At 41.4% G+C, this 72,089-nt stretch overlaps 1 protein-coding gene and 1 long non-coding RNA gene across 7 annotated transcripts; one reads left to right on the top strand and one right to left on the bottom strand.

The window, feature by feature from the left end:
- Positions 1 to 285: 285 nt before the first annotated feature.
- On the bottom strand, positions 286 to 26,456 carry LOC134157409 (uncharacterized). 3 transcript variants are annotated; one of them, XR_009962321.1, is made up of 5 exons: positions 26,084 to 26,456; positions 17,279 to 17,400; positions 13,135 to 13,229; positions 7,957 to 8,054; positions 286 to 613 (listed from the first exon to the last, which is right to left on the bottom strand). It is a non-coding gene; the product is annotated as an uncharacterized LOC134157409 (long non-coding RNA). The 3 variants fall into 3 exon arrangements; XR_009962320.1 differs by lacking the exon at positions 26,084 to 26,456 and adding an exon at positions 23,899 to 24,408; XR_009962318.1 differs by lacking the exon at positions 26,084 to 26,456 and adding an exon at positions 23,899 to 24,404 and having other exon boundaries at positions 17,327 to 17,400.
- A 263-nt stretch (positions 26,457 to 26,719) lies between these two features.
- INSIG2 (insulin induced gene 2) lies at positions 26,720 to 41,502 on the top strand. 4 transcript variants are annotated; one of them, XM_062606333.1, is made up of 6 exons: positions 26,720 to 26,814; positions 30,846 to 31,182; positions 36,342 to 36,466; positions 38,712 to 38,878; positions 39,299 to 39,398; positions 40,625 to 41,502. In XM_062606333.1, the coding sequence occupies exons 2-6, from the start codon at positions 30,939 to 30,941 to the stop codon at positions 40,664 to 40,666; spliced, it is 678 nt and encodes a 225-aa protein (XP_062462317.1). In that variant the 5' UTR covers positions 26,720 to 26,814; positions 30,846 to 30,938; the 3' UTR covers positions 40,667 to 41,502. The 4 variants fall into 4 exon arrangements, with proteins under 4 accessions (XP_062462317.1, XP_062462332.1, XP_062462326.1 ...); XM_062606348.1 differs by lacking the exon at positions 26,720 to 26,814 and adding an exon at positions 26,867 to 26,891; XM_062606342.1 differs by lacking the exon at positions 26,720 to 26,814 and adding an exon at positions 27,167 to 27,307.
- Positions 41,503 to 72,089: the final 30,587 nt, after the last annotated feature.

Raw genomic sequence — 72,089 nt, forward strand, 5'->3', positions numbered from 1 at the left:
AACAAATGGTGGCAATAACTCGAGAAAATGTTCGGCCGGCTCACAGAGCTCCGTGCATATTCAGACAGTGCAGGGTTCATTTCCAGTGTCCAGATCACCCGTGGCACATTCAGGTAGCAGAAAATATTAATTTATCCATAGCTGTTTGTAATCCAAGTCGTGTTTATTTTGTTTGTGATGTTCCTGGTCAAAGAAACAGGAGAACAGATAGAATCTATTACCATTTCTTTCTTACATCCATATTTAAAACCTATGCATAGCTGAACAGATGAGGATGAAGCTCAGTTTCAAGTGAGTAAACTTTTATTCTTTATTATGTATCTTGTGCTACATCTGAGAGAATGAAGATACATCACCATGGGTTGCTTTAAAACTTTTATAATGCCTTTTTTTTACTTCCAAAAAAAGTGTGTGAAAGAGTTAATATCAGTTTAAAGCCACAAGAACAACGACATTGAGAGTAACTTTTACAGTCCTACCTTACACTTTAAATTAATCTCACTTCTGGTAGAAGGACAGGAGAGGGGGATGTTTGTTTTGCAATTTTCAGCAGGCAAATGATGATTATATTTGATATATCAGTATATTTGATTGCAAGTTTTAAGTTCCTCACCTAAAGTGAAAAACGAATGAAAAGATATTAGAGATATCTACTTAATGTCATTTATATCTTAGTTCCACAGCAGTCTCATGAAAAAAACAAGGCTTTGTGATTTCCCATCAGATGCTAGACCGTCAAATAGAGTATCTATTTCTCTTATTTACAGCTCAGTGATTGATCCACCTGAGGAAACACAGCACGACTCTCTCTCCATTATGTACCAAGGTAATTACTCAATCCTGTATGATTATGCAAAGCATTTGAAGAGTGCCTTGCATACCACACTCAAGGCCCAGATCTTAATTCTAAAACCAGTTCAAGATACTAGCAAGCTCTGGCTAGTCCTCAGCTATTAACAGTGATAATCTGAACGTCAATACTGCAATAGCAGAAGGAGAGGAACCTTTCTTGTCCCCCTCTTTTGGACCATTAATGCTCTGCAACACAGACTTGGCTCAGCGGTTCCATTCCTGAGGTATCAAGCCAGTGGAACTGCTCAGGAAAGAGAGGGCTTCAAGGCTACTCTCAAGAGTTTGATTGCCCTTACTGTAGTAGAGATATATACTGTAACATATTTTCTTTTCAAGCTCATATTTACATATACTACAGTCTTAATATGCTTTTAATCTTCCAGTTATAATTGTTGGTTAAAAATTGTGCATGACGCCCCAGCAGATATATTTATAACAAGCAAGGGCACAAGTCTCAATCACTTGTGAAGAAGCAGCCCTTCTTAATCTGTCAATCAATCCATGCACAAATTGCACAGCACATCAATTGCTTTTTAGATTATTTACTGTGACTTATGTATCTGCCAATAAATCTAAAATATAGGTCAAAGAATATGTAGCTCAAGTAAATCCATAAATGTAACAGAAAAGTTTCACTAACTACCTCAGATTGCCAAAGCTGAGGTCATTTCCTTGTGAAAAATACTGAGGTCTATAAATTATTTTTTATCACTTCTGGGGCAATGAAAACAGTTTCCCACAGATGCTGAAAGTACAATTTTTTTATTTAATATCAGAACACCACTTTTACACAGCCCTTAAAATATGAGGTCCAAGATTCTGCTTGTTCTTTAAGGCCCCAATTCAGCAACATATTAAAACAGATGCTTCAGGTCCTGACGTTAAACACATGCCAAAGTGCTTTGCTCCACAGTCATAGATTGCTGAATTGGAGCCTAAAAACTAAATCTTTTTCCCATGAAGATCAGAATTTACCGTTCAGTTTCATCTGAGGAAAACAAGGCATTTATTCAAACATAATAATAAAAAAAAATTTGGAAACATTCAAAAAGGCTTCTCTTTCAGAGGTCATTGTGTGAGCAATAGCTCTAGAAGTAAACCTTCGACAAAAGTTGATACATCATTTGTTGCAACAGTTTAGCTGGTGTTTATTGAAGATTTAGTTAGCATTGTTTCCTCCAAGAAAATAAATATACCTTGAACATGTAAAGAACATAAGCCTGAGCGGTGAACATCCTATAGAGAACTTTGAAGAAAACACCACTGAATTAACTTACAGTACATTTGTTAAACATGAGCAGCTCTAATAATGACATTTCATTTAACAATGCCCTTTGTCTTTTCAGTTCATCAGTTACCTATTTCAGTAATGAACTGCAGTCATACCATTCTGATTTTCTCCTAATGTAAAGGCTGAGATCACTTCACCTGCAGTGGAGCGTGATGCTATTATTCTGTTTGTAGCTTAGGAAAAAAGCTATAGAATATATCACAATTGTAACTGGCTAACAAATATTAAAGTCTGTGATTAGTAAGGATACCAATAATTTAATTTAGCTTTTAATAGAAACAAGTAAAATTTAAAAAAAAGGAAAAAGAAAAAAAAATGGTTGTAAATGTTCAGCATATCTATCTCATGAGCAGGGCAGTAAGTATTCAGCTGGGAAAAAAAATGAGCCACGCATTAAATGTTATTTTAATTTTTTATCAACAGTCCATGCATAGAACTTAACAGCAACACTTTCAGTTAGGGATGAGTAATCTCGGTAGAAAAAATAAAATGGAGTTGCCTGCTCTGTTTAAGGAGGATTTTCTAAAGGAATAGAGGAAGTCAGATTAAGTGGGTAATATCCCACTTGGCACTATGTAAACACAACGCAGATAAAAAATATCATGGGTCTACTTGATACGATCCTTAAGTCTTACAAGGGGTAACAGAGCTTACTTTCACTCATTTGCCTACCTCTTTCAGGGGGTTCTTAAATTTCAAAAGCTTTTTTCATTGCCTTTCTATCTGCAAGACATTTTTACCAGGCTGCTCTTTTCACTTTTCTATTCACCATGATCCATTCTAAATATTTTCAGAGCTCACCAAAAACACTTAATTAGCAAAGACTGGTGCCCAGCACTTCATAATCTTTTCCCAACTGAACCAAATCTGTACAATTTACAATAGATCTTTCGAAAGCTCCTTTTTACAGTGTGCTGCATCTATAGATCTCTCTCAATTACCCACAGTAAATTTAGGCATTGTACAAGAGCAAATTTTACAGTCCATGAAGAGATGAAGTGAAATCTAGATGAAATTCATTGTGACAGATTCTCAGTTAGTGCCCTGATGTGTCTGTATTACAGAAGATAGACATTCTATTAGCATGGAAGCTCCCATAATGGACTGTGAATCATTTCAGGTAATAGAGATGCCAACTGGAATGACTGAAAAGCACTACTGAATTCCATTAGAGCTCTTTGTTTTTAAATCAGTCATTTCTTTGTGAATATCCAACTATATACTTCTTGACCTTAGCTGAGAGTAATAATTGTGAACTAATATTACAAAACATTAATCTGAGTTACTGTTCAATTAATGTTTCTGTTCGAGGGTTATTTTTATGCTGCAAATGTGAAGGAGACTGTGGCTTGTATTACAAATATGTATTTGGACTCAAGCTAGTGCAGAATGCAATCTTCAGTTATATTTCTGTCTCCACTGTATTCAGTCTCATCTCATTAGCTGTAAAAAGGCTTGGGTATTGGTTTTTCTTTTCCCAAAATTATCCTACCAGAATAAAATAACTATAATCAACAAATCTATAAAGATAAACATTTTTATAAAGGATACCACAAATAGTCTTTTTTCATTTAGGTGCTTGGTTAATTATCAGCAAAATAACTAACACCATTTCCTGTTACCCAAACAGCTCCACCTTGTCTATCAATCACGTATGATTTATCAGACCTGATAATTGCTTAGATAATTAACACAGAATTTAGGTTTACTCAGTGTGCTGAGACCTCAGAAATGCCTGCATAATTGCCATTTGGATAGTAGATGAAGTTATGAATAATTCTTTTTCACAGAAATATGAAGGCTGGATTGCAGGCAGCATGTATTTAGTTACCATTGCAATTAATGCAGATATCATGTCATACAAGCGCTACAGTGTTGTCACATGCTAACTACAGGTATATAGTTAAAGCAATTAAAATACATATCTATAAAAATAAGGGGAAATCTTTCCCTTTGTTTGTAAGTACTGCATGCTTCTTTCATGGGGAAGTACAGAAGGAAGACTGAGGGAAAATTAGTCTACTCAGTACAGTGGCAACCAGATTTGAGTCTCTGTAATATTCACACATAAATCCTTTGGGAAGACTTTAAAAAGAGTAGGCTCTGTATCTTCTGTCTATGATCATCTATTTTCACATCAGAATGAGCAACATTATCCTTATATGCTAGAGTATCTGTGTCTACAGCTTGAAAATGAGACTCTCCTTAATGTTGTAATGACAGGTGTAAGATTAACTTCGTTAGGTGTCTAGCCACTCATGCAAACTAAATTAAATTAATGGAACAAATTTCTTTCATAATTAAGATAAAAATTCATGTCAGCTGTAACCTTGCTGTACACTAATTATATACAAATGATTTATCATCTGCTTTGCCCAGAATATTAATCCTCAACTCATTGATAACTGCAGCCAGTGTAAAGAGATGAGAGTTGATTAACTACGACAGATTGGGCGACCACAGTACCAACTGCCTGAACAACCAATAATATTCATTGCACTTCTTATTTAAAAATGCATTCCCATGGAAACAGAAGCATGTTTAATGAGGGGTATGGAGATTATTTCAATAACGACTGATATTGGAACAGTGGGCAGAACTAATCAATAATAATTAAGCCCTTAGCTTGGTTAAGATATGGTTCTATAAAGCAGGTTATAGACTTATTAGTGACATACTGGCTCAGGCCATGTTACACATAATGCCTTCATGGACTGCTGTTACTTCTTTATTTTTTCCTACTGCAGAAGTATTGCATAGTTTCTAGATTTTAAGAAACCCAGTAATGTAGTTACAGCTCCCACCAGCTCTAAAAAAGAAGAAACTGATGTTGCCAACAGTTCTTTGGAAGTCCAAATGGAAACTCCTGTGATAATTATGCTCTGGGAAATTTCTTTATGAAAATGTTCTACCAAAAAAAAAAGCAAACCCAAGCCATCCAACACAAATGAACTCCAACAACTCTAGAAGCATCATCTGCTAAGCAGAACGCTCTTTGATCTCTTGAAATATTATCTTTTTACTTTAAATGATTTTTTTTTAATGAACTTGTAAAACATTTAAGAAAAAGCTACTAGTCTTTCATTTTAATAGCTGATATGCATTTTAGGTAAGATTGTTATTTAATAACGTATCTTTTAATGAATTAAAAATTATGCAAAATTACAGATATGTTGAAGATTTAAAAGTTTGGGTTTGGGTTTTTAAGTATTAATTCTGTCTCCCCATGACAGCTTTTTTAAAACTAATTGCTCACTAAAACTCCAAGAATCCCTGTCGGAATGAAAAACCCAGTTTTGTACCTAGGCATTAATAAGGCACAACCAACAAGCTGGATGAACAAAGTAATATTACTGTAAATTAATAATTTTCCTGAAAAGTTGCTGTGTCTGAAGACAAGTTATGTGTGAAAAGGAAACCTAATTGCTAATATAAAACTGAAGGCAATTATGAAGTTAACACAGAGTGTGAACCTGTTATTCGCACTGCTAAGCTAGGACAAGCCGTGTGAAATACTGCATGGTTTTGGCTGTAGAGGCGTACAGCCTGTATTCAGTGAATATTCTGATGGCAAGGAGAGACGGAGAAAGGCTCCCTGAGCTACCTTCCAGCTAACCAGCCACTGCAGGCACAATTCAGGCTTTCCTACTGACCAAAGTGGTATGATTCTGATATAAAGGAACACAATTTTGACACAGAGAATCAGAATCCAAGAAATTGCCTTCTACCTGATGGCTGCTTGGTGACTGGATTTTAAGAGAGCCAACCCCTTCTCAGTATGCTACTTCTTAGCATTGAGGACACCTATTCCTTTGAAACTGGAATGGCTTATTTCACATAGGCTACACCAGGATTATGTTTTAAATGTGAATTTGAGCCCTTTCTTGAGCTTACATGCTCCCTAACATACCCACAAGTGTTCCTGTGTAGGCAGCTTGAAAGACTGGCCTGGATGAAAATTTCAGCAACCGCTACTGACTATACAGCCAGTTGAATGGCAGCCCACCACAGAGATGGACTGAACACAACAGATGGTGTGCTGCAAGTTTGTCAGTGCTTTGTAGGGACACTGCAGACTGGCATCGAGCAGAGAGACCAGACTACACTCTAGAAATGCTCAGCGTTGCACACAGCTTAAAGTTCAGGTACTGGGAGAAAAAGAACTGAAATACCAGAGCCCAGCCACCCCAGCACTGGTCGTCTCAGCACGTGGATGACAGATCAGGGGCTGCTTTCTATCTGCCAGTATAGATGCAGACTCTCAAAACATATTTGAATCACTAGCTTGGGAAGTAAATATTCTAACTTCATGATAATGGCCCTTTTCAGCCTCCAGTCCCATGAGGGACTTTTTTATTTTTTTTTTATTTAACATTTGTCTTCAGTTCTTCAAAAGAAATTAAAGTCCTACTTAAATGAAAAAGAAAATATGAACCTTATGTGAAATAAAAATTCAAACATTTCTTTCTCTACATTCCGAGTTATTTCAGGGCTAATTGCCTTTGAATTTGTAAATGCAGATAATGAGAAGAATCACATGTATATGGAATTGAGAATAGATGCAGAATGAGTCAAATACTTAATATCCAATTAAACTTGGAGCTGGATATCAACTTTAAATAAGCAAAAAAGTCCTAAGTTTTTTTTCCATCATTATCCTTAGGGATTACATATCTGCTATCAACCTAATCAACTACAATACATCACTTATCCTCTCTGCCAGTGCTGACAAATGAACATTTATGTGGCAGAACAGAGATGGATCATCAGCACTGCAGGTCTTATGTGGCAACCAGATACTGCCTTACACATTTCTATCAATATTCAGTGGATACAAAAGTTTACATGTAAAATGCATTTCAGGTCTTTGGGATCATGAGACAGAAGCAATCATCAGTATAAATACATTATAATGGAAGTATAAAAGAAGTTTCTCATGTAAAATTACATTTCTGAGCAATTTTATATGTACTGCATGCAAACCTTCACCTACCAATGCTAACAGTATCTCACAAGCAGGTGAGCTAGACTGTGTCTGCACTGAAGTGGTGCACCAGTGGGCTGCACCAAAGCAATCATGTAACAGCCACAGCAGATTAGGCTGTACTGCAGTTTTCAGAAACACCCTTTCCAGCACAGCAAGTAGCAGTTCCCACCAGTACAATAGTCCCATTCAACACTGTGGCCCTGCTGCAAGTAGGATTATGTAGCTGCTCTGCTCTGGTGGTTGGAGTACATTGCAGCTCAACAGAAGCTACTATTGATTTTTTTTTCCGGCTTTTTCTTTTTTTTTTCTTTCCTTCTTTCTTCAAATAAAGAAATCCAGGCATGAAAATAGCTACCTGTCTTTCTAGAGCATATAGGAGTTAATGGACCAATTTCAAGGGAAATGCCAATGTGTAAGGCAATGGTACTCTTTGCTTAGGAAACGAAGTGAACTGAAAAGAATGTACCTCTAGTTAGAGAGAAGGCATGCAGTCATTTATCACATCTTCTTTATCAGAAACTTAGCATGGACATTTGGCAGTGGTAGTGTCTAAATCCAGCCTTCTGGGAAAGGCTAAAGTGGTCTATATTGACTAGCGCTACTTTGGCTAGCTGCTTGAGGTAGGAATTAGGAACACATGGTAGCCCTCATTGCTATCACTTAAAGCTATAGTTGATGGACCAAATATTGTTCATACTGACACAAGAAAGAAAATATACCACCCTTAATAGAATTCCTCTGGTTTAACAGGCCCAAAGAGAATCAGATGCCAAGAATAGGTAGCGTTCTTGCCCTAGATCTCTTTTGAACAATGAATTAATCTTACCTCAAGCATCTGTTGCCCCCTCCACTTGAGTAAGAAGTGGGGTTATGTACTGCCATCTGACTTCCCCAGCAATAACACTCTATTCCATTGATCAGGTTCTGCAAACAATGCAATTATTTCAGAGGAAAGTGCAGTGAGCCCTACTTTTGCTACTTCCACTTATTACTGAGGAACATCAAATACCCAGTCATTTTCCTGCAGCCATCTTTAAAAAAGGCAATGATCTCAATGTGCTGCTAACTTAATGAGGGCTGTGTGTGACAGAGTCCTAGATACATTTTCTCACTAGCCTAATGAGGAAAGTGACAGGCAGTGAAACAGTTCACACTTGAGTAGTTTTCTAGTCATCAGCAACTGCAGCATTCATGGTAGCAGAAGGCAGAGAAGGGGCAGAGAGATGCACAATAAATGCACTCTGGCTCCATTGGCCAGAATAAGTTATCACCGGGATAGAGATCTTGGGGCAAAGTCCCTTAGGAAATTCAAACAAAAAGAGTCAATTTATGGCATCTCTAGCAGTGCATTCAATTAAAATTAATTTTAAAAAACAGGATCAGCTGTTGGGCTGTTAGGCCACCTGCCCAAAGGAAGAAAAAAAATTAGCGATGTAACGAACCTTTACTCCCAATGTTTGCAAGCTGCTGGCAAATGACTGAATAGCACTGGCTTGCCACAACCATCCGTTCACTACAAAGTCCAGTTATCCTTCTTTGCCTCCCACTTGAGGAAGAAGGAAACTAGCACCATATAGCTCATTATCTATATTGACCTCAAGTGTTTGCATGAAAAATGCTGTCCTTTTTACACTTTTAACATACGGGCAACTTTTTCCAGTGAAATCATTATTCCTCAAGGGAATGTTACTATGAGCCAAGCTGTGGAACATCCACTGACACAGCCTCCAGGATTCATACCCTGAGGAAATGGCAAAAGCTGTACAGCGCTATTCAGTTCTCCAGGCAGTACATCTGCATACCCAGCACCTACCACTGCCCTGACGGTCAAGTTTAGGAATGGAGAAGAGACACAGCCCCAGATGCAATGGAAGGAGCCTGTCCCAAAGATGGGAAAACCAACTGGTCCAAGAAGTGTTTCACCTGTCAGTGCTGTGGTCCAGGTCTTGAAAGGAAGAAATGCACATCAGACCTTCTTATCCTTTCTTATTCCCTCTCACTGGGTATCGCAGTTTTTACCAGTGACAAAATATTGTGTCTGCTTCCCTTCCTTCTCTCAGACAGAGAAGATACTTGATGCTGCCGCACACAGCCCACTCACCTCACCCCAGAGCTTTTATCCCTGTGAACTGGCCTGACTCTGTAAGCAGAAGGGATATTAGGAAATTAATAGTCTTGTTGTTCCTCAACTGGATCCTTCTGCTGTGGTCCTTTCTGCTGTGTGTGGGAACCAACACATGGGCAGAAAGACAAGCCTTTTCAATTTTCTATCCATGATAGAATCACTTTATGGGGAGCTGTGGACATGCTTCAGAGGTGCAGCAATTAGGTATGGCAGAGCTCATGCTGCCCTTTCAGATCTGGTGCTGCTCTATAGGCAGCAATTGTCTCCCTTGCTGCTTCAGCACAGCTCCACATAGCTCCTTCTTTGAGCTGCTCTGTGAGAGCCAGATGATTCCCAAAATGCCTCTTGTTGCATATGGGGCTGCTGGGGCAAGTACACATGCTAGAGAGTGGATCAAAACACCTTCCAGTGATCATGGCAGCAACAGATGAGCCCTTGTGCCATTAAATCTTACCCTGCATGAGCAGTCTATAACATCTGGACAAATCACACATCACAGTCTCTTCCACTGAGGGAAGAGCAGCTCTCTTGGCAGAGGTTTTGCATAATATTAATTAGCTAATTCTCACAGTCACTCCTTCAGTCATTTCTGCCCTGGCTTTGGAGGCTGGTGGGGAAATAAAGGACTTGCCAGGAGTCACCAGAGGCACAAAGGTAGTTAGCCAGGAACCAGACTCAAAAATTCCAGGGTCTGGTCCTCAGGTTTGGCTGCTCAACCAAAACCTGTTTATCAAACCTCACTATGAGCTTAGATGAACTGTTGTTTTCTCTGACGTTTCTCCTTGCATGTGTGAAAGGATTCCCTTTGGCCTGTAACAGTAGGCCTGTGGTTCAGGAGGTGACTGGGCTCTGAGTCAGGCACCTCTCTTTCTATGTCTAGTACTCCTCTCTGTGACCTAAGGCAAGGCATTAAAACTCATTGCACCACATGTGTCGTGTTGAAAGAACTCAAAATTGCTTCTAAAATGTTGTGCCAGTGCAGCATATCATAGTGCAAGGCAGTACAGTTCAGGGCTGTGCTCATTTGTTCCTGTCCTTCTCCAGATCTGGATCACCTGGTCTGGGCTTTGTGCTCCACTGAGCTTTGTTCTACCTCTGGCCAGAGGTGGGCATCCCTTGACCACATCCCACATATGAAGCAGCCATGTACAACCTCCGCATACTCTATTTTCTTCTTTTCAAACCCAGAAAAGTGTTCAGGCAGTATAAATCTGAACAACCCAGCATGCATCTTCCTTTGTGACACTTACTAGTGGGGGCTGCAGACTGCTGCTGTGGCACAACTGGTGCAGCATTTGGGCTTGAATTACAGCTGAGGGGAAGACAGTAAACACTGGAATTTTCTAGAAGACATAAGGGAAGTAGATGCTTATTGCTCCCAGTGAAAACTTTCACTGGGGCTCGACGTTCAGTTTCTTTAGGCTATTTTAAAGATCTCCGTCTAGAAAAAGAAACTGGCTTATATGGACACAGCACAAACATTAAACTACTTTGAACAACTCTCCATGTGTAACTTGTTCATGTGCAATAAAAATGGCAGCGTTTTCCTGTATATATAATCAATCATTTCTTGAAATCATAAATCACTCACTTCTTGAATTATCTGTGCGTCGGGGGGCAAACCATTAAATCTATATTTAGTATCTAACTCAAAGTCCTGCCTCAGTTTCAGAAACACTGCATGCTCATCAGCTGGGAGATCTTGTGAATCAGATCCCTCAGATAAAAGTGCTTAAATTTAAATCTACATGCTTACATTTAAAAACTCCACCCAACAACTAAGGGTACTCTGCAAAGGGTACTGGAAATCAGTTAAAACTGTTCTGAGCATTTTCAAAAATTACCCAGTGGAAGCCATTCCAACTGGAAATACGTTTTAACTAATTCTTCATAAATGTCTTTCTTCTTGTAAAATTCTGTCTTGCTCATCACAGATATCCTGGAACACTACAGCTCTGGCCACAAGAGCCATGCACTGGATCACCCAACAGAGCAAAGGGAGTGAAGAACCAGTCATGTGGGGGAAACCAGTTGGTTGTGTCAGGCAAACGGGGCATCAGGATAGGAGTGGAGATGGTGCAGTGATGTGAAGGAGAGATGTACTGTGGTGGGAGATGACAGCACACTCTGTGATCATCACCAGCACCATACGGGACTTGACAAGTCTGTATACCAGTAACTGCAGCTGAGGTGACTTTAATGCCTTGAACCACTCTGAGCGTTTGTATAAAAGTCTCCCAGTCTAGGTATGGTGCCACATTTTTAGATGGATCTTAGTGAAACAGTTCCACTCCCTGTGTGGAGATGGACACAAAGAATCTGCCAAAAAAATGTTCAGACAACCAGGAAGCGTCAAGAGGACTTTATACAGGAAAAAAAGATTTGAAGAAACTCAGTAGTTAAGTCTTCACTTTACTTTGTAGTTCACCTTAACCGATCCTGCATGTGAGCCAGAACCGCTGAGACAAGAAGTGTACGCAAAAGATATAAAACTGTGAAAATGATGGGACCAATAGTTTCTTCCCCTCTAGTAAAATGAAACAGCAGCTACTTGTGTAAAGAATCCACGTGCCAAATCTGTAAATACGCTCTACATCCTTTTGTGCTGCTGCTATAATTAATGTAAGAACCTTTAAAATTCCTATCTGATACTTACACTTGTTATAGCAACATATTTAATTCCAGAGCTACATCTTTTAGCAGATTCTTTCACTTCATTCAAATTACTAATCGTTTAGATTCTCTCAGAAAGTCTTTCCTCCCTCGCTCCCCATGCATGCTTAACCTAATTAACTATAAATGAGAAAAAATGCTATTCACATAAAAAGAAAATGTTAACCTATAAATTATCCGGTGCTCCCTCCTGAGGCTGGCAACGCCTCTCACAGAAAAGCTCAAATATTGGTGCAGTATTTTTGGCTTCCTATCCAGTTTCTGCCACCCAAAATCATTTTATACAACACATTACTCTGCCATTTTATACATCTGGCAACATTTACTGATACTAAGTCCTCTCCCGTGTTTTCAAGATTACACGAAGGAGGATTTCTAGGATGATTAATTGGAGAGAGAAAATCATTCCTTTACATTTCAAGGAACATTTACAGAAGACTAATGATCATTTGTGGAAATATGGCCTCTTTATACCCATTACTGTCTTTCAGCACTCCTGTGGGTCACACAATTAACCACATTTGTGTTTCTTTGCTGCTGTCATCCCAAGTCTTCTCAGGTGTTATCATCAGTTGACAATCTTCTGCTTTGCCATAGCCAGATCAAAAGCCCACTCAGGTCTGTGGGACTGAGCTGTCTCAGGGGTAGGGTTCTTGCTCTGTATGTTTCTCCTCAAAATCCACGTTTTTTTCCAGAGGTTCTCAACTCCATTTTGCCAAATTCTGCCCTGACAACCTTTTCCAAGTGTATTTGTAAATACAAATAAAAAGCAGAGATAGTATCCCTCATTTTCCCATTCTATTTCCACATTTTTGTGACTTTATTCATCTCACTCTCCAGTGGTGATGGAAAGAGCTTTAGTGTGCCCTGCACAATATTGTTATGATCCATAGCCAGAACTCCAGAGTACTCCAGTGTCTTACATTTGTACGCTCTTTCTTGGAACTGGCATCTAACCAGCTCTTAGTTTAACTTACCACCAATCCCATCACAATGCTCATCCCATGCACTGTCTGTGAGCTCCAAAACAACTGTATGTTAAATTGGGAAGGTCTAGGTGCTTACAAATGAGCTAAGAAGTATGGGTTATCACATGTGAATAGAAATCTTTTCTTACCCTATCATTATCCTTTCTCATTTTAAGATAAAAAAATGTTAAATGAAAAGCATCGTGTTATCAAACTATGCACACATAAGTTGTATTACATTTGATAATACCATCTATGTAACAAGCCTGGGGTCAGGAAATGAGTTCTCAGCTGTTCCACATCCACATGACATGAAAATTTCTCTGTGGTGTCCTGAAAATGAGGAGGATGGTTCTACAAACTGAAGCAGACACCAACACTGTCATCTCTGCTCCCCACGAAAGGGCCGCAGCCACATCCCTTGATAACCCCATATCCAGAGTTCAGACACCACAAGGAAGCTGTTGTTTCAGAAGATGTTCAAGTCATTCACAGGACACCAATCTTGAGCACATGTGATGGTGTCACCTTCTACTGGAGATGGCTGATGCCTAGAACAACCTTTCTTTCTAGAGAGGTAGAAGAGTTATGGAAGTCAGCCAGCACCAGGGATGGGGATCTATTGATCTCTGGGGCTTATTGGGCTTGTTGCAGTTTCCTTTGCTAACCATGTAACTTGTTCCAAGTACTTTATGAAGTGCAAAATGTCAACAATAGGGGATTTTGCCCTTGATAGCAAATTAGACATACCCAAGCATAAAAAAAAATGAAAAGAGAAAAAGGAGAAATGAGGGCAACACTGACAAAACCAGGGAAGAATGCTATATCAAACCACAGTAAGTTAAAGAAGAGACAAACTGCCATTTAAAGAAGAGACAATCTGTCCATTCCCAAATCCCTGAAGTTTTCCTCATTTCAATGGTGCTTGATCACAAGCTGAGGAGAGATGGGCCCTCCAGCTGTGAGGAGACAGCCTCATGCTGGAACAGGAAACAGAATTATAACCTACTTGCCATTCCTAAAGACACTAAAAAGAAACTGAGAGAGAAAAACTCAGGAACTAACTGCTGGCATTATGCCTCAGCTTTCTACATAGCAAAATCATCAAGACATGGATATAACAAGTGTGTGTGCATTATATGGCTCAGGAAACACTGTACCCATTATATAAGTTAGTTGAAATTTTTATAAGAACACAAGTCTGCTAAAATACCCTTATTAAAGGTATCTATAAAGTTGAGAAGATAACGTCATCCAGTCTTTTCTTATTTTAACATTGCTTCAGAATGGTTTACAGCATAGTAGAAAATGCAAAAGCCATGCCATGTACTTTTAGTCAGATTTGTACATTAATTTTCCTGTAGGAAGCCCCGTGCTCATTTCTGTGGTCACTCAAAACACTGAATGAGAACCACCGCACCTTGCAGATAGACCCCCCATCAAACCTATCTGCCCCATTCTCTCCTCACAAACTCCATCACAGTCAATGCATGCATTTAATGCTCCCCAATTTCGTCCACTGCCATACCCATTTTCTCTCACCTCCTTGTAGAGACTGAGCCCATTCCTCCAATCCCTCAACAAGGAAGCACCACCCAGACCTGCAATTTTCCATGAACCCCCCACTTCTGATGCCCACATAAATCCTAACTACTTACTTTCCTGTTTGCTGCTGTTAGCCCCTTTCATCAATGGGTTTTCAGGAATACAACTGCTAAGAATGTTAGTTAATTGCTACTAATTACAGTTAATGGTAATTAGGTACATTCACAGGGGGGAGGTAGGGCTGAAAGAGGAGAAATATAATTCACTATGCTTTCAACTCTGTACACACACTTAGCTGAGCAGGGTTAATAAGAGCATCAGCCTGGTTCCCAAGAACACAAGAAGTAAATAGAAGCCATTTTTCATGTTTTATTCTGCAGAGTATAGTTTTACCATGGCCCATTTTACAAGTGAGGTACAGGAATCATAGAAAAAGCAAGCAATTCACCAAGGTTTTGCAGTAAGACATCAACAGCATGGAGCACCGGACTAGCTACTTTCAAGCCCACTTGATCCTCATGAGAACAAAATCTTGCATTATTTTTATTATTATTACTGTGAGATAGCTACCCTCATCTCCAGCACCAAAAATTTTAGGCACAGTTTCATAACTGCATTTGAATTAACCAGTCCCTGATTAGGGGAACACAGCAAGAAGAAAAAATCTGAGAGAAAATAAAACTTCCGTCAGAAACAAAAATATTATTTGTGAGTCTAACATCCTGCATCAGTTTACAATTGATAAGATTCAGCAAGCAGCAGTGGAAAATATTAGAAAGTCTATTAAGAGACACTTAAGTGAATATTGTGTTCCAACCTTTGAAATCCAAGCTGTGGCTTAAGATTGCAACTATCTTTTTACTCCAGAACAAAAAAACTGAAAGGCACAACTATTAAGCAAGGATAAAGGTTGAGTCATAAGCAAATGTCATGTTATAGATTTACCTACCAACAAGAAGCCAGCGGGGTTCAGGTCAGAGGTTAATGAAAGACATCCAAAGGTCATTCAGTGATTATGTGAGAGCATGAGTTTAATAGGGCACAGGGCCGACAGACATTGACAGAAGATTTATACCAGAGGTGATGACACCGCTACGAATAGTGCTGATAAAAAGAGCCCCAATATCGGACTGAACAGAATGATGAATGGCGCACATGTCTACTCACACTTCTCATTATAAGCTCCTTCACTCATGGTGGCACTTAGCGGCATTTATTTACTATGGTTTGATGGTACTGAGCAGAAGCACAGTATATCTAATACTTTAAATGTAGACTTGCCATATAAAAATGAAACAAGAGATAAGATTAGACCATTGAATAATTGCCCAGCTTTCCTGCAGAGATTATATTCACTAGTGCTAACATTATTTTTTTCCTAATGTTCTAGTGCATGAACAGCTCAAGTGAATTAATTTTCTAAGGCAGAAGGTCAAAGGAAAATAACTGATAAGCACTGTGCCTGCTATAGAATATCACTTTACAATATTCTCACCTCCTATTTGTCAGAGAATAAGAGATAATATAATAAAGGTACATAAACATATTTTTCATCATGCCATATTTAGTTTTAGTTGTCCCAAGTGCTATTTTTCCTTGTGGCTATTGGGTTGAAGAGGATCAGAGAAGTTAGCCAAAAATGTCAAATAAAAAAAAAACCCAAACAAAACCCACGACCAAAAACCAATAAACCTTAGGACCAAAACCAAGGAAAACTGCGACCTGATGAATAACATACGCTCCACCAAGAAACTCCTTTAAAGACTGTTATATATTTATCAAACCACTGGAGTGTGAATTTATGAATAAGTCTTACCATGTTGCAGGCAGCAGGCACAATAAAAATTAGAACGACAGAAAACTGTGGGTATTACAAAAGGTTATTTATCAATGCATATGTATCTGTAGATGAGAATGTCACAGCAGAAAGTTCTGTATGTCTTTCTACTTGTACCTTCACCCAGAGATGGAACAGTACTGCATGACGTCATATTTAACACTTAGTTAGAGATGAAGCTATGTAAATAAATCCCTACTCAGTCAAGAGGTGTTGTAAATAGTATATAATTTAAAGAGGTGGAGAGATCTAATACCCTGGGCATACAGTATCATTACTTTCCAAGATCATTTAGTTACCTCACGTGTGCTGCCATTATTGCTACTTCCAAATACATCCACATTTTATACCGTATCCATCTCATAGTAACTGAATCTCTATCATCAAATAGAAAAGGAATGCAGCCACAGAAATGCATTGTTATTATTATTCCTGTCATTATTGTTTATTGTGGTCCATATTGAAAGCACCTGTTTCATAGAGGTCATTTGGGTAAGGAAAGGTTTATTACCACATAGATTCACAGTCTGGTCCTAGAAATGTAGCAGTGGCTTCTAGATGTCACAATTATGCTACAAATGTAATGAAAAGATGCTGCCTTTCCCAAAGCAGTTGCTGTTCCATAGATCTTACCACCACAGGGTAAAGGCTGGGGTTTGCATGGCTGCACACAAGGTAGGACATCACTTACTGTGTGCTTGCTGAAGCACTGTTTCTGTAATAATGCTGTATTAGGTCTTCCATCTTAAACACACTCATGGATACCCTCATAGCTGATTGCTTGTGACCAAGTTCTCAAATACCAGTTCTTGAAAGAAGGTCATTGCATCCAAGCTACGGCCTCTAGACACTGCCTAATTAAGCAACAAAATATAAGTATTCAAAAACAGGAAGAATGTTCTTTCCCCATAGAAGAAAAATCTAACAAATGGGAAAAAAAAAAAAAAAATCCCAGACACCTACTTGCGTTTCAGAAAGAAATAAGTATTTCCTGGGTTACCTTGAAAATCATATATTGATATCGAATAGCCGAAGGTCCAGTTGATACCTTAGGATAAGGGACTTCTGATGGGCTCCAGAAAACCAGAAGCATGTCAGGCAGAAGTTGCTGAAGTGTCACATCTAGTTATTAGCGAGAAGAATCACAGTCATAGACACTTCTGCCTGACTAGGAGCACTTTAAAAAAAAAGGTTACTATAACTGTAACTGTAAATGCAAACACCTCATCCCTGAGTAGCACATGAGACCTGCGAACAGTGTAAGCCGATCCCAATATACATAGTGCTGACTTTGTACCAGGCTTCTGCAACAGGGTAAACTCCAACCTGAGTGAAATAAATGTCTTTTGTTACCATACCAGATATTCTACCAATTCATACCCCTAATGAGTCACGAGCCATTTTTTGTACTGATTCTCAGCCACCTCTTCCACCCATGCCCAGAGCAAATGGGTATATGCATACTTTTGTTAAAGGTCCTCACCCAGTTTTCCAATGTTTTTCAAGCACTGCAGAATAATTTACCAAAAATAAAATTAACCAACATTTCCCAACAGCAGGGTGCTTACTAATCTTTGACATCTTGGTACTCACTTTCCCCTTTGGAAAAAATCATGTAATCAGTTTTATCCACCAAGGCTTTACACTGGGCTAATCACTAAAAATTAACAGAAATATATCAACAAGGCCATGCCTCCATTAAAATACAGTGAGGGAGGTACACTCAGATACAGGAAAACTGATGAAAAGGCAGGAGTCAGAATGGGTTTTCTTTAAAGCTCTATAGTCATCAGTGACACGCTGTCATTCAGCATGTTTTATTGTCCACTTGAATCAAATGAATAGAATGGTCTAATGGAAGCCACAGTGTTTCTGGATAGACAGCATATTTGTTACTGAGGCAGACAATGAAGTGTTAGTAAAGCATTTGAAGAGTCTCTACACCAAATGAGATTTCTTATTTATGAATAGGAAAAATAAAACTCCTTATTTATTATGCAGCAAAAGAGAAAGCCAGGGCAACTGAAATTCTGCTTATAGAGCAAACAGAAAATGCATTGCTTTTCTAGCAATGAGACCAAGTTTCCTCTGAAGATGTAAGATGTGAGATCACTGCTGGTTATGAAGGTAAGTTCACTTTTTCTGAAGCAGCAGAAATTCACTGATGACAAAACATTACTCATTTTGGCCCATGTTCTGGTTACAAACATGTCAAACTACTTCTAAAGTCTCTAATAACACATAGCTAAAATTTCATAACTAGACTAAAACATGATCTTTATTCTGCTGCATCACAAGTGTTGGAAAATATTGAGCTTATAGGAGTCAAGAAACTGTATAAGCAGATTACTCTCAAAGACTGGTGCATGAAAACCCCTTATTTTTTTTAATATATTTGGCACCTGACACATGGTTTTGAATTTATTTGGAATGCAAGATCTTCATTTGACTCTCAGTAAGCACATTCGAGAAAATGACAGTGAACTGCTCAAAAACTGGTGTCCTTTCAGAAACTAATTACGGTATTTGGAGTCCAGTATCTACCCTGAAGATCCAGACTCAAAACAAAATAATTATCATCAGATGATCTAATCTGCTGGACTGCTAATTACAGGTATATGCAGGTATATACATGTGTATTCGTATGGACAGTATTTTTACTTTAACACTCTCTCTGAATGTAATTAATTTAGTTATGAAAAAGCTTTCTTCTGAGAAAAACCAGAGAAGTACTGTGACAACAGCCATAAATCCACAGCAGAAGGTCTGCTGGGTAAGTAGCACAGGACACAAGTTATAATGTTTTTCTGTATTTAAAGCATTTGTGTTCACTTTGGGTACATGTGTTTATCTTTATGCAAGTCTTAGCCTGCTCAGAGTACTTCAATTCCTGGGTAATGGAAATACCATCAGAAGCCTGAATCTCATAATCTTTTTTCATAAATGAACCACTGGAGCAAAAAGAAGAGAGAGTTAAAAAACACCCAAACCTACAAAACCCCACTAGCAACAACCCAAACACAAACCAATACTGAGATTTTATTTGTTTCTCTGCAGTGGTAAAGGCCAAATTCTTCACTAGGGTAGATTTACAATGCCAGCGGAAATATGGGTCCAAAATGTGTAGCCTGGGAGTAAAGGGACAAGAAAAAATCCAGGAGATAGTTTAGGCTGGTCATAGTTCAGTGATCCACAACAGCAATGCAGCTGGGTACATATTTTTCAGTACATGTAAAGTCCTCTGTACTTTGGTTCAGCTCGTGTGTAATAATACTCTAAAAGAGACAAGAATTAAAAAAATGTTCCTCATTGAACTTCTTAAACCTTCCTCATTAAACCTGAAAAAAAAAACATGTAGGAGATAACTAATTCTGTCAACAGATCCATTTGTTGTCGTATTAAAATGTAAGTTCAGAAGGCTCATATCCCATGTTCTGGTTGTAACACTGAATTTTACACAACATGGCTAAATCCCTGCTTTCATCAGAAAAGGACAAGTTGAGACAGTACCCCAGAAATCCAGGACTCTGCTGACACTATCTGGTAGGTCACTATAGGAGAGAATATTATTTATATATTTTTATATATAATCACAAAGATTACAGCCAAAACTGTAACATAATTATGAAGGAGGAAAAGGGTTTCCATTTCTGGGACCTGATAACTGAACAATAAAAATTCTATTAACAGTATTTTATATTACAATCTTCTGTCTTCTCTCCTTTTCCAGCACATGGCTCTCTACTGCTGCTCGTCATACTGAGACTGAAAAAAACCCACCAAACCCAAATCCAAACAAGCTGACTCAAGACAATTATTAATCCTTCTTGTCTTTTTATAGCTTCAGGGAGACTTAGGTGGAGTTGGTTGCTAGCTATCACTCATTTATCCCTGTGTTCCTTGCACATTCAGGTTGCCAAACACCAGGCTTCTTTCTCACCAAGCTTGCTGGGGCTGCATGCCATGTGCTAGGAGGGTTCCCAGGAACTTGGGAACTTCACAGGTTCTTGTTGTGAGTACCTGGATTTGCAACCTGCCTCTTGCTCTAGGCCTCTTGACATTGCAGGTGGTGGGTGAGCCACCTACCCAGGGCTCAGCACTTGCTGGAGGTTACAGCATGACACTGCTATCACATGAATTTTTGGCTACTCTGATGTAAAACAGCCAGGAGGGGCCAAAAGAGTGGCATGAATATACAGTGAGACTCAAGAGCACTATGCTGCTGACCTTCCTCCTTTATCGGGCAGTGACAGCCCATTAATAACATCAGATGGGATGTTCTCTTGTCTGAAATTGTAGAGATTCAGAGACTAATTGCCTAGCCGAGAGTGCGCAATGCTATTCTAGATGCCCCAGGGCATCCCTCCCCAGCCTCAGCTGCAGCCTCTGGAAGGTAAGGGTCTCACAGGTGGCTGTCACATCCCCAGCTTCATGCAGGTGTCCTGGATGCCTGAAAGTGTTTCTAAAATAGACTATGAATCCTATGTTTGGGCAGCTGAATCACTTACTGACTGTCAAAAGCAACTAAGGCTGATGGAATATATGTCATTAAAACTGCTTTTAATGGAAAATTGTGTTTCTAAGCAAGCTCTTGGTTCCTTTATTTTTGCATTTTGCACTGTGTGCTTTCTGAGGGAAAGGTCAAATTTGAGTAAGTTGAATGCCACAAAATGTAAATATTTGTTGGAAACAAGAACTTCTGGTATTTGAGTTGTCACTGTAAATTTTCAGATTTCCATTGCTAAGAAAAACAGACATTTTCCAAACTGCTCTATAACATGTCCTTCCCAGTAATGTCAATGCCAGCCCTGACTGCTGGCCGACACAGCCATGCCTGAGTCTCACTGCAACATGCTCCTCAATGCTGACCCAGATAACCTGTGCTGTTGAATAAATTACACAGGATAACATCATTATCTCCTTATTTGAGGTCTAAAACTCAGATGTATATGAAGGTTGGCATCTTTTCATCTGCCACAGGTGAAGGAAAGAAGCAGCCTTCTCCAGAAGACAATTTTAAACAACTTAAAATAGATACATCAAATGAGCAGAAGGTTCACTCTGTGCTATTTCTCTCTACCACCTGCAGAGGAATCTGCTGCTCTCTCTAAACTCAGCAGGAACATACTGGTTTACACTCTGCATTTGTACAGTGAACAGCAAAACAAGGGGTGGGCTATTGCCCTATCTCAAAATATGCTAAAATGAGTTGCTGACATTTTTTTAGGCATAAATATAAGGTCTGCATCTCTATAAAAATAATGCCAATTGAAATAAGTTCAGTCAACAGTATTGCCAAATGCAGCTGGCAGCACAACTGCTTGCTAATGACTATACAGCAGGCCTTGTGATAATGGGTAGGAGTCTATCAAATACAGTTGCTAGAATCTGTTGCTTCCTTTTGGACCTGAGATGCCACAAATGGAATGAAGGAGAAAGTGGAGGAAAGAGAGATAAGAGAGGAGAGAGAAAGGAGGGAAGGGAGAAAGGAGGGGAAATGGAGGAAGGGAGGGAGAGAGGAAGACAAAAAGGGAGGGAGGGAAGGAAGGGAGGCAGGCAGGCCTGAAATTTGAATTTCCTTTACATGTATTTAAAATATTTTCAGTCAAGTTCAGAAAATATTTTAACTTCTTGTGCAAGGCTCCTTTCCTTCTCACACACTGCAGGTTTTCTTCTCATTCATTCAGCCACCTGTTTTTAGCTTGATTTGACATGCATTTCCTTCCTGGCCTTTTCACATATACTTATTCATCTGCACTGACCTTATTTTGACACTTAGCAAGTGACACACTTATGACACATGCACACACACCTAGGACTGAAATGGATTCATATACATCCTCTGTGTATCTTCAGGCTCCATACTGTCCTTGCTTCCTACCAGAATTTATCACAGCAAAAAATATGCCCCAATGAAGCTCTTTCGCCTGTCCATTGAATCTAGATGTTTTAGTAACATAAATATGTTAAATATTACACTATAAAAATATGGAAGGAAGTCTTTAATTCCTAAATCCCATATTTGGCTGTATTCTAACATGATGATGATTACTTTGCATTTTCAGTATTTTACCTTTTATATTTCAGTATCTTATTTAAATATCATAGCCCTTCAGTACTACAGCTGTTTGTGGCTCTTTGGCATGTCATGCAATGAGGTTATTATCTTGGCAAACTCTGACTGGGCTGGACTCCATATCTCAGAAACCACTGCTGTGACTGGCACTGTTTACTCCCTAGATAACTATTTGAGCAAGTATTGAATGAATATGGAAACTAGATCAGGGCTGAGCCATACTGGCAGAGTGATAGAGGGAAACTCGTGCTGCATTTGTCCATGCAGCACCTTTCAGTAAATAAATCAAGGACTTTAGCCTCTGGAGCTGACAATCCAGCGTCTTTTGCAAGTGGCTAAATAAATAAATAAAAATGTCTTTATATCAGCCCTAGAACTGTGTATCCTGTTGCTAACCTGAGAGAAGCACAAGCCCTTTTCATATCTAAGAATGCATGTGATCCGATGGTTTCACACTTCTACTGTCTCTTTTTCCTTTTCTCTGTAAAATGCCAACCTACTGCAAAATCAGTATTATAGAATATACCCACTGCATGCCATGCTCTTGCCAAGACCCCACACTCATTCACGGGACACTGCCTCTTTGTGCCTAACAAGCAACCCCACCCCATAAGTTGCAGGACTTGTCAGCCATGCTGATCTTTGCCTGTGACCCAGATGTGTGCTAACTAGGATGGCTACTATGCCTTCTGCAGATAATAAAAGAGTCAGGACTGTAGCCTCAGCTGATAAAAGGCATTTGTGGAAAACGTGCCCAGTTCTATAATTCTTCATTTCTGGCGGCCTCCCAGAAGCCTTCTGTATACAAGGAGAACTTCTAAGAAGGCTTTGAAAGAGCTTTGTATTTCTGAAGAATATTTTAATGAAGAAAAATCTATAATTTACATATTTTATTTTTTTTTTACAATACTAGCTATAGGCCCCAAATAACAGCACAGCTGTTTGGAAAATGGAATGAGGAAGGGACAGGCATTCTGTGTTGTGAAACTCCTATTATTCATTGGCTGTCCTTCAGCAGAGTGCACAAACAGGCTTCTTCAGAACTCCTGCTAAAGAGATGCTATAGATATTCAGGATCTGTAGACTGTGCTTGGAGAGCTCTACTGATATTTAATCATACAAATAATAGAAAGCAAACTTTGCGAAATTCCTGAAAATGAGACCCCTACCCAGATGGTCGTTTTATACAGAATGCACTCTGTGGTTGTCCCACTACTCCACACGCGAAAAGCATGCTTAGGAAAAGAACAGTAATGTTGGGCCTGATGTTGTCCTTATCTATATAAACTCTGGAAGCCCTACCAGGAATCAGCTCCAGACTTCTACAGACAGCTTTCTCTTGTCATACATATAGGCTTTTCCCAAGTTACACATGCACATAATTCCAGAAGCACTTGGTCATTTTATCATGGAACACCACAGAAAGACAGGTTAGGTTTTCCTACCTGCTCTCTTACTGTTTTTCTCCTGTCCATCCATCCACCACTCCCTCCCTCCTTCTCTCCCTCTTCTTCCCTCTCTCCAGCTATCCATCATCTTCTCACCCTTCCTTTACTGTCCTGCTATGGAAAAACCTTCAGCTAACCTGACTGGCCTTGGCTCATTGAATCAATGTATCAGGAAGCTTTTAAGACCTTAACAAAATACTTTAGAAAAGGAACTGTTATGGACACATGAAGAATTTCACTTTTTCTGTATGCATGCAGCTGCTCTAGGCTCCTCTGCTTTGTATGAACTTTGCTGAGTTTTTCATTGCCAGATTTACCATATCCAACAAATATTTATGTCCCAAAACTAAACCCAGAACATTCTTTATTGTCCTGTTCTGCAGTCAGTGCAATGGAACGACTCCACGTTGCTTTCCAAAAAAGATGCTTCTCCCACGATGTTTCATAGCAATTCCAGTCAGTTGGAGCAACTGACATTTCTCTGCAAGTCATATGTCTGTCTCCTTTGTCTGCAAAACTATTTGCTGATGTATTTATTTTGCAATTTCCAATTCAGATATGTTTTCAAATGCTTTTCCCTCATGCTCCTCCCATTTTTGTGCAACAGGTCATTGTACCCTGTAGGATAACCAGATGGGTGCAAGGACTGAGACTTCAGCCAGTGTAAATTGGCAGTGCCAATAAAGTCCTGGATTTGCACTTACACCAACACCTGTTATTTATTTTCTCACATATTAGCCTTAATACTCCTCTACTAATACAGCTAATATTTCTCCTATGGTCATTTTACTTTTTGTAGGAATTAAGCTCTTGTAATTTTATAGTACCAAACACAGCAGCAGACCCGACTGTAACTAATCCAAACGTATTTGTAGGCAAATACTTACTTCACCATATACACTCATGTCTAAAGAAAGACAGATCCAGCAATCATTTTCAGTCTCCATCTACTTATGTCACATTTTCTCTCATGCACACACTTTATGTTCACAAAATTTCTACTTTCAGACTGACTGTCCTGGTCTTGAAGGCATAAAGAGGTAGGGCACTTTGCTCTGCCTTGGGCATGTGGCTGACCAAAGGCATTTATCTGACATTAGGGAAAGCTATTTTAATTTATTTGAAAAAACTCTTTTGTCCTTCTTGACCCAAAATTTGAGCTCAAGTACAGCAAAGTACCTATCTAAACCACAGACAAAGCAAGCAGCTCAGTAAGAATAAAAAGACTTTGCTCCTGTGTGACACAAACCAGTTGAATGATTTTAAAATTTACTGCTCATCTAAACCACAATGGGTCTCTGCTGCTGTAAATCTCTTCCTTTTACATTTTTGTCTATTACAGACCCATATACTCTCCTCTGAGAGTATACTTGTTTGGTGACACTGTTGTTCACAACATACCAGCACAAAGAAATCACAGTTATCACTAAAGACGCCACTGTAGTAAATACAGTTACACATTCCATACTATCCAATCATTATTCTGGGAACTATAATAGGACCTGCACTGAATCACTTCAGACTTTGTAATACGGAAAGCTCTATCAAAGTTTTTGCAATAAAATACTAAGCTTGGGGAAGTGCAGTGTGCAAATGTTTTTAATAAATTGTCTTCATTATTTCATTCAAAGGATTCATTATTCATTTTTATTATTCATTATTCATGCAAAGGAAAAAGTTCAGTAATAGAATAATAATCAATATGTTGCAATTAATATATATGGTTTATAAAGGAAAATAACAGCACTATTCTCCTAAACTCCACCATATATACAATAAATTGTGTATTTTTATTGTGTTGCTTTACTACTCATTAAGACAAGCTAAAGCAAATTGTTTTCTGCTTCATATTGTATGTTCTCCGAGAGGCCACAGGGTGGTGAAGAAAATGTAGTTTCTGGAGTTTCTTTTTTGCCTCAATTGATAAAGCCAAGGACATGCAAAAGTCCTCAGAGCATCAGGTGCTTGGGAGGAGCCAGGTTAGCAGCTTAACTGGGAAACATTTTATAGATCATAGAATCACAGAATGGTTTGGGTTGGAATGGACCTTAAAGCTCATCCAGTTCCAACCCCCTGCCATGGGCAGGTACACCTTCCACTAGGCCAGGTTGCTCAAAGCCCTGTCCAACCTGGCCTTGAACACTACCAGGGATGGGGCATCCACAACTTCTCTGGGCAACCTGTTCCAGTGCCTCACCACCCTCACAATGAAGAACTTGCTTCCTTATATCTACCCTAAATCCAGCCTCTTCCGATTTAAAGCCATTCCCCCTTGTCCTACCCCTACATGCCCTTGTAAAAAGTCATTGTCCAGATTTCTTGCAGGCCTCTTTAGGCACTGGAAGCTGCTCTAAGATCTCCCTGGAGCCTTCTCTTCTCCAGGCTGAACCCCAGTTCTGCCAGCCTGTCTCCATAGGACAGTTGCTCCAGCCCTCTGATCTTTGTGGCCCTCCTCTGGACTTGTTCCAACAGGTCCATGTCTTTATCATGGGGGCCTCAGAGCTTGACACAGTACTGCACATGAGGTTTGGCGTGGAGGTGGGCAATCACCTTCCTAGACCATGCTCTTTTCATCCGTTTCTGTGATCAAAACGTGTAGCAGGGATATTGCAAAACCCTACACAGCTAAACCATGCCCCGGTGAAAGCACAAGCCATGTATCGCCATATACCTTTTTTTCATGCCGGTAACAGCCCCTTTCCAAAGGATGCGCAGCGCTGCTCAGACTGAACAGGCGCACAACGAAGTTGCTGGCAGACTCTCCACCTACCCCTCGCCACGGTGCTCCTGACCAGCGCCTTCCGGCGCTACTCGCCCCACCGCGCGTTCCCGGTGAGCTCACGGAGCCACACCCGGCACTGGGGACGCAGCCGTCAGCACAAGAGCCCGAAGGGCCAGGCCTGGCTCCACACCCCCCGGCCCCGCGGCTGCCCCGTCAGCTGCTCGGCGGGGCCTGCGGAGGCTGCGCGGGGCGGGGATTGGCGCGGGGAGGGAGAAGATGGCGGAGGCCGAGTGAGTCTCTGGGTTGTGGTGGGTTCCGCGCGAAGGGAAAGGGTGGTTCGGCGCCAGGGCCCCAGGGCTGTGTTGAGGTAAAGGGGATGAGCCGGGTCGGCAGCGGCTTCCCCAGGCCTCGTCCTCCCTGCGGGCGGTCGAGCCCCCGGCAGTGCCACAGCCGGAGACTTCTTCAGGGTGGGGATAACGCCGGGCCCCGCCGCGCCTGAGCTGCAGCGGGCGGTCCGGCTGCCGGTGCTGCAGAGGTGGCGGCGGCTGCCGCCCGTTGTGCGCAGCAGGAGGGAACGGTGGGAGACGTTTCTCCCCGGCAGTGGTTAAACCCCGGGCAGGCGGAGCCGGGACGGGTGCCCGCGGTCCCGCGCCGGGGTTGCTTAATGGGCCTGGCCTGGAGGTGCTAGCGCTGGCTTGAAGCTATCGGCTTGATGGCCGGGCGGGTCGGACTTCTCAGACCGGGGGATCCGGAGCAGGCCGGCCGGGAGAACCGCAGTTTCTGGTACCTGGAGAAGGGGGGTATTTTGCTTTTGGCCTTTACTCGCTGAAGGCAGATGGTTTCTCGTAATTTTACCGGTTTTGCCATTTCCTGCGTGGTGTTGCTTGAATAAATCTTCTCTTTCTTGGCTCTCACTACACTTTGTTGTTCCTAATGTGTCTGTATTGTGTCAGAAGTTGTGAATCGCGCACAACAGGCGGCTGTTCATGAGCATGGGGAGTGCTTGCAGGACAGATCTTTTAATTAGAAGACAGTTAAGTGACTAAGTGTTTTGAAAGTGTCTAGGGTCATAATTTAGTTGTTAACGTTTTGCGTAATGCCAGAAATCATGTGGTTGCCTTGTGAATGCTCTTGGTGGTATGTTAAAAAGCTTGGGTTGAAGCTGTGGGCCAGCGTGCAGGGGAAGTGCAGCTGAGGCTTTGTGACAGTGCCAACCATGTAGCTTTCAATGTGGTGTTACAGTTTTGAATATGCCTTCCCAAGAGATGAAGGCTCAGAGGTAGTGTTGGTTCAATATGTGAACTATTCCCATCTGAGTGGAAACCCTCAGTAAAATATAAGCTTAAAGACAGAGATGGTCTCCATTGCCTGCAGGCATGCTAACCTTCCAGTCCAGAAGAAGGGTGTGATGTGATGCCTTTAAACCGAAAGAGCCTTTACTGTAAGGATGGTGAGGCACTGGAACAGGTTGCCCAGAGAAGTGGCTGCCCCGTTCCTGTCTGTGTTCAAGGCCAGGTTGGACAGAGCCTTGAGCAACCTGGTCTAGTGGAAGGTATTCCTGTCCATTGCAGGGAGGATGGAACTACGTGATCTCTGAGGTCCATTCCAACCCAAACCATTTTATGTCTTCTTTAGAGATGTTAATTTCTGTTTTCAGGGGAGGTGACAGTAGTAAGTACCTTTGTTGTGTTGGGCATCATTAACACTGGCAGTCTGAGGCACTGAAGAATCTATGTGAGTGTCAGTCATCTTGCTCTGTTCCCCCATTGCTCTGTTCGTGGTATGTGAGAAGGTCTCAGAGTGAATGAGTGAAGTAAATTTGGAAATTGTGATAAAACAGATAGGAACAATATGTCTAGGGTGAAAAAACAGGACAGAAACTATTGCATCATGCTAATTTGGGACCTTGCATTACTTGTTGGTGATTATTGTGTTTGAAGAATTACAAGAAGCAAAGTCTTGTTAGAGAGATCAAGAGATGCTGTAAAATGGTGAAATAATGGCTGTGTGGAAATTATTAATAGACTTCATCAGAGAGAGGGATTGTGGCTGATATCACTCAGTATTGTAATTGATGACCTTCATGCACAAAACAGGATGCAGTAGTGATGTTTGCTGATGACCCAAACTTGGGAACTGTTTGCAGGGCCAAAGAGGACTGAGATATCCTACAGGAAAAATGGAGTGATGTTGAGTGTCAAAATAAGTAATACCTATGGGCTGAAATTTGGTGTGTGAGGCTTGGGGCTGCTACCAAGGTGCAAGGAGTTTGGTAATAGGGAAGAAAAGAGATTTGAATGTAGTAATGGATCACAGGATGTGAGCCACTACTTTATGACAGTGGAAACATAAATTGCCCTTGGTACGCAACAGAAAAGCTTATTTAAAGAGGGACACAAAAATGTGAACTTCATTGTACGAGTCAGAGCCAAACCTGGGATTGTATACAACAGCTCTCATCATGCCTTTAAAAAAAAGGGGGGGGGGGGGGATGTGCAGACTTCAGCAAGTGCCAAGAGCTGTTGGGATAGTTAATAAGTGAAGAGTCAAGAGTTAGCGTGTTTCCATAGGTGAGATAAAGCTAAGAACGGGTGTAACAGTATCATTTTAAACCACCCATTATGTACGTTGTCCTGTAGATTTTGTAATTGGGACCTACAGTCTGCAATGCACCCTGTTGGAAAAAACTACTGTAAATTCTGGGAATTCCTGTGATCATCTGGTGGGAAAAGCTTCCAGGGACAGGGGAGTCTCTCAGCTGCAGTAGTGATGTATTTGTGACTCTGCTTTCTTTCCTGGAGGCTAAATGTATTATCCAAGCTCTGCTGCCATGCCATCTGGAGGAGGAAAAAAAAAAAGACAAATCTGGAGCAGCACCTTTTTGCTTGAGGGAAGTGTGATGCAGTGCCAGCCTTGATGCAGACATCTGTTTGGGATGAGTCAGGAAGCTGACTAAGAACCCAGATACTGTGGTTGCTCTCATTCCCCTCAAGACATGTTCATGATTACAAATAACACAGAGAATTGGCTGTGTAGAAGAGATCCTGTATTCTTAGAAGGACTCTGCTGACCCCAAACTGCTTGTGGAAAGTTATGTGTTATCAGAACTTATTTTTTGGTTTGTTTTGCCTCTTGAAACTTTTTCTGAATGATGAATGGCATCTTCTATGCAGTTACCTGCAGTATCTTAACTAGCTTGCATGTATTTAACTTCCGTTTTGGTTTTCAATCGGCAGAAGTGAATGCTGCGTCCTCTGCACTGCTGTTGCCCCTTCAGAGTGCTTCCTTGGGATCTGCTGAAGCCAGGGAGGAAGGGAGATGGATGTGCTGTTTTGGCTCCCCTTGTGCCTGTAGGGCCATAAATAAGAGTTAACAAAAGCCTCCACCAGTTGGCAGTTTCAAATTTGAAAACAATGTCAGGGCTTTTTTTCTTAAGTTCCAGGTGGCTAAGCTGTCGATCAGAACCGTTGTTATATACATGAGTATGGCACTGAATCCATGTGTAACAAGGCTCAATGGACAGGTTCTCTTAGAAAGGAGTGATTGGGATGTGAACTCTTCCATTCCTGTGGTGCCGGCAGAGTTACTCATGTAGGATGCTACCTAGTGCACGGGCAGAGAGAGCTCCTTTTCCCTTCACTCTCAGGTTCTTTTGTCCCTGATTACAATTAGGGTTTGTGATAACATGTGGCAGTTTTCACCAAAAGTGTTTGGTAAACATTTTTCTGTATTGGGATAACTTCCCTGGCTTGCTGAGTTGTTTACTCTTATCTGGGCTTATGAAAATGGGTGTGCTGCGGGATTGCTGAAATTCTGACTTCATCCTGAAAAATATTTCTTGGATTTCACTTACCAGTTGAGAAGTACTTTGTGGCATCTCTTCAGGGAGAGATCTGTGAACCTCTGTGGCTGACTTGAAACTAAAGGCTTTCTTTACTTGCTTCTGAATTATATAATTTCCAGTTGTTCCTTAAAGAAGGGGAGAAAAACTGTTGTTACTGCAAAGCTAGCATTTCCTCCATCTGATACTGGTTTCATTTCTTCCCCTCTTCTCTGCGGTTTCACATTCCTAACTGTCCCATCCCGTATGTTTCCTCCTCATCTGCCTGTCTCATACACAAAGCTATTCGTAAAACCTGTTCTCTTTGTAAGGCAGTTTAGCAGCTATGGTTGGTTCCGCTCTCAAAATGACTAATTGCCTCCTGAGAAAAATTCAGGAAAATAAAATAGTAATTTTTTTAACCAAATCTCCAGTTTATTCAAGAGAAATACATTTAATGTTTCTTTTCTGCATTTTCACCTTTTTTTTATTATTTTTCAGGGTTTGGGTGTCTCCTAACTGACAAGAGTCAAACTACTGTTTGCAAGTGAACCCTCCTCAGCCTGTTGGATGTCTCTGAGAACATAAGAAGTCATGGCAGAAAATGGTGCAATGCCAGCCTTACCAAAAAAGTGTGGCCCATACATTTCATCTGTAACCAGTCGTGGCATGAATTTGGTAATTCGTGGTGTAGTGCTGTTTTTTATTGGCGTATTTCTTGCATTAGTATTAAACTTGCTTCAGATCCAGAGAAATGTTACTCTCTTCCCTCCTGATGTGATCACAAGCATCTTCTCCTCAGCTTGGTGGGTACCACCTTGCTGTGGCACAGCATCAGGTAAGTTCAGTTGTCTGTGTATACCTGGCATGGAGAGGAAAGGGTGGAGAGCTAGTTATATAGTTAGAAAAAGCTATATGAAAGGTGTGGAAGATAAAAATTTCCATCATCGCTGCCCTTTTCAAGCTATTACTATCATAGAATCATAGAATTGTTAGGGTCAGAAAGGACCTTAAGATCATCTAGTTCCAACCCACCTGCTGTGGACAGGGATACCTCACACTAAACCTTGTCACCCAAGGCTTTGTCCAGCCTGGCCTTGAATACCACCAGTGATGGAACATTCACAACTTTCTTGGGCAACCCATTCCAGTGCCTCACCACCCTTACAGTAAAGAACTTCTTCCTTATATCCAGTCTAAACTTTCCCTGTTTAAGTTTTAACCCGTTACCCCTTGTCCTATCACTACTGTCCCTAATGAAGAGTTCTTCTTCAGCATCCTTATAGCCCCCCTTCAGATACTGGAAGGCTGCTATGAGGTCTCCACGCAGCCTTCTCTTCTCCAGGCTGAACAGCCCCCACTTTCTCAGCCTGTCTTTATATGAGAGGTGCTCCAGTCCCCTGATCATCCTCGTGGCCCTTCTCTGGACTTGTTCCAACAGTTCCATGTCCTTTTTATGTTGAGGACACCAGAACTGCACACAGCACTCCAAGTGAGGTCTCACAAGAGTAGAGGAACAGGATCACCTCCTTTGACCTGCTGGTCACACTATCCTTCTGATCTCCCCATGTATACACAAGTATGTATGCATGTGTCCAGAAATTGTTCTGCCAACTTGTTTTACTGTAGTAGTAGTATTAACAGAGTATAACCTTTGTTATTTCTGCCGGGCTAGAGTACAAGTTTAGCAGACTTTAGAAGGTGGTGCCATTTGTAACCTTGAGACTGGATTACAGGAGTGTGCTCTACATGCAGCCCTTGAAAATACCCTGGATGTCTCAGTTTGTGTGGCGTACTACCCTCTTTTGAGTACAGCAAACCACTATGAGCAGTGTTCCCCTTTGTGGTTCAGCTTTCCTTTTGTTGCTTATTCCAGTTTGAAGTGTAGCTTTAGCTCAATAAAGCTGGAATACCTGGCTGTGTCTCAGGGAGTTGAGGCCAGGTGCACAGTTTTTGGTTGTAGGGGCACGTTGCAGACCAGAACACCTCATTTACATTCATGTACCAAGTCAGATGATGTGAACATGCTCCATTTTTCCCATGACCATGTGGGGAATTGAGGCCTTTGTGTGTTTAGCTAGTTTAAGTGAGATGTCTATAGTAGGTAGTAAGAAATACCTCTTCTTTCATCTTCAAGTATCAAGTATTCCATGTTATAAGCCTGAGGGAATTTGGATTTCTACTTGGTCCTGAAGATCACTGATCCCATGGGAACAGTTTATCACTTTACTAAGGGAGTATTCTTAGCAGGCAGTACTGGAGGACTCTGCTTTAGCAAAGTTTTACAGTGAAGGTGGTATCTTTGTAGAGGTCAGTTTCAGTAAGATTGAGCAGCTCAGGTTTCTGGGTCAATATGAGTCAATAAACTAGCTTTGAGTGGCATCACTGTTTTGGTAATGATAATACTTAAGCCTATTTTTTTTTCCTAGTCATCTGACAGCTTTCCTTCTGATATTTTGTTGAAACACTACACCCCAGATGTCACAGAGGAGCTTAACTTGAAAAGAAACCCTCCAAATACCTCTCTGAATATGTCAGTTTTGTTCTGTGGAAATGCGTTTGGCATATTATGGTGGAAATTACATACCTGCTTTATCTACTAGTTGTCTTTGTCCTCTTTTGGTTGTCTTGCTGAGATTGTTGGTTAGGTTTTGGTCTGCACCCTGCGTTTGCTGCATTTTACTTTTATACTTTTAAACTGATTGCCTTGACAAACATGTCTGGTGAATGTTTGATCTTTTATGTACAGAGTAACGGGTTGAAATGACAGAATTCTAAGTTGCAGGAGCAACACATAAGGTTTACAAAGTGCACTGTATTGTTTGCACTGTCAGCTCTTTGCAGCAGACTGCACCTTACTCTCTCTTGGGTTGAGAACACTCTGCAGCTGTGGTATGGGGTAGTCCTGATGGCCAGATCTTGCCATTGCCTCAGAAGAAACCTGTGGGCCTTTCTGGTTCTGATGGGTTGGTGGTTTTGGTAGAAGGAGTAGATATGGCCTATAGTTAGTCACCTGCTTAGGCATTTGCACTACTTGATTTTAAGCCACCTAATTAAAGATATTACTGCCTTAATTGGCTTTTCCCAGCAGGTGTGATCCCATTGAGGTCTTCAAGCTCGTTCTTTTTCATTATCAGTCTTTTCTTCTCTGTTTTCTGATCTTCTCTGCTAGCATACATACAGGGAACCTCTTTTTCTTGCCATTTTCTTACTGTTCACACCTGCATAGCCTTCCTGGAATTGACATGAACATATGGTTAATTATTATGAACAGAATAAAGGTATTTTTCTTATTTATAATCAGTGGTGACCAAGGCTATTTTTAGAGAAGTCCTTTCATCTGTCACTTAGTCATCAATTTGGTGCAATGCCCTTGGCAAGAAAGTTGCTCAGGGAGCTTTTTTTCCTCCAGCTTTACTGGTGATTTATTTCTCAAATCCTGGAGATTAGTTTCCTCTCTAGCAGAATAAAGAGCATTTGCATTAACAAATTTCCAAAAGGATGCCAGGCTGAGGGTGCTGGAGTCCATGTTAATAACTCAGTCTTTGCCCCACTCCTGCAACACCAGTTTAACATTAAGTACCAGTGTTATTTCTTAGTGGTGTTGGTAACGGTTTTTTTAGCTGCAGTTGCAGTAGAGAACACATTTATGAAGAAATGCCTAAAGAGCATAGCAGTTCCCTCTGGTTGAAAGTCCTGTTTCCTGTCTGTATTCAACAGCTACTGTAGGCTCTGGGCTTTCTCTCTTCTTTGTGAGCCTTTGTAGTAGCACTGAAGAACAGAAAAACATTATGCAAACAAAACCTGCTAGTAATAACAGAAGAGACAAAATATTAATGTTATAAACCATATTCTGCCCTTATTGTGGTGTATTTGTTTTGCAGTTATTTAAGTGGATGGGGCCTTCTAGACAGATAGGAGCAGGCTCACACTCACAGGCCCTGGTCCTCTTGGGGGACTTCAGCCACCCTGATGTTTGTGTGAGGGACAACACAGCAGGGCATAAGTAATCCAGGAGCTTTCTGGAATGTGTCAATAACTTTCTTCTCTAAGTGACAGAGGAGCCAAGGAGGAGATGTGTTATGTTGGACGTTGTTCTCACCAACAGGGAGAGGCAGGTAGGGAATGTGAATTCTGTGTGAAGCTCAAGAGCTGCCTTGGCTGCAGTGACCGTGACATTGTAGAGTTCAAGATCCTTAGGTCAGTGAGGAGGGCACACAGCAAGCTCACTACCCTGGGCTCAGGAAAGCAGACTTTGGCATCAGAGATGTGCTTGGTAGCGTACCATGGGATAAAGTCCTGGAGGGAAGAAAAGCACAAGGAAGCTGGTTAATATTCAAGGATCACCTCCTCCGAGCTCAGGAGCAATGCATCCTGACAAAAAGGAAGTTAAGCAAAAATACCAGGAGGCCTGTGTGGATGAACAAGGAGCTCCTGGATAAACTCCAGCACAAAAGGAAGCCTGCAGAGGGAGGCAGCAAGGACAAGTCACCTGGGAGGAACACGCAGAAATTCTGAGTAGCCAGGGATCAAGTTAGGAAGGCTAATGCCCTGATAAAATTTAGTCTGGCCAGGGATGTCAAGGGCAGCAAGAAAAGCTTCTCTAGGTATACGAGATGAAAAGAAGACTAGGGCAAATGTGAGCCCTCTCTGGAGTGAAACAGGAGCCTTGTTTACCTGGGATATGGAGAGGCTGAGGTACTCCATAAGCATTTTGCCTCAGTCTTCATCGACAGTTGCTGCAGCCACGCTGCTGAAGTTGCAGAAGGTAAAGTCAGGGACTGGGAGAGTGAAGAACAACCACCCACTGTAGGGGAATTGCAGGTTTTGAGACCATGTAAGGACCCTGAAAGTATACAATTCTATGGGACCTGATGAGTTGCATCCATGGGTCCTGAGGGAACTGTTGGATGAAGTGACTAAGCCACTATCAATATTAGAGAAGTTGTGGGAGTCTACTGAAGTTCCCACTGACTGGAAAAGGAGAAAAATGACAGGATTATGTTACAGGTGGTTAAGGGAAGAGCAGCTGATGTCATCCATCATCATGGACTTGTGCAAAATGTTTGGCATTGTCCCACACGACATCCTTGTCTCTAAGCTGCTCTTGTGGGGCCCCACCTTCAGTACTGTGTTCAGCTCTGGGGCCCCCAACATAAGGAGGACATGACCTTCTTGGAGCAAGTCCAGAGGATGGCTACAAAGATGATCAGAGGGCAGGAGTACCTCTCCTATGGAGACAGGCTGAGGGAGCTGGGTTTGTTCAGCCTGGAGAAGAGAAGGCTCCAGGGAGACCTCAGAGCAGCTTCCAGTACCTAAAGGGGCCTGCAAGAAATCTGGAGAATGACTTTTTACAAGAGCATGTAGGGGTAGGGCAAGGGGGGGGGAAAAAGTGAAAGAGGGTGAATTTAGGGTAGATATAAGGAATCAAGTTCTTCACTGTGAGGGTGGTGAGGCACTGGAACAGGTTGCCCAGAGAAGTTGTGGATGCCCCATCCCTGGCAGTGTTAAAGACCAGGTTGGATGGGCCTTTGAGCAACCTGCTCTAGTGGCAGGTGTCCTTGCCCCATGGCAGGGGGGTTGGAAGTTGGAACTGGATGAGCTTTAAGGTTGCTTCCAAACATAACCACTATATGTTTGTTATGTGCCAGCCTGCAAGCTATTACTGCTGTTTTTGAACTACAGTGTGAGACAGCAGATTTTGGTAGGTTGCAGAGTTCTTTCATCCTCTGCCCCTAGTTCAAATTTTCTCTGTTTTGCTCCTTTTACCAGGTCACTGCTGCAGTGGTTAAAGATGCTGCTGAAGTTTTACAGGTCTTTTTCAAACAGTTAAATTGTAAAAGAAGGAAATTCAAACGATGTATGTTTTGTACTGTGTATCCTTAAAAGATCTGTTTTGGTAGTGACAATATTTGTCAGAGTCTAAATAAAGATTATGTTAGTTAAATATTGCTAGTGCTTTAACTTCTGTGCCTTTTTTCTTTCCTGTCTCCACAGCTGTGATTGGGTTATTGTACCCCTGCATGGACAGACATCTGGGAGAGCCACATAAATTTAAGAGAGAATGGTCCAGTGTAATGCGATGTGTAGCAGTCTTTGTGGGAATAAATCATGCCAGTGCTGTATCCTATATTCTGGTGAAATCTGTGTTAACAAATGGGTTTCCACTAAAACAAAGCTCACATAGTCAGTCATGGTGAATTTTGTTAAAGGTATAATGTGCAGCATTTTTGCAAGGGAAATGCAGAATATATGTTAGTGTTAAACTGTCACAGCAGTGTTGTAGGTGGTTTCATGTTTTTTCATTCTGAAAAATCTTTTAATTAGAAATGTCTCAATATTTGGCTTTGTCTTACTTACAGTCTTTATTTATTATGGCAGGGGGTTTGGAACTAGGTAATCTTTAAGGTCCTTTCCAACCCAAACCATTCTATGATTCTATGAAATATTTATGTGGTAGGTATTACAGAAAAGTACTTCAAGAGATTCTAACGGTTGATGTCCTTTTAACACCGAAGTAAAAGGTCGAAGCCCAGTATCGAGGTCATCAGTGAAGCATATGCACTTTGAAAGCATGAGTAAAACTCAGGATCAGGTAGTACTCAGGACTACACAAAGCAGCTAGGCTTTGTTACCCCATTCTACAAGTATTGCTTTGGTGCTGGGAGAGTAGTTACCATTCCTGTGGTCATTCAGGAAGAGCAATTAGAAGTCAGTCAGTGTGTTGCAGCACATTATGCTCCTCCTACTTGTGTAGATATTCAGATACTTCTTGCAAAAATGTGTTCAAAACTGGCATCCCTTCTCTCTGAAGCAGCTAGGGGCATGTTGGGTGATGGGGTGCTTTTCATGTGGGCTGGCACACCGTACATGTGTGAGTCTTAGTGGTTTTGTGTAGTCATTCGTGCTGCCTCCTCTGTCAGGTAATACCAGGATCTATCTGAGAAAATTGGGTTCTTGTAAACTAATTAGAAGGAAAGTTAATCATCTCTGGAACAATAATCTCCTTCGGTGTCAGCTCCAGCACAGTTTGCAAAAATCATGCTAAGAAGTTCTTACTGCGTGCTACTGAATTTTCTTATTTTCAGGAAGAGGGCAAGTGAAAGATATGGGAGCTGGCTGAATTCTTACAGAGGTGACTTGGCCCTTGAGATGGGTTTTGTTGTTTGGTTTTGTTCCCACCAGCCATCCTGTCCGGTTTGGTTGGATGAGCTGAAGCTGCCAAGGTTCAGAGTCATACCCACTGTCCCTCACTAAGCTTGGTCTCCTTTCCAAAGATACATTAATCTGGTCCTGTGGTCTCCCTGACCTGAACTGTACATGTTGCGTAAGACATGCGGTTTCACCGCTTTTAAGGAATAAATGAGAATTGACACCATCTTGCTGCATGGGTCATATTATTAACAGCAAACCTTCTTGGAGGCTTCTAACAGCTGTTACGCATATTCCAGGACGTCATTTATATACAGTCTGTATTTCCTATTTGACAGCTCTCCAGACTGCTTTCTTTTCATATTACAAGTTCTGTACATAGCTGTATTTGGTGTGGTTTTGGTTTTGTTTGACATTTTTTTCTGATGCTATTGATTTTTATCCCGCAATTATTGTTTCAGTTAGTTGAACTTTTCTCATTTCCTCTGGGTCTCTCTCCAGGTCTTTGTGAGAAATTTGGCCAGTGTTTTTATGTTGTCATCCCATAACTTTGCTTTTAGGCTTATGAAACTTGACAGCATACTTTTTAATAATCTGTTATTGACAGGAGAAGTGAGGATGAGTTAGTATTTCAAGAATACTTTGAAGAATGTGAAACACCACAGAGATACCTGGTGTGACTTGACACTTTTATCACAGGGTTGACAAAACTGATTTTCAGTGTTGTTTTACTTGAATTTTGTTTTACATTTTGTTTTATAGAAAACATCAGTGTGCTTAGTGTTTAGCTGAATGTAGACTACCATGTAGATAAAACTGCAGTTAAGTAGGAGTCACACTAGATTTAAGATTTCATGCTTAGAGTAATAAAGGACCAGGTAAGGATGAGATGTCCTTACTCTGAACAGTAGCATGCATTGTATGTCTGTGTAAAACATCTGCTTTGTCTGGTAGGTGAGTAGTCATTTCTCTCTTGTACAGAGCTGAGACCCTAAAATGTGAAGAATTTTCATGAGTTTTTAGTTTCCTGATATATTGGCAACACTTACAAGGCTTATTTCCGTATATAGCTGTGAGGTAGCCAATAAGGCTAATGCTGTATTTTTTAAATGGTATGTTTTTTTCTGTTGAGCCAAAATATGATAAGCAGAATAGACAAAACTGCTTTACAGTTGTATATGATATTTCTAAGCTTATCCTTAACAATCAACACAGAAAGTGGATTTTGCCAACAATATCCAGTTGTCTCTCACACTAGCAGCCCTGTCAATTGGACTGTGGTGGACGTTTGATAGATCACGAAGTGGCTTTGGTCTTGGAGTAGGAATTGCTTTCTTGGCCACATTGGTATCCCAGTTTCTGGTCTACAATGGAGTTTATCAGTAAGTATTTACTCATTTAAGGTTAAATGATTATTTCCTGAAGTTATAATGTAAAATTAGAATAACTGAAGGGGGTAGAATTTGACATGATTTCCAAAGCTGCCAGCGGTTAATTTTGAGCATAGTGTAAATTAAACTGTTCATGAAAGCTTTGGTGTGCGTGTAAGACACGTGGTTGGAGCTTGCTTATTTTAATAAAATTGTTACCTTACCAACAATGTAACATGCTTTTCTTAGTAGAACAAATGGCATTATAATCAATAAGAAGCCTTCTTTGTTATTTGTTGTAAGTGATTTAATGTCTGTAATACATTTCTTTTAAAGCTGAAATGTCCTAATACTTAAAACTGTGAATTTGTATCATGTGATTTGAGGATTCTATGTATTACACAATGTTGAGCTCAGACTATTCTTTTCCAGATACACATCTCCAGATTTCCTCTACGTTCGTTCCTGGTTGCCATGTATATTTTTTGCTGGTGGAATAACTATGGGCAATATTGGCAGGCAGCTAGCAATGGTAAGTTTGTAGGGGGGAATTGACTGTCTTCTAGTAAATTTTAGTCTCCAGTGTCATTCTGTGCTGGGTTGACTCTGGCTGGATGCCAGCTGCCCACGAAAACCACTGTATCCCTACCCCTTCTTGATGGGGAGAAGATATAACAACAGGCTCATAGATTGAAATTAAAGGCAGGGAGAGATCACTCACCGGTTGCCGTCACTGGTAAAACAGACTTGGCTTGGGGAAATTAGTTTAATTTGTTACCAATCAAATCAGAGTAGGATAATGAGAAGTAAAACTAAATCTTAAAAACACCTTCCCCCCAGGAGCTTGTTCCAGCACAGGCACACATGGTAGCACAGCTTCCTTTGGGCATTCCCCTGTTTTGGCATGGTGTCCTCCACAGGCTGCGTTTGGATATCTGCTTTACTGTGGACCTCCATGGGCTGCAGGGTGACAGCCTGCCTCACTTTGGTCTGCACGATGGGCTGCAGGGGAATCTCTGCTCCAGCACCTGGAGCACCTCCTCCCCTTCTTCTGCACTGATCCTGGTGTCTGCAGAGTTGTTGCTCTCACATAGCCCCATTCCTCTCTCTTGTCTGCAATTGCTGTTGCTCAGTTTTTTTCTCCTTAACTGTGTTATCCAGAGGCGCTACTGCGGTTCCTGATGAGCTCAGCCTTGGTCGGTGGTGGGTCCATCTTGGAGCCGGTGGCATTGCTCCATCAGACATGGAGGAAGCTTCTACAGCTTCTCACAGAACCCACCTCTGTAGCCACCCACTACCAAAACCTTGCCACGAAACCCAATGCGCATTCCTTCCTTCATATATACCAACCAGCTATTTGACTTACGGATGTGGAGTAAGGTAGAAATAGTAATCATTGCTTTTGATCTAGTTAGTGAATCATTCATATTATTCAGAGCACAGCCCATGACTTTGCTCTGTACACTCTCAGTTGCATGCTACTAGGCCGTTCAGAACCAGGAGCTAAATAAGAGCCCCTGTGTTTAGGGAGAAGTGAGGCCATCCTATAATTCTGAACTGCTATTTCTGCTGCTCAGAGACAGAAATTGCAGCCAACAGTGTGTGCACATGACTTAGGGAGACCAAACTTACCTAGGTGAAACATAAGCTAAGCTATTTTGTCATATATTTTGTAGAAAAATCACCCTCATAGCAGTCTTTTTCATTAGTTATGTAAATTAATAAAATTGACTAATTTTGTCAATTTCTGTTTTGCAGTATGAATGTAAAGTCATTGCAGAGAAGTCTCATGAGGACTGAAGAGAAACAATGTGCACCTTTTAAGCAGGAAAAATGACAAATGACTGTTGGAAAAGCATAAGAAACAGTTGACTATGAAATTGCCAAAATGCAATTTTTTTCCTCTTGAGTGGTATACTTTACTGCAATCTGTGATTGCTGCTTCTATAGAAATCTTGATGTATGATTTTGATTACTGTGAAGTTACAATGGTATGCAATACATTTGACAACGTTGGTTCAATTATAGGGTTCTTTTTTCTAAATCCAGACAGTTTACCATAAATTCTTGTCTGTCCATACTGTTGCAGTGCCAAACTGAACCTTTGCACTACATTTCTGTAGCTGAAACTTCTTGCTTCACCTTACCTTGAAAGTTTTGAGGAATTTATTCTTAATAGCTCAGTAAAATACGAAGTATTCAAATTTAGGAATGAAGATCATTTCTATACATGATGATAGCCCATAATATCTTTGTGAAATTCATGGTTACAGGTGAGCTTTGATGCAGTAAGTAACTGATTTTTGCCTATTAACACACTGTGTCGTTCTTGCTCACGGGTGAGGAATCATAATATGGATTGTATGGGTTACTGCTGTAACATTTCATTTCTCTGTGGTATTGTGTCCAGGACCGCAGAATACAGAAATGGAAACTGAGACTGGAAATCATTTGCTATTTTTTCCCCTGGTACAACTAGTGTACATGTTTGTATATGAACTTATGTGGGCCATCATCAGGTGTGGACAGGTTCTGAAACTATTGAGTAACAGAGTACAATTCAGGTCATTCTTTTACAATCCCTTAAGCTGACTTGTGTTGAGCCCTTATAAAAAAAAAAACCAAACAAAAAACAACTTAGGGAGTTTTTATTGCAAAACTTAATTCTGCTGAACTAAAGCAGCCACTACTATATGGTATCGTAAAACCTTCCATTAGCAATGTTACTGTTGATAGTTCTTGTCTACTACCTGCTCTGTTTGCAGGAGTCAGCTTGAAGGAGGCAAAGCTATATTTTAGGTACTTGTGTAGTCTTTTTTGCTGTGACTGTGGTCCAGGCAGCCATGAATGCATTTATTCTTATAGCAGTCAAGGTATTTCTGAGGTAGAGAAATACTGTTGCCCCATTTCTACAGGTGCCCGTGTACGGAAAGTCTGACAGGACACAGCTGAAATAGGCTGCATGCTAATGCTCCCTTATTAAGAAGAAGGATTTTTAGTGTGTGACCCAGATTTGGGGGCATACATGGAATTTCCTCTTGGCTTTGCAGCATCCTTTTAAGACCATGAGATAAAGGAACCTGTGCAAGAAGGCAGAAAATAGACTTGAAGAGGACACTGCTAACCTGTGCCAGCAGTGAATTTGGAATGGGTTATCTCTGCTTTGTTTTCCCCCTTCTGTATCTGTGTTGATGATGTTTAATATATTCATTTTCATTTTTTTTTTAAGTACTATTTTTTAAATCTTCCATGAAAGTTTTGTAAGACATACTACAGTCACCTATGGAGGCTGGAGTTGGTCCAAAGAACAAATAGATGTTGTTTTAATAGACAAGTTTTTATTAATAAATGTGTGTATGCATTGTACATGAAAGCTTGAAATAGGAAACTCTTTCAGTCTTACATGCTCATCTCTAAATCCAAAAAGTATGCAGTAGAGTGCTTCCCAAAGCATTGTTACGAAAGAGGTGGTCACAGAAGGAGGATTTCTCAAATGGGGAAGCGTAAAATTAATAAATAGGCAAATGATGCATAAAGAACTTGGTTCTGCAGCTCCCCAAAGCTTCATCAGCTTGTCATAGTTCCATGACAGTTCAACTCCTGAAGCACACTTTTGTGGGGTATTTTTTCAGGAAAGCACTTACAGATGCACTTTGCTTTAAAGCAGAGGTAGAACATGTTTAAGTAGATCCCTGACAAAAGATTTTCTTTTAATCAAACCATACTCCTAAAAGAAGGATTTTATTAATAAAACCAGGAAACTGTTAGGGCGTGAACTAAGGGTAAGTTTCTTTAAGCAGGCTCTGGCATTGCATTGAAGAAGCTGTTGGGTCCCTCTCCATACAGTATTTTGCCTCATCTGTCTTTACTTCAACGAATGGCTTCAGCTTGGTGGGCTGCATGATGCCTTTTGAATTATCACAGCATGAACAGCATAAAAATTCAGATGTTTCTATCCTAACTATAGGGAATAATATGTTACCGCAGTAGCCAGTGTGCTGACTTGGGTAAACAATTTAGTTTCATCACAACCAGTAAGCGTATGCAAGTGGTAGGTTTTATTATTCACTTGGTGGTAGAACTGCTTTTACCTGCCAGTCTAAATATTTACACAGAAGAAGCCTTGTGAACGTTAAAATGTGCAGTATGTGAGAGGTGGTTATTGTGCATCTGTGGCACCACTTTACAACACTTTGTACTTGGATTCATTGAAACTTGATTAGACTGTGCTCTCTGCTGACTTCTTTTAAATTTCATTTTAGAAATTTTGAGCATGTTGTGCAAAGGCAGCAGTCGTCCAAAATTAATTTAGGTTGAGTCCTTTATTAGATGCATTTTAATATTTTTACTCTTATTTGACTGAAGTCAATACAGGATTCACTTCTGGGATGTCATTTTTTCAAGCCGTGTTGTAATCTTATGACTGATGTGTTCAAACCCCGAAAAATGTTCATGATGAGAATGCTGGCACTGCCTTAACTGCAGTGGGCTGAACACGCAGCTGCTGTATAGCATGTAATTATAACATTGGGCTGTTTAAAAATGTTGTTCAATAGAGAATGAATAAGGTATATTTTAAATACAACTTTATAAGCACTATAACCTCTTCACTAATTAAGCATTGTAAGGTCTATGCTGTTTAAACTGGCAAATTGCTGTTAAAAGCAAAATATGCATTAAATACAGTTACAACTTTGTTTGCTAGGCTGCTTCTTTCTTCAGGAAGTAATACTGCTTATTAAAATACACTGAGTTGCCTTCTGTCAGCAATCTCGTAATAATTTTGGGCATTGAGCTAGCATATTGATTGCACCAGGTACCTGTCGAGGAATACTGAAAAAGAAGCGGGCAAGATCAAATCGGAGGTGATTCTGTCATAATTAGCATGCTGAGCAGTCTTTAAAAATTTGCCCTTTTGAATCTGCAATGGGAATATTTGAACTGGAAGAGAATATGCCAGATAACTTCCATCACAGTACAGAAAATAGAGATTTAGATATAAATAGCCACTGTGAATATGAAAAACCCCTATAAATGGCAGGGAATCCCTTCGTATATTTGTATTTATTAATGTTCCCGTCTGGATACGACCTGAATATTATTCTGATATTCACAGACTGTCCATTCATAGTGCCTGTGACTGTTTCAAAAACAATGTAACAAATAAGAGGTTTAGAAATGTCCAATGAAAAAGCCTCCAGTATTTGAGATGCAGTGCCTGCAGCAGGACAGCACTATGAGTGAAAGTTGGAAAGAGGACGGGGTGAATGGAAAAGACCTGTGTTTGTGTTGGCAACCCATACCCAAAAATCCTAGCTCTGCTGTCAGAATGCAGTGTCCTGGGCATGCCAAGTGTCTGGCCAGGCAAATCACAGCCAAGGATAGAAATAACCATAATTTTAACTAGTCATGGCGCTACGATCAGTCAAATGCATGCTGGCAAGGGTGCTTTGCTGGAATCTTAATCTCTTTCATCTATAGCCTCTCCATAAGAGCATCACCCCAGGGAATGGAAACTCCAGGTCCTTCCTGCCCAAGTTCAGCCTGAGGGTGTCGAATGGAAACATGCCCATTTCAGAGAGAATATTCCAACTGCTGGTCTGCCAGGCTCTTGTGAAACACATTTTGTGCTTCCCTTCATAACATGGCTGCTGTAAGCAGCTAGAAGGAGAGCAAACAAAGAAACTTTTCTGCCGTAGCTTCTGTACTTGCCATCTGGCTGGGAGCTGCTGTGGGGACCTGTGGGCATACACCAGCCTTCTCTTTTTATCTCTCCCAGCATGGAAGGAAGGCACATAATTTTACCAGCTGTGTCACCCCGACATTTTACATATGCTTTTTACATTTTGGAGCCATGTTACCAATAATTCCTAATAGTAACGGATGAATATAATCTGTGGAAGTGATGTTAAATATCAAATACAATGCCTATAAAAGTACACACACAGCTGGGCAGAGGGAATGTGTGTCTTGCTGTGGGAATAGCTATCCAATGTGGTTAGTTTTGATGCCAGTACTAAATGCAAAGCATGAGTAATTTTGCAGCTTAATGTTCAGTACTAAACGGTAAATGAAAGGTCAGTCCAACATGTTAACTGTCATGGAATAGTAAACAGTACTTTAATTGCTTCGTGCAGCCAGCTTGGATTTTTGGTGTGACTGTTGTCATGTTTTGAGTAGCATGGTCCAGGGCTTTGTCCTGATTACTTCCCCCCAGTCAAATGACAAAGCCTCAAATTAAAGGATAAACTTCATGCCTGGGCTTTTCAGGCAACACACTGGGAGTCTGCGCTTTGAATGCTTGAAAGCTCTGCCGGGGGAAGAGGTAGGGGTCATTTCTTGATCTGATTGAAACCAAAATCCTGGTTGAAATGTAGTTTTGCATTTTCTTAATCTTTTCCTTTCTTACTCTTCATTTCTGAGTGCAGAAATTTAGCAGCTCCTGTTACACTTTCACGCTTGGTTGTTTTTTAGCCTCCTTAGCGCTATATCAGATACAAAACAACTTGTGCAAATAAGAAAGAATATAAAGGGGAAGGGTTACTACAAAGCTTCCCCAGGCCAAGCCATTTGAGCGGTCAGTGGTGTCCAGTGCCCCATGTACATCGGCATCAGACCCACAACCTGCAACATGCCCAGATTGAAGCTCATGGCGTTTGCTTCCTGTACTGGCAGCAGTTCTGCCTTGACTTTTGCACTTAAAAACCTCAGTGCAGGGAGTGTACTGTAGTTATGTAGGGATATGTGCACATGTTGCAGAGTATTCGCAAAGGCAAAGTCCAAAGGTACAGCCGTAAGGCTTGATTTATGCTGGTAGAAATCCTGAAATTTTACCTTTCAACCAAATATGGCAAGATACTTGTTGAAATCTATATTTATAAATATGTTGCTGTCTGAATTCACAGTATAATTCTGCTGTCTGTCCCCTGATTAGTTCACTGTATCCCTTGTGCTATGTGAGATAAACCAATACTTCAGATATTTAGTACTTCTTGGTAATCAAACTTCAAAGCAAAATTTGTTTCATGCTATTACTCAGGGAAAATGTGTAAACTAAAGCAAGCTGTGAGGAATAGGGTTGCAACTTGACTCACAGGATAGAAATTATGCAAGGAGAAGCTCCAGCATTTTGCATAATGTTGCAAGACAGAAAAAGACAATATGTGATCATTCTGATTTCACCCTGAGTTTCAAAACAAGAGGAGAAAGGGAGCCCTACAGATGCAGTGCGTTTGTATTGACTTGTTCTGATCTTCTTCCCTGTTCTACAAAGGCATCACTTTCTTCACCAGGATCACCAGAATATGTTTTGACTCGTGTTTTCCTCTAACCGAGCTGTGTCAGATGTTTTCTCAGTGACTAGGAATGCCCAGGGTAAGCCTGGCTATGCCACCATGTGAAAATGGCTTTAGCGAGTTCTTGCTGAGACTGACACAGTTCTTTCAAACTTTGTGAGAAACTGATGATCTGGCCCTGGGCACTGTGGTTGGTAATGGTGAGGAAAAGGTGGGGGAAGTGACTTCGTGGTGTTCAGGCAGGGGTGCAAGTCCCTGTAGGGACACCTAAATGCATGTCAGTTTCAGAGTCTTACAAAAAGCAGAGCTGCCCCCCTCTACACTGACCATCATTTCTTGTCTCAAGTGGTGAGATCTGCCAACAGTGTACCAAAGAGGGAAGAATATGGTTTTTTTCCTCCTCACTCTTCCTTTGCACAAATGCATAGGAGCCTGAGCTAAGGACAGTTAATCCCGTTCTTGGAACTGGGACTATGTATAGGCTGGGTTTGCACTCAAAGACTCCACTGTTTTCTTTTTAAAAACAAATGCTTGTTCTGTGCTGCATGTCAAGTGCAATCATTGCTGAATGAACTGACGTGCAAAGCCAAGTTCTCAGTTGAACTGGCGTAGCTCCATGTATTTCAGTGGATATGCAGCATTTCATGCTGGTTGTGAATTTGGTCCACAGTGTTTGAAAGGGATGAAATTGTTTAGACCTCGCTTCTTTTCTAATGTGATACAGGTCACAAAAATCCAAATTTTACAACAAGTAAAAACTGCACACTGCAGAATCTGTCTTTCCCTCTTTCACCACTGATGAACACTGTCATCATTCTCTGTGATTTACAAGGTGTGTTTTTTTTGTGGTGTATCAGCTCTTGAGGAGGACTGACTTACAAGAATCATTTCTGGCGTATCAGATTAATAATGATGCAACTGCAAACCAGTGGCTGTTGATGAGCTTCTTGTCATAAATGCGTGCCACGATCTTGCTTTATTTTTGTTTTTTTTTGTTTTTTCTTGTCCAGTATTTTACTTGTAGGAAATTGAGCTGAGGGTTTGTGTTGGACTTTTGCCTGTTCTGATTAAACCAGGAAAAGAGAAATAATACTGCTTTGTGTGATTTCAGACTCCTCTCACCAACCAGTTTCCTCCAATCAGTTTAAAAAGGAAAAATACAGCTGGATAAGTGGCTTGAAGAAGTTGAATAGAAAGATCCTAAAGACTGATGTTTCAAGGACATGTGTTGATGTATCGATGTATCTGTTATGGTGATAAGTGGTATAAGAAATGATAGACATGCAGTATTATGTAAGTAATAAACGTGGGAATGCAGTGTTAAGAAATAATTAAGCTGATAGTGAGACACGTACAATTCCTGTGAACATTTTTTTCAGGTTTGTTCTGCAGATCTTGGTTGGTGCACTGGTCCGGGGAATGAACTCTGGGACAGCAAAGTGCAGCAAGATAAGGGGTCACTTGATAAGCTGTCTAGATACAAAAGGGAGTTCAGTTTAGATGTCAGGTCAAAATGCCCAGCATGAAAACAAATACCAATGATATTTGTATAGTCCACACACACTGCCTTTTTGACTTTTTTTTAGATGTAGATTTATGAAGGAGAATCACCTTTAAGTGCCAAAGGACAGACTGGGATATCACAAGTTGTATTTGCATTCAAACCTTAACCTCCATGGGAGTGTACTTGAAGGTGAAAGGAAGAGTTGTTTTTTCAGATGCATATGTACCACTTTAAGGTGCTTGTTCAAACTCCAAGACTTGGCATGATTCTTGGAACTTGAAAACCACAGGGTTTCACCATTCTGGATCAGCGCACTGATAGACGAGGATGGCTGCAGTTCTGCAGCCTGTAGCTTGACCAATGTGGTCCCTTATTCTGCTCCCAGGAAATAAAGTAAGTTTAGTTGAATCTGGAGGAGTTCCCCAGTCCCCTCCTTTCCATCACAGCACCAACATACAGATCAGTGCAAAGGGAAGACATCTTCTTGACAGCAGTTTTGGCTCCTCCTGCCTTCCACTGGTCATAAAAGCAAAGCACCAGAGATACTGTGCAACAAGAAAGGGACCCAGTGGTTACCAGAAACCCCCAAACTATTCCATCAGGGAAGTTTCAAAGCTTAGGGGGTAGTATGTGCTTTCTGGCACAACCTGAATCAGCTTTTCATGGAACGTTTTGGGCTTTGATGAACTGTCAGGCTTTGATAGTTTGTGATTTCTAAGGTCACGGTGACTGAGATCGCAGTAACTCACCAGAGAGATGTGGTAAGATTGGCGGTGTAGGTGCTACATGTCAGATTACTAAGGGATGCAACCTAGGAAAAGGAACCATGCAGCACATCTCATGATATCTTTCTTGCACAGCTGCTGTGAGGCTCCTGCCAATATTTTGCCAAGGAAGGACATAAACAGAAAACTGACACTTGTATAGGCAAATCTTAATGGGATTTGATACCCCACCTAACGCTGACTGATGTTAAAGGGACTTAATGGGTAGGAAAAGCTGCTAGAAAATTGTTCTACTTGAGCTCAGATGAATACTGCAGAGTGTCCGGTGTGTGCAGTGAAGATGAATATGTTCATCAGTTTGGCATCTCTTAAATTATTAAGGCCTATTCATCCTGCTATCTAGAATTCTTGAAAACACTATCCTACTGCCTGTTGCGCTGTTTCCCTGAGATGATTTTAGGTACTATTTTTCCTGTACTTCTTCAATATCAGGCTTCTCTTCATCACAGTACTGGTTTTAATTGCCTGTGCTGACCCATTGTTATAAATTCTAATGTAAAAAAGGCTGATTAATGCCCAGGCACAATACCTACATTTTAAAAATACCTATATTTTAAAACTGCCTGCATTTTATTCTGACAGCCAGTTAACATCTAGAACATATAACTAAACATTTGCATATGTCCTTAGTTTTCAGGATGTCTTCATCAAGCTGATGTGCCTGAGGACTGACATGAGTTGTTGGATGATGCTGTCTCCATTCCTGGGAGCAGAGCATGAGTTTGAAGCAGAGCATCTCTCCCATAGTCAGACCTTGAAGGCAACTGTGAGCAGAAGAGGGTGACCCACCTGCTCTCCTCCATCCCCAGCAGTTCAAAGGGTCCCTCCAAAGCCATACTCAGGATAATTGTGCAGTTTTGTTCTACAGTTAACTGAGTGTCGGATGGAAAAAAAGTGGTTTCTTTTCCACGACATCTTGTCAAAATGCCAGACACCGCTTGTTTTTGACATTTTCAGCTACTGTTAAATAAGAGTCTTGCTTCTGTCACAGCTAATGTTGACTTGAAGGCACTTGTGCATTTCTCAACTCAAATGCTAAGCAGACAGGCTTGGGTCTTGACAAATATTTTCCAGGTTTGCCCAAGGCAAGTAAAAATGAGTTTCTAGTTAATCGTTTGTTTTAAAATTCAAATTGGTGAAATAGGCAATTAAAAAAATGACAATTTTCATCAAAATTTGCAAATTAAATGTCTATGCAGTCAGGGCGGGTTCAAGAAACTGCAGTAGATAATTGCTATTTGAAATCAGTGAAGTATCCAGCATTTTAGGGCCGTAGGATTGTGGCTGTTCTGCCTTAGTAAACCTTGATTGATTTGGTAAATAAGCATTTCAACTTCTCTCTTTAAAATAAATAAGCAATTTTACTGCTTTATTGCTTACCCCTGTATGGGAGGTAAACAAGCTCTTGAGCAGTAGCCCCGTAATATCATGAGCACAAGTGCCATCTGTCACCGAGAATTTTGTCCCTTTATGCACAATAGCTTCTTACGGCATTAGGTCCGTTGTAGGTTAATTGATTAGCAGAGATCCTCCTTTCAGTTGTTCCTGCTTTTCTTCACTAAAGGGCCGTATCTCTCATCTCCATTTCCTTTTCTCTCTCCCGTATTAGCATACTAATCACACTGAGCTCCCACAGCTAAAAAACTCCATCCATTTTATAGTGGGGGAGGGGAGGAGGAATAAAATGGCATTTCCTGAGAGATTTGCAGATGCTCTTCTGTGACGGTTGGAAGGGAGGAAGAGAAAAGAAGTGGTGGCAGTGGTGAATAGTGCACTGCACTGGCTCTAGTATGCCAGTGAAAGCTGAGACTGTAGCTGCATAAATATTAAACGCATTCGAGAAGCACTATTAAAATAAATATCAAAGTAGCTCACACATCTGTTTCTCCTCAAATTTTGCCACAGCACTCTGCATTTGTTTTCTCTCCAGCTGTTAACACCTGTCTTGCTGTCAGTGGTAATAATGCAGTTTTAGGTGGGCTATGGAGCTGACAGTAACATGAAAGAATTCTCTATTTTTGATGTAAGAAGCTCCTTTTTCAAAACTAAAAAGGGCTCTATGAATAAAGCTATATCCTGTGCTAATCCTTCAGAGCTGTGTATGGGGGCTTTGCTGTTTTAGGGTGTTCTTTTAAATCAAACTGCAGTGTTCAGCTTGTGTTGCACAGCTGAACTTGATGAGGCATCCTACAGTGGGCAGCTACTGCTTGCCTTTGTAGTTCTCATTTTATTGCTGACACACATTTAGAAGGTTGTGTGTGCATGGTACTCCTCTCTCCACGTGATGCTTGTTATCTAACCTCATCAAAAGTATATGCTGTGCATTGATAGCTACCAGAGGACGCACATCCCACCATGAAGTCTTCTTTACTTACCTCTTAAATGAGCACGGTATTCACACGGCTGCCTGAAGAAAGCATTTTATGCCTTTGCTGTAGCCATTTCAACAGAAGGATTATAGGAAATTCTCAGCTATCTTGGCATTGAAGATGATGGGACAGATCCTCAAGTAATGTAAACTGGGAGAGTCCCTTTACTATGCTTGTTTACCTAATGCAAAAGAGAAAGCTATTTATTCCTTTTGGCCTATGGAAACACATCCATAGACTCAGGGCAAAGCATTGATGAACCACACCAGGAACATTTAAGACAAAGAAGAAGCAATGATGTAAAAGTGTGTGTTAGCAGCAAATTAACACTCTTCACTGAATATGAGCTTTGTTTTCTGGCTGGGGTACTGTAGGCATAGGTGCAAGGTTCTTAAGCCCATATTTAGTTCTCCATGCCTTCTTCTGAGAAGAAGGAGCCCATGCAGTGAAGAAGCTGCAGGAATGTATGTTTCCATCTGCAATTCCTGCCTGTGTGTCCCACAAAGAAAAATGTGGCTAAACCTTGCAGGTCTGTCAGTGCAGGTTGTCTTTGATGCCTGAGTGAAGCTGAGCTGGCACTCTGATGTGATTTGTCAAGAACTTGCTGAGTGTGGCTGTGTGGCAGGTAGATGTACCTTTCACCCTAGTCTTAGCTCCAAGATTAGTTTGTCTTTGACTAATAAGTTTGGTTTTGTCAGCTATTTCTGACAAAATTCTTGTCAGAATTCTTCTGCTTCTGAAGGTCTTACATAATGATTTGTGGCCTTGATATTCTTTCATTAATGAATTAAATGAGTTGATTTAAAAAAAAAATCATAGAATCATAGACTAGTTAAGGCTGGAAAGGACCTTAACATCATAAAGTTCCAACCCCCCTGCCATGGGCAGGGGCACCTCACACTAAACCATGTCACCCAAAGCTCTGTCTAACCTGGCCTTGAACACCACCGGGGATGGAGCATTGACAACTTCCTTGGGCAACCCATTCCAGTGCCTCACCACCCTAACAGGAAAGAACTTCTTCCTTATATCCAATCTAAACTTCCCCTGTTTAAGTTTGAACCCACTGCCCCTTGTCCTATCACTACAGTCCGTAATGAAGAGTCCCTCCCCAGTATCCTCATAGGCCCCCTTCAGATACTGGAAGGCTGCTATGAGGTCTCCACGCAGCCTTCTCTTCTCCAGCCTGAACAGACCCAACTTCCTCAGCCTGTCTTCATACAGGAGGTGCTCCAGTCCCCTGATCATCCTCGTGGCCCTTCTCTGGACTTGTTCCAACAGTTCCATGTCCTTTTTATGTTGAGGACACCAGAACTGCACACAATACTCCAGGTGAGGTCTCACAAGAGCAGAGTAGAGGGGCAGGATCACCTCCTTCGACCTGCTGGTCACGCTCCTTTTGATGCAGCCCAGGATACAGTTGGCTTTCTGGGCTGCAAGCACACACTGAAGCTGGCTCATGTTCATTTTCTCGTTGACCAACACCCCCAAGTCCTTCTCTACAGGGCTGCTCTGAATCTCTTCTCTGCCCAACCTGTAGCTGTGCCTGGGATTGCTCCCACCCAGGTGTAGGACCTTGCACTTGTCATGGTTAAACCTCATGAGGTTGGCATCAGCCCACCTCACAAGTGTGTCAAGGTCCCTCTGGATGGCATTCCTTCCCTCCAGGGTATCAACCTGAACCACACAGCTTGGTGTCATCGGCAAACTTGCTGAGGGCGCACTCAATCCCACTGTCCATGTCAGCGACAAAGATGTTGAACAAGACCGGTCCCAACACCGATCCCTGAGGCACACCACTCGTTACTGGTCTCCAGCTGGACATTGAGCCATTGACCACAGCTCTTTGTGTGCAGCCATCCAGCCAGTTCTTTATCGACCGAGTGGTCCACCTATCAAACTGATGCCTCTCCAATTTAGAGACAAGGATGTCGTGTGGGACAGTATTGAACGCTTTGCACAAGTCCAGGTAGATGACATCAACTGCTCTGCCCCTGTCCATCAGTTCTGCAGCCCCATCATAGAAGGCCACCAAATTGGTCAGGCAGGATTTCCCCTTAGTGAAGCCATGCTGGCTGTCACCAAGCACCTTGTTGTTTTTCATGTGCCTTAGCATGCCTTCCAGGAGAATCTGCTCCAAGATTTTGCCAGGCACAGAGGTGAGACTGACTGCTATGTAGTTCCCTGGGTCATCCATTTTCCCCTTCTTGAAAATGGGGGTTATATTTCCCTTTTTCCAGTCATCGGGAACTTCACCTGACTGCCATGATTTTTCAAATATGATGGCCAGCAGCTTCTCAACTTCATTCGCCAGCTCCTTCAGGACCCTCGGATGGATCTCATCAGGACCCATGGACTTGTGCACGTTCAGGTTCTTAAGATGGTCTCGAACCAGTTCCTCTCCTACAGTGGGTGCAAGGTCTTCATTCTCACAGTCCCTGCGTCTGTCTTCCAAGACTTGGGTGGTTTGGTCAGAGCCTTTGCCAGTGAAGACCGAGTCAAAGAAGTCATTCAGAACCTCAGCCTTTGCCAAATCCTGTGTAGCCACTTCTCCTGAGAGCTTCCAGAGAGGGCCCATGTTTTCCCTAGTCTGTCTGTTATTTGCCATGTACCTATAGAATCCCTTCCTGTTCTCTTTCACATCCCAAGCCAAGTTTAATTCTAACTAGGCCTTAACTTTCCTAACCTGGTCCCTAGCTTCCCAGGCAACATCCCTGTAATCTTCCTAGGCCACCTGTCCTTGCTTCCACCTTTTATAAGCCTCTTTTTTCCCTCTAAGTTTCCTCAGCAGCTCCTTAGCCACCCAAGCAGGTCTCCTGGCCCTCCTGCTGCACTTCCTTCTGGTTAGGATGCAGCACTCCTGAGCTTGTAGCAGGTGATCCTTGAATATTAACCAAGAGTCTTGGTCCCCCCCTGCCCTCTAGGGCTGTATCCCATGGAACCTTACTAAGCAGGTTCCTGAAGAGGCCAAAATTTGCTCTTTTGAAGTCCAGGGCAGTGAGCTTGCTGCATGCTCTTCTCACTGTCCTGAGGATCTCAAACTCGACTATCTCATGATTGCATTATTAACTTACTTTAACTTGCATCAAAATTTGCAGCCAGGGAACCAAAACTGACCTTAAAATAAATAGCTATCCCTCAGGAGAGTGCAGAGAATGCCAACTCTGTTATTTGTGGTAGGATGTGGAAATATGAAACACATCATGACCAACCTGGGCCCATCAGACACTGCTTGCAGAGTTTCATGGACGTCAGTCAAACCAGCAGCTAGGGGGATACAGGCTCCCCCAGGAGCATTCCTGGGAACAGGCCCAGTCCGTGAGCTGTAGCAGTAAATGCAGAGTGGCTGCAGCAGCATTAATGCCTTCCCTTGGCACAGTGGCTTCGCATCCCCACCGTGATTCCTTGTGCAATGCCTGTTTATTCAAGCTTCACGCAGGGATGGAACATTTGACCCATTGTGCAAGACTGGGCGCGTGAGGAAGGATTTCCTGAAGCGCTCTGTGCTGGCGGCGCTCTTCTGCCATTAAAGCAGTGAGGGGTTTGGGGAGCCCATTGTTTCCAACAGGAGAGGATTTAGGCCAAGGTTTAATGCTTAAAAAAAGAAATAAAAATCCCACTCCAAAGATCTGCAATAATAGAAAGCTGAACCCGACTGTAACTCAGGAAAGGGGAGATAATGTTATTGCATGAGACACTCCCTCGTGCTTTCTGTTTGCCATAGGGGCAGCATGTGCTTCAGGGAAATCTTTTACATGTTTAATTCATGCTGTAACATTTTCCAATGCCCAGGGAAAAATCCTGAGGTGCTAAAATCCACTGTCACTCCCGAGTCAGCTCTCCCATGTTTTATGTGCTGTTAGAGCTGATGGTTATCCACACCATATTAGAGCTCCCCGTAACTCCAGAAACTCAAATATTGTGTAAATTACAGCCAGGATGTTCAGGGAGCAGAATGTCCCTCTCAGCAGATGGCTGCAGCCCACAATATCCTATAATCACAACATAAAATATTACCACTTTTGCATGCTGTGTTTGAGAATACATGCCAAACTGTAGTTAGGTTTCATAGGACGAGAAAAGTTTCTTCAGTAGGAAATAATTTGTTTGGAGAGTTTGGCTTTGGGTTTCTTTTTCTTTATGTTTTTCTTTGGCTTTTTCTTTCCCCCTTTTTTTTCTTTTTCTTTTTCTTACTCTTTTTTTCTTTTTCTTTTTCTTTTTCTTTTTCTTTTTTTTTCTTTTTGTTGTTACTAAATAAATCTGTCTTCAATCTGCAAGTACAATAGGTCTCTGAATACAGCACTGCCACACAGGTAGCCTGGAAAAGGCCATATTTTGCCACAGCAGTGCCTGAGAGTTTTAAAAGTCTTCTAAACCTATTTGGGCTGACTGATTTAGCATTCCTTAGAGGCCTTTGCCCTGCGAAAGTCATAGGGTTTGGCTACTATCAGGAGAGGAGCCTCTAAGAAGACAGTTGGCCTGCTGTAACTTTAGCATTGTTCTGCTGCTGCTGGATGATTCTCCCAGATGATAAATGATGCTGAACACAGTGTGCAGATAAAAGCATCCTTTCTCCTGCAGACAAATTGCTTTCTAGTTTTTGCAGACTGCATGGTGATGATTTTCCCCCTGAATGTAATATGTGGTGGGTGTAACATTACATAATACACGATTAAAGACCAATGATGACTAAGAAGGTAAGCAGTCAAATATTTTACCTGATGCGCGTGTACACATCATTTATCTCACTTTTGTCACAGACGAAATTAAACCAGTTTCCTTAGCTGTCAGTCCAAGGCAAATGACATCCTGAATTCGATTAAGTGTTGATCCTTCTACCTTCTGTTCTCCAGGAGATGTTATTCACATTTTGGGATAACATCAGCCCCTTGAATGACTCTCAAGTCCCTGTCCATATGGTTTCTCTTGTGGAGTGAAGAAATCAAATCAGTTGGGTTATTCTAGACATTGTGATGTCGTGGCAAAAAGCTTCTCATGCTTCATACATAGTTATATTAGCCTATACATATATTCTCCTTAGACGTGAATGAGAAAATTCCTGGTTTATGCCATGGCAGCACCTGTAATTTTGTTCAAATCATGGTTCTGTTACACTTCCATTCTGAACAGTCTACTAATATAAATGATAAGCCATAAGAACTGGATAAAGTAAGAAAAATGTCAGGAGAGATGCCTTGGATGAGAGAAAACAAAACCTTTAGTATAAAAAAAGTCTTTAGTATAAACTGGCTGCACAATCCAATCTGTCTGTGGGCAGGGATGAAGATACTCCAGACTAACCCCCATACCTTGCCCTCTCCTCAGTTGGTACTACTGATAGTACTATTTGTTGGTACTACTCAACTTTTCCTTGAGTTATTTGGGAAAGTGTAAATCTGCATAAAATCAACTTAATTCAACATCAACACCTTTGTCTGAAGATTTTCTCCTTAGTGGGACATTCCCAAGGTTGGCCAGATACCCTGAAGTTTCCTCCTCTCAATACTTTGCTAAATTCTTTGTAAGTTTAGCCTCAAATCCAGCAATTTTCTAAAATGATGACTGTGGCACAGCTGCAGTCCCAGCTCCTCCATGGTCCTGGGGCCATGCAGCAACTTCTTCACACAGATGTAGGAGAAATCTGTGCCAAGCAGTGGGACTTTTTAAATGAGTGTTCACATCTGATGTTGTTCAGGTTTTTTTGTGTGCCATGAATTATAAGTTTCCAGCCAAATTCAGAGCATTCAGTTTGCTCATCACAAAAGCCACCAGTACAGTTGGCAACTGTCACCCTGTCTTGTATGATGGGGAAGACTAAATAATCCCGCAGTGTGAACAGTGTGTTGGATTGGTCTGCAATCCAACTGCAAAACACCACTATGCTAGGGAGAGAGCTCAACGTGGAAGACAGAACAGGACATTTAAAGTCTGTGCAGTAACAAACGTATTATAACTGGAGTCAGGCCAAGATACTGAATAGAAATTGAAAAGTTTCCAAAATTTGGGGATATTTCTATTAGACTGAGCTTTCAAAACTTTCCAAAATGTTAATGTCCAAATACTTCTGGATTTCTTTTGCATGTATTAGAGGAGGGTGTGTGATGAAATATTTATTCCAGGCTTTGCAACGCATCCCCTCACAAAACTGTCCTATATCTTTTCCCTTCACAACATTGACACTCGGACAGTGGGATGCCGGTGGTGTTCAGTGAGCAGATAGTACCTCAGGCGACAGAGGTGCTCAACCACCATGTTTTTGCTCTTCTAAAGTTTCATTTCACTTGGGCTGAAATATGAAGTGATAAAAACTGCCATTTCCGTCCTCCCCATTGCATTCCTGAGGGAAATTCTGGAAGGTGGCCAAAACCAATTGAACACAAAAGTCCCATAGCAGAGCAGGGCAGTGGAGCCAGCGGGAACGGGCTGTGCTGGGAATGCCTGGGACTGCCGGGGCACACACGGCGCTGGCTGGCATGGGCCAAGGAGCAGCAGCACTATTTCCTCTGCCCTCATCACCCCCTCCTATGGTTCACTTTTTTTCTGTCACACACAGTCAAATCATGGGGTCACAGCTCTCAGGCTCTTGGGGAGGAGGAGTCTACACTGGCCCACTGCTGGGGAATGGCAGGGAAGGGCAGCAGGAAGGAACAGGAGACAGGAAAGATTTGTCCTCTCCACCTTGACCACAGGCATCTGGAGCATCTGTTCTCCCTCTACACAGCATCCCCTCCCTTCTGCTAGAAAACTTGACCATTAGTGCAGTTGTAGCACATTCTGTTTCAGGTCTTAAATACTCATGGAAGGGAGAAGCGCTGTTGTCTTTATGTATACCAAGAAATTGTGTTGGGGGGAGGGAATGCATAATTTAAAACAAACAAACAAACAAAAAAAACCAAACCCCAAAATACATATAAAAAGATGTGGAAGCAGCAAGGAGCAGCAGCAGAAGACTGAAATGCACTCGCTTGGGTGTTCAGAGACAAAGATACTCACAAAAATACACTTCAGTGGCTACATCTTTGACAAGCTTGAACTACATGTTAAACAACAACCAGAAAAGGTCAGAGAGACATTTGTGGAAAAGGTACTAGTCGAACAAGCATCCTTATGAGGAGGTGGCAGAGACTGCAGGGTGTCTGGGTCAGACAAGCAATGCTCATCCCTCCTGCAAAGGATGCTGGTTTTCATTCCTTGTTTAGAGGCTCTGTCAGTATCAAAGGTACTTTGGAGCAGATGAAGACCATCCTGAGATGGGTCCATGTCCAGCTTCTGCTCTGGAAGGCTGCTGCAGAGCAGCCTCATGCTGTATAAACAGTTCTTATACTGGAGGAGAGCTCAGGCAAAATTTTAACCACTTTAAAGGGGATTCAGTTGCTGTAACACACAAGCCTCATGCTCCTTTAAACTCACTCAGCTGCCAGCCCTGGCCTCCACTACAGAAGGCGAGGTCTCATGTAGGCCATCTCTCCTACCTGCCAACCCCATAATAATGTCTCAGGTCCTCCAGAACATCCCACCTGCCACTTGAGATTTATGTTCCAGCTGCTGAGCTTCATCTTCTGGGCTTCAATTCCTCCATATCTGCATTGGCAAACTCTGCCTTGTTCGCAGAGCTCCTGCAAGCAGTAATTCAGTAACAGCGAGGAAAGGCTTTATGATCTCCAGTGCAAATTACCACCCTTAGAAGACAACATGCTCAGATACTTAAATAAGTGACTATATTGTTAATCAGAAAATAGCAGTATGAAGTCCAGATGTAATTATGTTCCGTTAGTACTATCTGGAATAACGTGTAAAGTGACTACCTGGAAAGACATTGTTAGGTATGTGCCAGAAAAAGGCTTAGCACAGTTTTGGATGAAAGTTAGTCAAATATTTTAGGCTCAGGAGTCATGTTGCTCTTTTCTTTATCATCCATGTTTTAATAGAGCTGTTTCTCCCTAGGACTTGGCCATCAGTTCTGTCTCCTGAAGCCATGCTGAGAGCCATGTTCTGCTTGAGGCACACTCAAAATGCCATGAAATACCCAGCTCTAGCCACTGCATTATGTGACGTGGAGACACAGCACAGCACTGAGGAAAACTTCTTAGAAAGGTTCCACTATTTTTTCCACATAGGAGTGTTTTCACTTTATAATCTCCGAGAAAGCTCTGCTCTGACTCTGTTTGGCTCTACCTTTCCTCACATTTGTGATACATCACCCTCTTTAGGGTGTCTTGTTCACAGAATATGCAGTTTTCTTTGTTTTTCCTGGCAGAAATGTCTGCTGGGTTCTGATGAATATGGACAAGGTCTTTAGAGCCGAGCACTTTAATGCTGTATAGTCAATGTGTGCATGCTCTTGGAGGCAGAAAAGTCATGAACTATCCACGGGCAAAGTCGAATGAACTCAGGATGCTCATTATGCAAAAGGAGAGGGCATGTGTTTCTTGAGGGAAAAAAAGGACATCTGGGTGGCACCCTTCAACGGGGTCTCAGTGTTGAGGTGTGGTATCCTAAGGGTTCTGAAATGGCTGGGAGCAAATAATGAATTTCTGAGGACTTAAACTTCCCAAACACGCTACAGGCAACACATTGCATGGTTTTGTGGTAAGTCTCTACAGCCTGAGATCTTTTCAGAAGTTCAAGTTGTTTCCTTGGACTACATGTTAAAACCCAAGAATTATGGAACTTAAACCATTTTTATCTCATTGATGCAGTGTGTTAGTTTATGTATCTGAATTATTCCAAGGTAACAGTGAGCCAAGTTTTTACTGCTGCTTGTCATAGTAACAAATGCAATTTTAAACAAGCTAATTTCTTTTAAAAAATGTTTTTAATTTGAATGAAAATTATCTTTACGATCCAATTGGAACAACTCATTCCTTTCCACTCTGGTTTAATCTGCTGTTGAAGTCTGTGGAATCCAACCGATTTCTAAAGCAAGAAGTCTAGGGATTAGTGGTTTTCATGACTAATAAATTTCAGCTTATTTCTAGTCCAAATGTGTTTAGCTCCAGTTTGCAGCTACCAGATACTTCTGTACTTCAGCCTATTGGCTTAAAGAGCCCTCTGCTGTCAGGAATTTTCTCCCTGTATATTGTAAGTAGACAATATCTAACTATTGCTGAATTTTCATTTTACTAAATGATACGGACTGAAGTTGGCAGTACAAAACAGTTTTTTTCTGAACACTGAATCATTTCCATGGCTCTTTTTCTTTGAATTGATTTCAGGCTGCCCATGTGGGTTTGCTGTGTTTGGTGGGCAGGGAGCCCCAGCCCTTCTGGGAAGGCACAGGAGGAGAAGGAGGAGAGCAATGGTGGGATGGCAGCATCAAGCGGTCAAACCCCACCACTCACTCTCAGCTCTGGGTTTAAGGTCAGCTTGAACAACACCTACCACCATCCTCGCACCCATTTTATGGAGCCTATGTGTGATCACCCAGCCCTTCTGGGAAGGCACAGGAGGAGGAGGAGAGCAATGGTGGGATGGCAGCATCAAGCGGTCAAACCCCACCACTCACTCTCAGCTCTGGGTTTAAGGTCAGCTTGAACAACACCTACCACCATCCTCGCACCCATTTTATGGAGCCTATGTGTGATCACCCATGTGTTGTGCAGCTAGAGCACCCCCAGACATTTGGCTGTACTAAAGGAACCTTCTTTGAAAACCCATTATTCCTGAGCAAAATGGGCTGATTCAGCAGCATGATGTCCTGTATCCAATGGGAATAAAAAAGTGATCTCAAGTGGCTGGCACAGCTCAGCATGGCCCACAGTGCCGCTGGTGAGGTGTTCCCAGCCCACCTGCCAAAGGCATCGTTGTGTTCTGGGAAGATAAAAATGGAGAGGTTGATAATATCTGAGACCTGCAATTTCTTCATGTTATTTGTGCTTATATATTTACCATTCAAGCATTTTGCCTAAAGAAATAGTTAAAAAACTCTCAGATGTGCCAGTTTCCTTGCAGCCTAAAATTTCCCCATCAGTCCCTCTTTGTGTAATCATAGTTGCTACATATGCTGTCCAAAGCACTGTCCAGCAGGACTGCATTTAATGAAACCTTTTAATGTGAAAATGAGTGATGGAGGGAAAAAGACATTCTGAAGCACCAGGTACTTTCTCAGATTAAAACCTCTGCTCTGCTTTTTAACAAAGTAAGGAAATTCATGGCACATGAATTCATGGCATGTGTTTCCTATCATATCATCACTGGGAGAAGTATAAACTAAATGAAGAGGAAGTCATTGTGGGGCCTTAAAAAGTTGGTCTGGAGCTCTTTTCATACCTCCTTCAGTAATTACACGTGAAAACATTATGCACAGAGTACATAACCTGTCAAGCAATGAGATGCTTGGCTTTAACCCCCACCTGGCTTTGGGGGACTGCTGGAAGGCTGAAACCATGGGGGTTTGAGGTATAAACTGCAGGAATTGAGGGGGCCATGTGTATCAAGAGGGGTCTCAACTTTAGTGGTCTGAAACCAGCTCCTATAAGTACATGCTCCCCAGGAAGCTGCTTTGAGAGCCATACATACCATGTAGGTAACTTGTAGCGTGCAGATCATTTAGAATGAACTGTAATGGAGGTGAGAGTAGTTTCATCCTGTGTATGACATCTAACAATTAGGGTACCCTCTATACTCATATGAATCATTAACTTCCCAACCTGCTTGTTCAGCCTCTGACACAGAGCCATGTATCACCACTTGCCTCAACACAGGCACCTGAGCTGTTTGGGTAAGAGTTATAATTCATCTCACTCAGGCAGCCCATGCTTAAATCCAACCAGCGTGACATTAACAAACTCCAAAGATTAGAAAATGCTGGGAGAGAGCTGAAAGCTCAATAACTTTTGGAAAGATGTTTTTCCATAGGACTTTTTTAACACTATTGAAACTTTTGCATTCATGTTAGGGTTAGTCTAGGCATACCTGAACTGTAAAACTTTAATATTTTCATGTCAAAAATGATTTTGTGAAAGTTAACTTTCCTCATACTTTGACTTATCAGTTTCAGTTGTGGTGGTGTGCATTTCAGTTGAAGTTTTATTACATTATGTTGGCAGCACATTATGTTTTTTACACATGGATTTGATTGAGAAATGAAACTGGAATAAGAATGAGGTAGCAGCAGCATCTGCTGGGAGACGCAGCTAGTGCTGGTGTCAATCAATCTGATTGATTAAATATGGTGGCACACATTTTATTAAAACAAAATGCTCTCCCTGAAGGAGACTATTATGCCAATATAATACACAGCTTTCCTAAAGAACATTACAAAAGAGGTGGTCTGTTTGTGAAATACAATACTTGTAAATAACTGGAAAGAACTGAAGAGTTCAAATTACATTTGGCGGCTCATGGAAACAGCGATTTTATTGCTTTTGCGTGCAGTAGCTGGTATTGTTACATTGGCAAGATCAGCAGCACTGATGGATGTTTAATTATTCTGCAGCACCACAAGAAAGAATTTGCGCACTCGCTGACGTTATTAAACAGGTCCGAAACTTTAAAGTGGTCATTGGCTTGTGACCAGAGTATACAAGAGACTGGTGCAAGGCTTGTGACAGAGGCAGTGTCTGCCCACCCTGTGCCTCTGGCACACTGGAATTAATTTCCAGGCAGCCTCCTGTCTCCCTCTTTACAAGGATGGAGGATGGGTGCTCGCGGGGCCAGCCTGAGCCCAGGAAGCAAACTCCTGCGGGAATGGATAGTCATCACAGGTGCAATTACCTGCCCTTCCCAGTACAAGGCGCAGACATCTTTGACTTGCTTTCTCTCTCACAGAAACAAATAGGATGTGCAGCAACTCCACCTCAAAATGCAGCTGGTGGCAAAAGAAACCATTTCATGGCGCATTCTCTGCTCTCCCCAGGGGAAGGTCAACAGAAACAATGAGTCATATTATTTGAGAAGTGCTTAGAGGCTACAGTGATGGAGAATTTAGGATGCAATAAATCTTTGCAGTGTTTCCTATCCACCTAAAATTTATGGCTTCTGCTGGGCATCTTAAGGAGTCTGTAGCAGTTTTGTATTGGCTTCACCAGGGCTGAGGTTTTACCCACTTCCATTTATTTTCTACACAAGATGAATTATGAAAATTCTTAACCATTGTCCATATTTTACTCACTTTCGTTCAAATGTAGACATTCATAATTTAACAAAGGTTTCTCCTTGTTCCCTTCATCCTCACTAAATGTATCCAGATAACATTTGCTTCAGTAAATAATACAAATATAAATAAACTGCTGCACCACAGAAGAGTGCTTCATCTTACATCCAACTGAGTGTGAAGACTGGATCAACCAAGTGTTGGTTGGACATGGCACTGCAGGAACAGAGTTAAGAGGATGTTTCCGCCACTGAGGCTCCTACCTTGTCCAGGCACACAAATCACAGTAGAAAAGTGTCTAATATGCAAACTGTGTAATACAGAAATAGCCTACCAAACGTGCTAGTGGTGCCATTCCTGTTTTCCAGAGGAGAGTGCTCTTTATTGAGCTCTTTGTGTTCTCCAGATTCTGTGAGGCGAGAAGCAGCTCTCCAGGGAAGGGGAAGGGAGTAGCGGAGGCTTTTGATGGGATAGGCAGTGAAAAGGAAAAATAGCAAATAGAGCAAGACTAGATAAGGTGAGAACAAATTTTTATGGCCAATACCCAGTTTTCGGGGGGGGGGGGAAGATGAAAGTACATGGCAAAACATATAGTTTACTACATATGGTACATGGCAAAAACTATTAGTCTGATTTCAGAAAAGGGCAAAATGCAACAGTGCCAGTCACAGTATAACAACATATGTATCATAGCATAGGGGACTAAGCACAAAAACCCATCAGGTACCAGCCCACTTTTCACTTTTATTGCTGGAGTTTCTTATGGTAACTCCTCTGGGTTGCTGCTTCTGGTTTCAGAGCAATTCCTTGTCCTGTTTTAATTCATTAGGAGGACACAGCCCGTTGACTGCACCGCGCTGCCACAGCACCTCCAAACCCATGCAGCTGCTCTCTGAGCGTCATGCTACTCTTTGGCCACCTAATTTCATGAAATACTTAAGCAGGTGCTTAGAATTAGGCAGAAGCTTAGCAGAAAATCTCATCATGTTTAACATGATAGCATCAGAACAACATGAGTGCAGACGGCGTAGACAATATTTGTGTTGAATTTTTAATGGCAGATTTGAAACTATTTTTAAGATCCTACTGCTGTTTCCCCTGAGAGATCTTTTCTTAGCAATCTAAGTAGAAAATAATAATGAGGAAAACAACCTTTGCTGGGCAACCTCTTCAGCATGCAAATGGTTTCTGCAGTGACACTTCTGCTGAGGCTAATCTTTCAGGATTGAGATATATTCAGAAACTTCCATTTGTGGTTTGGTTTTGTCTTTATTCACAAAGACACAGCTTTGCATACAAATCTTCATCTCTATCTACTTATTTGGTGGTTTGAGGCTGGCTAAGAATTTTTTGTATGAGCAGACATCTCTGTTGTTCTTTGCAGACCTCAGAAATGTAGCTAATGATGGTATTTGTACTGATGCATACTTCATCTGCCTCCAGCCTTCACTCCTTCATGGAGCCCACTGGCTTTCTCAAAGGTTCACCAGCATCTGCTTTACCTGAACTTGCAAACTTATCCCAGTGCAAAATTGATCTGAAGAGCATCAGAGCTCTGAACTTACTGTTTTACAGTGGGGGATGATGTATCTCCTAATAGCCTCTCAAAAAAAGAGCCCCTGAGGTCATTCTGAGCATGTCAGTCTTTGGCAGGTGACTCTCTTATTTTTTCTTTAAAATTTGTCTCCTTCATCCCCATTAATCTTCTGTACTTCCCCCCTTTGCAGGAACTTCTCCATTTAGTTTCCTTGCTGCTTGGATACCCTGAGCAGGGAGACTTTCTAGTTTGCTGTACTTGTATTGTCACCCTTTCCTGATGGAGAAACCCAAAGGCAACATAATCTCTGGATTTATGGTTAATGTGCAAAGACAGAAAAGTGATGTGGGCTTGGGGAAAAAGCCTCATGTTTGTTGCACAACCAGAGCAAAGGATAGTCACTTCAGTAAGTGTCTGAATTAAAGCAAATGTGATAACACACCCCCTTTTGATATTCCGTGACAGTGCAAAACCTAAGATAGACATCAGAATGTGATTTCATGCTAAAATGTCAGACTGCACAGCAGTTCAGGAGTGCTGTGAGTCCTGTGCAGGTTTATTTGCAGTAAGCTCCAAGAGGGGCCTGGGCAGGACAGATCGCTTCAGCAGTAATGGTTTAGTAGCTGGTAATCACGCATCAGTATTTAAGAAGCATAGAGTGAACTATAACGTCTCCTAAACCATTCAAGAAGAGATCAAACATTGCTGAAGGACTGAAAATAGCCTGACTGCAGCAGACATTTTCAAGCCTTTTCTTTAAATATTCATGAATCTACCAGTTCACCTACCAGAGATTTATGGTGATAAACGTTAACTCAAAATTCACAGTAATAACAACTGAAGTGCACAATAGTACTTTGATGCATATTTGAAACATCTGCAATAGAAAGGCCTTTAACTTGCTGATAGCCATGATTAGCCCAATGAGAAATATTTGGTATAATGTCTCCACAGGATTTTAAAATACTGATAGCTAATGAAGGTTAATAGGAGATATTAAAACATAACTAAAATCCAGTGCTTAGGCTTTCACACGGGACAAAGTGCTGACCTATGTTTACTGAAATATATAACATCTGCTGTGGGGATCTTGACCTGAAACGCAGCATGAAACTGGGACGTTCTGACTTCTGCATGGTCAGGATTTTGCATACTATGAACTGAATAAAACCCACGGTTAGATGTAAACATTTGTAAGACTATTGAGCAGGTGAATGCTTGATCACCACCACATCAGAAGTGCATTTGCTGGGCACAAGCGACATCAACTAATCTTTTTGCTTCTCGGGTCTCAGAAGCTATTTCTTGATAAGGAAAATGCCCTTTGAACAATGCAGTAGGAGGTAAGACCAGCTCGAGCTTTGCTTTGTTGTTAGTTATATTTTGGAATCCTGAGTAGCTATTTGCTTATGTCTATATCCATTAGGCAGGGATTTAAAGTAAAAAGTACACCATTCATTACTGTTACTACAGCACAGACCTCTTCAGGTAGCCCTACCAAATAATGCAAACCAAGTGAACAACCAACCAACATAATTTATTGTCAACTTCTGTAAAAATGTGGAAAAAAGTCCCCGCAGTCCAAAATACTCTGGGTGGTTTTAACAACGTCGTCCACAGTGCATGAAATGCAATATTTTGGGTGTAGTAATTGTCATTATTTAAACCTCAGAAAGCTGCAGATTTATATTTGCTCTGTTTCCCTTTAAGCTGGGTAATAAATCTGTAGCTCTTCTTCTGGGCTTTTTTTTTGTGTGTGTATGTGTCTTTTTTTTTTAAGAAAGACTTCTGAGAAGATAATATCTGCCTAAACTGGTCTGGCTTTCAGCTTTTTAAAAGTCTTTTTAAAAAGCTTTTTAATTGCTGAGTTGTTCTATATAGAGCAAATTGTATCTTTAGACATACTGTAGTGTAAGTACTCAAGATAACATCACAGATATATATGCAGAAACCAGCAGTCAATTTTGACTCAGAAGATAATACACCAACTGTGTATTAAGTTTAATGTAGATTAATGTGAGTTGCTTTCCTTTGCATGTATGTACAGAGGTACAAATAATTAAGATTAATTCCACTCGATATAATGGCCTTCAATGTGCATGATGCCATAAAATTCCTCTTTAATAGATGTTAATTGGATGTATTTGCTTTGATGGTGAAGTCCTGATTAGTCTTGTTACCCTACCACCCCTTCCCCCTCCCTTTGCTCACTTTTGTGCTTATGGAAAGATTGATAATAAGGGAATCACACCTATGCAGTTTATTAGCAAAAAAAAAAAAAAAAAAGAAAAAAGAATCAATACAGGTATCTGTTTACATATATTACAGGTTCAGCTAAACAGGGGGTGCTCTGCATAGTATTTGAAGAGTAAATATGATGCATGTTTCCATTTTTTCTTCTTTTTTCCTGCAGTGTTTTTCCAGGTAATAACTCAGATTTCTTGCTGGGTTTCTGTTTTAAAAATCTGTTTTTTCTCTTGCTTTCTGCATTGAGCCTGCTGAGTTGCTCGGAGGTAACAGGAGAACCATGGTACCTTCAGCAAACTCCAGCCCCAGGACACATCAGGTATATGGCTGAACTTAGGAAATGCTTCCATACAGTGATTCCGTGTATTTCTCCTGGAAAACAGTCAGTAATTATTTTGCCATCTCTGTTCCCTGAAATACAGTAAGCCTAAACATAAGGGACAGGGGCTTCCATGTGTGCAAATCAGCGCATCTTCACTGAAACCTGAGTGAGTATTTGATTTGTGCTGAAGTTCTGGCTGTATTTTTTTAAGTAGCTCATTTTTAGCAATAATACTTTACATTTGTTATTTCCCAGGAGCCCAGCTCTTTTTATGGAATTAATGAATGATGGGTATATAAAGGAAGAAATTAAAGGTACAACTACAGCCTAAGCCAGTGTCTCAGAGCCTGGTTCCTGGCCACAACTCCGCTGCTCTCGCCTGCACACCGAGTATAAAACTGCAGGCAGGTTTTTTGAGACATCAGCCCAGCAGCATGTGGAGCTGGGACATTTTTTCCTGCTTAAAGCCATCTGAAGAACCTGAGCCCTGCCACCTGGGAGCTGTGACAAAGCCATGCCTAACCCCAGGAATTCTTCACTATGGATTTCTGCTCGAGCAATTCAGAGTTACTAACAGAAATCATCTGTACTGCTTTATCACTAATATACTGGCCCTGCGCCTTTTCTTGTATGAGTATTAACTCATCAGCTTTCTGGGTTTCCTGTTCCCCATGATCTCTATGCAGCCCATTGAAGAGGACGGGGCTCTTCCCTTCTCCACCTGCTTCTTTCCATCCGCCTGGAACTGCTGGACACTGCTGGGACACAGGCACATACAAAGAGGGGAACCCCTGTTTGAGGAGGTTTGTACTCCAGCAAACAGGTTCTCCCTCAGGGAGCTCTTGAATTAAATGTCTGTGTGGTCTGGTCTACTGCCATGAAGGCTTTGGTGGAATCTCATCCAGCTGAGGATGTGCTTCTGCCTTCCTCCTACTCTGCCACTGTGGTTAGTGAGTCAGTGCTCTGAGCAGCCAAATAGGATTCTTAAAAATGTATTGGTTATCAGTGATCAACCTGATTAAAAATTAGTGCATTGAACACTCCATGGAGGATAGGCTAGCACTGCTAGTTGCATGAATCACTGCTATTTATGTCCTTTAATTAAGAAAATTGCTGTACAATGTGGGTTTTAGAAGGTGTCTTCTGACAGATCTTCCATGTTCCCTCTGACTTTACCTCTGCATCCAAGTTTGCTGTTTGTATTATTTGGATGTCTTACTGCAGCCAGGGGAAGTTTAGACAGGGCCAATTCTTAAAACGTTTAAATCTGAGAAGCCCCATCACGATGCCCAATTACACCATTATCTGAGGATCTGATTGAATGGTCTGGGGACTGAAAGTGCAGGTATTTTATAAGATTAATAATCTATGGAACATTAATATGTAATTCTCCGTCCTCCTCCAAAAAGAAAGAAGTTTGCATGATAATTGCAATTATAAGATAGATTTTGTTTTACAAAAAAGCCATTTCTTTGTAACAATTTAAACATGTTTAGCAATTATATGTTTACTGTCAGGATAAAATGAACAATTCAGAGAAAGCTGGGTGAATATCAACAGAATTAATTAAGGAAGGTGTTTATTTTACTGGGGATTCTCCATTATCGTTTCAGAAGTAAAGCTCTGTCACTGAGTTTGCAGTTGTTTTATTCATGCTTTTAATTATAGTCCATTTCCAAACTGGAGTATATCTGCCCGAAGCAAGGCTGTTATTTCCATGCCCTTCTGCCTTTAAACCTTTCCAGCAAGGGAAAGGTTAAAACCAATGTTTGTAGATAAAGAGGTAAACATATTTACATTCAGTTTTTCACACTTTATGCATATGTCATGCAGTGAATAGTTTTAGAGGTATGTTTGTACTATCTCTCCAGCATTTTTACAGTCTGCAGGACACAAAATCTCTATAAAGTGACTTATTGAAATAGAAGCAGATTGGTAAAACCGTTTCTCTCTTATGAACTGTGAAGAATGATCCTCTAAATGAAATCAGGAAGGAACTGGACAGAATCTTGTTTAATGGTGTGACAAAATGAATCACAACTATTCCAAGCATCCATCACTGCTAAAAGGGGACCACAAATGATCTGTGAACTACTATATATTGATTACTCATGTACTACAAGTGTCGGATTTAATGTTCACACACCATGGAAAGGCGGCAGGGACAGATGGTGCCTTAACTCTTCTTTGATAGATTTTAATGGTGAAATATTGATTTCTATCTGGCCAAGGCCTGTTGTTAGGGGCCAAAGTCATTTGTTGGGCACAGCCGGACACCCAGTCTGCGAGGGGTAATCAATCATTTTTGGCAAGGCAGGTGAAATTCTGAAGAGAAGCACCTTGGGTTCCCAAACTGTATCGAGATGAGGTTGAGACCAACATTTGTGCATGCACGCCCCCTCCCCCCCTCCCCCTTAAACGCATACAAAAAGACTCCATGAAATTGTGCTTGTAAAGAATTATTAATGATAAGACATGTTTACTGAGGAGAGTCACAGCGAATCACAGCTGACATGAAATAGTCTGGGAGCCTCTGAGAGAAAATGAGCTGCTCGCTAAAAGGGACTATATTTTATTTAAACATCCGTCTAGGGCTGAAAACTCAGGTAATCTGTTGTGTTACAAGCCACTGGCTGTTCTTGCCATCCAGAGAGATAACAGTGAGGAGCTAATAGGAACACATCAATCACAATCAGGCTGCAATTCCACTGGTGTCTCCTCTTCCCAGCTCCTTTTTAAGCTCTTTAATAACGATGATAACATAGTTCTGGGCTTGTGGGAGGGTTTCTTCCCTTTGAGGGTCATATTCATAAAGCGAATGGCTTGCAAAGTCAGCATCTCACTTCTACAGAGAGTGGATTGGAGGGAAGGGTGTGCCAAGGGAAGGGGTGTGCAGGTGGGAGGGGTGGGGGGGGGTGGGGGGGCAGGAGAGGGTGGATTTCCCCTAGCAATAAATCCGTGGACACCCCTCTTTCTCCTGACAGTCTTCCCAGAAGAGGATTCCTGTTCGGAAGCAGGCAGGAAGGGGTAGCCTCTGCCCAGATGTGGGAAGCCAGTTGAGGCTGATTTTTCGTTTAGATTATCTTGCTTACCTAATGATTTTTGCTTCACTGCTCAGCTCGATTGTGTTCACTAGGATGGCAGGCTATTAAAATGTCAAGGCGCATTGAATTGTTGTTATCAAGGAAAGAGACCTTTCCAATCAACCTGTGTTCCCAGGGTTGCATAAAGATGAAGAAGGGATTGGAGGAGGAAGAAGACCTTTATAGCAGGGAAGGGGAGAGGTGCAACTGGGTATGTGTGTGTGTGTGTGTGTTTATACGCCTGTGTGTGCATGCATGCAGATGTGTGTGTGCTGCCATAGTGCAGTGCAGTAATTAAAATGCCATTTTTTATAACAGGTATTAGACATTTCTCTCATTCAAATTTACAAGGGGAGATGAAACTTCTCCTCATTGTGCTTTGCACTGTAATCCTTATAAAGAAAACACGGGGAGGAGGAAACTTGTGTGGTTGAATCACTGGCCTCGCATACTAAGGAGCTGCTGGGCTGGGCTGAAGGAGAAAAACAAAGGCAAATGCCATCTTCATGTCTGCACCTGCCTTAAGGCTTGATAAGAAAATAAGTTCACTGACCTACTGGGAAAAACACTGGAGATTGTCTGGTATCACAATATTGAACAACTGGTGACAGGATGATACAAACCCAGCCCATTTGGAGACACAAAAATCCCCTACCTCTCGTCACCACCACCACCTTGTTCATATAATTGCAGAGAAGTTTATTACACAGAGGCACATCAGATATTGCCATGGATTGATTTTTTTCATTCTTGTCTTGTAAACTACACCGTACATCATATTGGTTGGGAAAAAATATATTCTTTGGATTTACTTCTCTTTGTTTAAATCATTCCACAAATACTTTGCTTTTCCCCTGTCATGTCTCTTTCATTTTCATTTTAAAAAGATGGCTTTGGTTTTGCTTGTATACGGTTTTGCAGAATAATGACATCTATCCCGTCCACCATGTATCAAGCATCATTGATTGGCCAGAACATCATTGTCACTACTGGGTGTTCATCTTCACACTTGCTGCTGCCAGGTCCCTCTTCTACTTTCTCTCTCTGTCTCACATATGCTCCTTTCCAGAGCTGCACACTCACTCACAGCTGGCATGCCCACTTTCTCTTCTTGCCTAATATTAATTTTTCCTAGCATGCTTTTCCTCTGTGTCTCCTCCTCACATGCCCTCTCTTTCTCTCCCTCCGACCTTGTGCTGCTGTCCATGGGCACAAACTGCAGCCAAATGCTCAATGGTGCAGCAATCTCCAGCTTTGTCTGCATTGAGAAGCCAGGAGAAACAAATCTTTCCATCTTTTTCCACGTTGTCTTCACTGATTCATGAAAGTTTCTCTTACAAGATTTGATTCCCCAGCATATTCAGGCACAGGGAGGAGAGAACACTACGGGAGCCCTTGCTAGTCCTGTGCATGATGGTGGAGAAGGGATACGCAACCCTCCTTCCCCACCACCTTATTGCTCCAGTTGGTCTTAATTTTTACTCTGCCTTGCATTTCCACTCTCACATCTGTCTTGGGGCTTGTCTCTGTGGAAAAATTATTGCATACGGGGCTGGGATATGAATTAATAGCACATCCCTGCAGGGAACATTGCAGGTACAGTGAGGACTTGTGTGTACAAGGACATTACTGTGGAGTCAGACGAGATGTAAATCTCCTGCACTGTGGCACCAGCTCCCTCACGCACACTGCTGGTGTACATGGGGTCTGCATGGACCCCCCAGGCCCAGCTGGGCTCTACACACCCGCTGCCCCTATGCACTTATGGCACGTGTGCTTCTCAATCAAGAGAAACCCAGGTTCATTTGGTGGTTTGCATCATCCCATACCTGTGCTCCTGACAGGCATTGATGTATTTATTCCTGCAAGTTGCTTGAGAGGTAAGAAAGGGGTATTTTTCCTTTACAGAAGGGAGGCTGAGGTGTGAAGGCTCATGAAGTACTCAGATGCTGGACTCCAAAGTGGGTGCAGACAGTAGGAGCTGGTA

The sequence above is a fragment of the Pezoporus occidentalis genome, unplaced genomic scaffold (genome assembly GCF_034315485.1).
Source record: "Pezoporus occidentalis ecotype Australia unplaced genomic scaffold, CSIRO_AGI_Poc_V1 ctg12, whole genome shotgun sequence".
NCBI classification, from domain to species: domain Eukaryota; kingdom Metazoa; phylum Chordata; class Aves; order Psittaciformes; family Psittacidae; genus Pezoporus; species Pezoporus occidentalis.

Excerpts from the sequence above, each read along its gene's own strand:
- INSIG2 (XM_062606333.1), top strand. The coding sequence starts at position 30,939 with ATGGCAGAAAATGGTGCAATGCCAGCCTTACCAAAAAAGTGTGGCCCA. Across the intron at positions 31,183-36,341 it reads TTGCTGTGGCACAGCATCAG|CTGTGATTGGGTTATTGTAC; the intron begins GTAAGTTCAGTT and ends CTGTCTCCACAG. Across the intron at positions 39,399-40,624 it reads TTGGCAGGCAGCTAGCAATG|TATGAATGTAAAGTCATTGC; the intron begins GTAAGTTTGTAG and ends TCTGTTTTGCAG.